This window comes from Sapajus apella, unplaced genomic scaffold (assembly GCF_009761245.1).
Source record: "Sapajus apella isolate SASKATOON/1434 unplaced genomic scaffold, GSC_monkey_1.0 scaffold6, whole genome shotgun sequence".
Taxonomy (NCBI): Eukaryota; Metazoa; Chordata; class Mammalia; order Primates; family Cebidae; genus Sapajus; species Sapajus apella.
Genome location: NW_022436946.1, coordinates 47,991,402 through 48,063,490, shown reverse-complemented (window position 1 = coordinate 48,063,490; position 72,089 = coordinate 47,991,402).

Below are 72,089 nucleotides of genomic sequence, written 5' to 3'. Positions count from 1 at the left end.
TTGTCATAATTCAAATATAAAACAGTATGTATCTTGGAAATTACCAAGAAATGTCCCATACCTCATTAGTTGATTTTCTAATCAGTTATGCTTCATTTTCTTAGAGTTATGCCTCAAGTGAGAATAGGGTTAGGTACAGAGTAAAACTGAATGACTCTCTTATAGTAGAGCAGACAAATTTTAATATTTTGAGAAATCCAGGTTATTGGAAATTCCATAAAATATCTTCAGATTGTTTTCTCTTACCAACTCCATTCCCTTTTCAGTTTCCTTGATCCAGCCTTTCTTTTACTTAATTTCTTCTTCAACCTATCTCACAAATCTTAATTATATGAAGAAAGCCATACATCCTTAATTTTACATTGTGCACATAATTTACAATCTATTCACTATATTTTACATAAGCATAGTAAATTCTGTGAAGATCTTGTCATCCCGTTAAGATGGTCATGGAAAACTCAGTCCCCAGCCTGAGAGGAGTGCCTCCCTCCTAGAGTTTGCAAGTCCTCAGACAACAACATATACAACCCTGCTTTCAATATAAAGTCTTAATCACTCATGTTTCTCATTTAAAGCTTGTAATGATAGTGATTAGGAAAAAATGACTTTATTGTGTTTCCCTATCATAGGTAATGTTATCTTAACCAAATTTTCTTATAACAGAAGAAAAACAGAGAATCCTACAATTTACTATTATGGGAATTTTTACACAAACTTAGTTTCAGGTTCAGTAAGATGCAACATTCAGATGGAAACCTTTAGGGAGTAGTTAATGACCAAAATAAGTCCCACTTATTACCCCTACTAAATTATCTACTTGCTAACATAAAACTATCTCAATAACAGTTAAATTAAAAGTATAATTGAAAGAGATTTTAGTACAGAGGAACAAACTGGTGAAACTTCCCATTTAAACTCAATCTTCAGTAGTCAGCTGAGTCTTTAAAAAAAGATCATATTCATGATTGTTTAGTTGTTAGTATCCATTTGTATCATTTTAGTCCCTTAAGAGAACTTTGTCTTAAACAGTCACATTCTGTTTTCATATCAGCCTTGTTTTCTCTCTATAATTGCCTTTTCAAAGTGGTCTCCTGTCCCACAAGAGTCATGACACCATTTGGAGTTCTGAGATATAGCCTACAGTAACAATGTCAGAGGTGAGGACTCCATGAATGTAACATTTTTCCTGAGTCATTCCTCCTCTTATTATTATGAATTTGAAATCCAAAACGTCCTAGAAAATTTTCATTAGTTTCACAAAGTTTCATTAGTTTCACAAACTGACTTTCATAAGTCGGTTAAATTAACTGACTTATTTAAAGTTCTGTGTCAATCAGAGACAGAGCTGAAACAAGAACCCAGGTCTCTACCACCATTTTTATTAAGCCACTGTAAGGTTAGTGGTTGCTAAATTTGTATTTGTAATTTCATGAATTTGTTTTTCATTGTTCTTTCTGTGTGCACTTGTTTTTCTTTAATCCATCAAGATCTATTATTTCTTATTTCATTTACATTCATGTTGCTAGGTTTTATTTTTTCTTTTTCAATCCTTTTTGGTACTTCCATTTCAAAATATCTAAGTGAACTAATGAATTGAATGAATAAATAAACTAGAGCAGAGTAACAGAAGTAGTGCAGGTTTTAGAAATATTTATGTAATACTTTATATGCTGGTATCTTTTTGCATTGTGCTCAGTTATACATTATGTGAGGGCTAAACTCAGTGTTTCTAAACATTTTTAAATTAAATTTAAAGCTTTTTTTGAGTTGAGAAAAATTACAGTTGTCTCTTATAACAAACTACCACCAAATGAATGCCTTAAAAGAACACAAATTTATTATCCCACAGTTCTATAAGTTGGAAGTCAGCTTGGTCCTCTACAGTGGGTCTCTCGAATCTGAAATCAAGATGTTGGTGGTCCTGTACTTATCTGGAGGCTGTAGGGGAGAACTTGCTTTCATGCTAATTCAGGTTATTGGCAGAATTCAGGTCTATGCAATTGTTAGACTGAGGTTCCTCTTTCCTTACTGTATGTCAGTGGGGAGCCTCCTTTACCTCCTTAAGGCTGGCTACACTCCTTGGCACCTTGGCCCTTTTATAATATTAGATTGAATTCACTCAGATAATTCAGGATAATTTATCTATATTACAGCCTGTAACCTACTTATATCTAAATCCCTTCTGCCATGCAATGTAACATATTCCTATGTTCTAAGGATTAGGGTGGGGTTATCTTTGATGAACCATTCTGCCTACCACTGCCCCCAAATTTGAGTTCTTATAAGGAATACTCCTTAATAATGTTTAATTTACATATCATTGAGAATAATTAGTAAGTCTCTGAAAGCATGAAATTTTAAAATTATTGCCAAGAACCTAAAATCTATATTTAGGAAAAATATAATTAAAAAACATTCCATATACTAAGTTTCATTCTTTCTGTGATAAAATTCTATAGATACATGCATTGTGTCATATATCTAACATCACAGTATCATGCAGAATCATTTTACATGTGTTCTTCACTTATTTATTCCTGCCCTTTTCCTACACCCATATTAATCACTGATCTTTGTACTGTGTCCATAATTTTGCATTTTCCAGAATGTTATATAATTGGAATGATACAATATGCAGCCTTTTCACATTGACTTCCTTCACTTAGCAATGTGCACTCAAAGTTTCTCCATATCATTTCATGATTTGATAGTTCATTTCTTTTTATTGCTGAATTGTACAGTGGTACCACAGTTTATTCATTCACCTATTTAAATGCGTCTTGGTTGCTTTTAGTTTTTAGTAATTATCAGTTCAGATGGCTTAAGTGTTCATGCACAAATATTTTTTGGACATAATCTTTCAACTCAGTTGTGTAAATAACTAGAAGCATGATTGTATAAGACTACTTTTAACTCTGGAAGAAATAGCTAAACTGTCTTTTAAAGTGTTTGTACCAGTTTGCATTCCCATAAGCAATAAATGAAAGTTTCTGTTACTCCATGTCTTTGCTACAGTTTGATATTGTCAGTTTTTTGGATTTTAGCTATTCTAAGAGATGTACAGTATCTCACTGTTTTAACTAGCATTTTTTTAATGACAAATAATGTTGAACAACTTTCATATACTTATTTTTCATCTACATATCTTCCTTTTGAGGTGTTTGTTCAGATATTTGGCCCATTTTTGTTTTTTGTTTGTTTTCTTATTGTTAAGTTTTAATTGTGTTTTGTATATTTTGAATAGAATATGTTTATGAGATATGTTTGCATATATTTTTGCTTAATCTATATCTTGTCTTTTCATTCTCTGAAAAGTGTCTTTTGCGGAGCAGAAGGTTTTAATTTTAGTAAATTCCAACATCAATTTTTTTCTTTCATGAATCTTACTTCTGCTTTTGTATCTAAAAACTTATTAAACCCAAGGCCACCTAGATTTCTCCCACATTTTCTGTAGAAGTTTTATACTTTTAATTTTACATGGAGTTAATTTATGTGAAAAGTATAAGATCTGTGTCTAAATTCTTTTTAGAAGGATGTCTAATTGTTTCAGCATCATTTGTTGAAAAGACAATTCTTTCTTCATTGAGTTTCCTTTGCTTCTTTTGTTAAAGATTAGTTGACTATATTTGTGTGGGTTTGTTTCTGAAATCTTTATTCTGTTCCATTGTTCTATATGTCTATTCTTTTTCCAATGCTACATTGTCTTGATCTTTGTAGCGGTATAGTTAATTTTGAAGAAGGCATTGTCAATCCTCCAACTTTATTCTTCTTCAGTATCGTGTTGGCCATTATGTATTTTTTCTGCCTTTTCATATTAACTGTATAATCACTTCAGTAATCTCCATGAATTATCTGGCTAGTACTTTGACTAGATTTAGATTTAGATTATAGATTAAGTTGGAAAGAATGAACATGTTAACAATACTGAGTATTCTAATTTATAAATACAGAACATATCTCGATTTATTTAGATTTTCTCTAATTTCATTTGTCAGAGTTTTGTAGTTTTCTGCATATAGATTCTAAACATATTTTGTTAATATGCAAGTATTTAACTTTTGATGCTAATGTAAATAATTTTTTAAAAAATTCAAACCAATTATTCATTATTATATTAAAAAAAACATTACCTTTGGATATTTACATGAAAATTTACACACTAATAAGTAATAGTGCTAAAATTACTTATTAATTCTGGGATTTTTTGTTGATTATTTGGAATTTTCTATTAATACATAAACGATCATGTAATCTATGAAAAAAGATAGTTTTATTTATTTCTTCCCAGTTGGTATATTTTATTTCTTTCTCTTATCTTAAAGCACTATCTACTATGTGCAGCATACTATCAAATAAGATAAGTTGAATGTAACCAGTAAAAATTACCTGGTAGCTCATATAATTCTTCCCAATCTTGGAAAACAAAGCATCTAGTTTTTCACAATTATGATGTTTTTATTAGGTTGTTTTATGGATATATTTTATTAAGTGGAGGAAATTTTCCTCAGTTCCTCATTTGCTGAAAATTTTTATCATGAATGGGTATTGGATTTTGTCAAATGCTTTTACTACATCAATTGAGGTAATCATGTAATTTTTCTTCTTTAACCTGTTGATGTGGTAGCAGATTACACTAATCAATTTTCAAATGTTGAACCAGCCATGCAATACTTGGCGTAAATCTGGAATTGGTCATGGTATAAAATTCCTTTATACTTTGTTGTATTAAATTTATTAATATTTTATGGAAGATTTTCATAACTTGGCCCATAATAGATATTGTCGATAATTTTCCTTTTTGTAATATCTTTGGTTTGGCATCAGTACTTTTTATTGTGGCAAAATATACACAATATTTATCATTTTAACCATTCTTAACTGTCCGGTTTAATGGCATTAAATGCATTCACAATGTAATATCACTACTATTGATACCCAAAATGTTTTCATTAACCTGAACAAAAGCTCTGTACCCATTAAAAAATAGCATTCCTCTCCCCATTTCCCCATTTGCTGGTAACCTCTATTCTACTGACTGTCTCTACAAATTTGCCTATTTGAAAAACCTCATATTTGTACTTCTGCATATTTTTACATATGCTATTTGTCCTTCTGTGTTTGGCTTATTTCACCAAGCACAATATTTTCAAGGTCCATCCATGTTGTAGCACATATCAAACATTTTTCTTCATGACTAAATATTTTATTGTGTGCATATATACCACATTTTCTTTATCCATTCATCTATTGATGGACAATTCTGTTGTTTTTACTTTTGTACTGTTATGAACTGTGCTGCTATGAACATAGGTATAAAAAATTTTTGTTGAAGTCTCTGCTTTCAGTTCTTAGGGAAATATATCTATCCAAAAAGAATGGAATTGCTATTTTATATCATAGTTCTATTTTTAATTTTTTTGGGAAAACTTCACACTATTTTCCATAATGGCTATACCAATTTACATTCCATCAGGGGTGCACAAAATATCCCTTTTCTTAACATCCTCAGCAACACATTTGTCCTTTTGATAGTTGGCAAATATTTCATGATGAAGACACCAAAAGCAATTGCAACAAAAGCAAAAATTGACAAATGGGATCTAATTAAACTAAAGAGCTTCTATACAGCAAAATAAACTATCAACAGAATAAACTGAAAACCTACAAAATAGGAGAACATTTTTCAAAACTAAGCCTCTGACAAAGGTCTAATATCCAGCATCTATAAGAAACTTAAATTTATGAGAAAAAAAATCTTTAAAAAGTAACGAGAAGACATGAACAGACACTTATTGAAAGAAGATATTCATAAGGCCACCAAACATAAAAAAAGCTCAACATCCCTGTCATTAGAGAAATACAAATGAAAACCACAATGAGATGCCATCTTGCACCAGGTAGAATGGCTATTATTAAAAAGTCAAAAAATTAAACATGCTGGCAGGGTTGTGGAAAACAAGGAAGACTTATACACTGTTGGTGGGAATATAAATTAGTTCAATCATTGTGGAAGACAGTGTGGTGATTCCTCAAAGACCTAGAGGCAGAAAAACCATTTGATCCTGCAATCTTGTTATTGGATATATACCCAAAGGAATATAAATCATTCTATTATAAAGATACATGCACACATATGTCCACTGCAGCACTATTCACAATAGCAAAAACATGGAATTAACCTAAATGCCCGTCAATGATAGGCTGGATAAGGAAAATGTGATACCTAGACACCATGGACTACGTACCAGGCAGTCATTAAAAAAAATGAGATTATGTTCTTTGCAGGGATATGGATGGAGATGGAGACCATTTTCCTTAGGAAACTAATACAGAAACAGAAAATTAAATACTCCATGTTCTCACTTATAAGTGGAAGCTAAATGATGATAACACATGGACACATAGACGGGAACAACACATATTCAGGCCTTCTGCAGGGTGGAAGGTGGGAGGAGGGAGAGGATCAGGAAAAGTAAGTAATGGCTATTAGGTTTAATAAGACTAATGAAATAATCTGTACAACAAACTCCCATGAAACACATTTACCTATGTAACAAACCTGCACATGTACCCCTGAATTTAAAATAAAAGTCAGAAAAAAGAAAATCAATTGACTGTATATACAAGAGTTTATTTCTGACCTCTCTCTTTAATTCTACTGGTATGTATATCTGTTCTTAAACGAACATTATATTCTCTTGATTATTATTATTTTTTGGGGAAAAAAGAGAGAAAAAAAGAAAAGTAAATAAATAAATAGAGAGAGAAAGAAAGAGAGAAAGAAAAGAAAGAATAAAAGAGAGAAAGAAAGAGAAAGAGAAAGCGGGAGAGAGAACGGGAGTCTTGCTTCATTGCCCAGGCTAGAATGCAGTCTAAAAATGGGTATTGAAAACCTCTTTTATGCCAATAATTGTGATTAACAATGGAGACAGGAAGGAATAAGGGAGGAAAATAACAAACAAGCAGCAAACCAATATTTCATTTAAACCTGTGAAATGCTATGCAGTTACTGAGGAGTGATTTACTTCCAATTATGTAGTCACTTTTAGAGTAGGTGTGATGTGATACTGATAAGAATGTATGTTTTGTGGATTTGGGGTGGAGAGATCTATAAATGTTTATTAAGTTTACTTGTTCCAGGTCTGAGTTCTAGTCCTGGATATCCTTGTTAATTTTCTGTCTCATTGATCTGTCTAATATTGACAATGTGATGTTGAAGTCTCCCACTATTATTGTGTGGGAGTCTAAGTCTCTTTATAAGTCAAAGAAGTTGCCTTATATATCTGGGTGCTCCTGTATTGAGTGTGTATATATTTAGGATCGTTAGCTCTTCTTGTTGCATTGATCCTTTTACCATTATGTAATGTCCTTCTTTGCCTCTTTTGATCTTTGTTGCTTTAAAGTCTATTTTATCAGATGCGTGAATTGCAGCTCCTACTTTTTATTTTATTTTATTTTTGCTCTCCATTTGGTTGGTAAATCTTCCTCCGTCCCTTTGAGTCTTTGTGTATCCCTGCATGTGACATAGGTCTGGATGCAGCATACTGATGGCTTTTGGCTTTTTATGCAGTTTGCCTGTCTGTGTCTTTTGATTGGGGCATTTAGTCTATTTAAATTTAGGATTGATAATAATACATGTGAGTTTAATACTGACATTTGATGCTAGCTGGCTGTTTTGCCCATTAGTTGATGTAGATTCTTCATTATGTTGATGCTCTTTATCTTTTGGTATATTTTTGGAATGGCTGATACTGGTTGTTCCTTTCTACATGTAGTGCTTCTTTCGAAAGCTCTTGTAAAGCAGGCCTGGTGGTGATGAAATCTCTGAGTGCTTGCTTGTTCACAAAAGATTTTATTTTCCATTCACTTATGAAGCTTAGTTTGGCTGGGTGTGCAATTCGGGGTTGAAAGTTCTTTTCTTTAAGGATGTTGAATATTGGCCCCCACTCTCTTCTGGCCTGTAGGGTTTCTGCTGAGAGATCTGCTGTGAGTCTGATAGGCTTCCCTTTGTGGGTAACCTGACCTTTCTCTCTGGCTGCCCTTGGCATTTTCTCCTTCATTTCAACGCTGGTGAATCTGACAATTATGTGCCTTGGGGTTGCTCTTCTTGAGGAATATCTTTGTTGTGTTCTCTTTATTACCTGGAGTTGAATATTGTCCTGCCTTGCTAGGTTGGAAAGTTTTCCTGAATAATATCCTGAAGAATATTTTCCAACTTGGATTCATTGTCTTTGTCACATTCAGGTACACCTATCAAACATAGATTAGGTTTTTTCACACAGTCCCATATTTCTTGGAGACTTTGCTGATTCCTTTTTACCGTTTGTTCTCTAATCTTTTTTTCTCGTTTTATTTCATTGAGTTGGTCTTTGACCTCTGATATCCTTTCTTCTGCTTGATCAATTTGACTATTAAAACTTGTGCATACTTCATGAAGTTCTCGTATTGTGTTTTTCAGCTCCATTAATTCACTTATATTCCTCTCTAGATTGTCTATTCTCATTAGCATTTCGTCAAACCTTTTTTCAAGGTTCTTAGTTTCTTTGCATTGGGTTAGAACATGTTCTTTTAGCTCACAGGGGTTTCTTATTATCCACCTTCTGAAGCCTGATTCTGACAATTCATCACACTCATTCTCCATCAGGCCTTGTTCCCTTGCTGATGAGGAGCTGTGATCCCCTGAAGGAGGAGAGGCATTCTGATTTCAGATGTTTTCAGCCTTTCTGAGCTGGTTTCTTCCCATCTTTGTGGATTTATCCACCTGTCATCTTTGTGATTGCTGACTTTCAGATTGGGTCTCTGAGTGGACGTCCAGCTGATTGGTATCTTTGTTTTCCTTTGGCAGACACCCCTCCCCCACAGAGCTGGACCTTCCTGGGCTCAGCTGTCCTTACTGTGATACTCTCAACCATCAGCATTTCCAATTGCTCTTTTTTTGTGGAGGTGGAACCTGCCAAGCCCGATCACCTGGCTCCCCACCTCGGAGCCTTCTTTTTTTTTCCTAATCGAACGGTCGATTCTCTCCCAGGTGCCCCAGTCACCCGCCAAAAAGGTGCCAGGATCCATACAATTTCCCATGTGGCGACCCCGCCGGCTGAAACAGCAGTGCTGAGGCTCATGGCACTTTTCTGCCCGGGAATCTCCCGGTCTGGCTCTCAGCTTCAGTCCCCCCTTCAAGCAGCTGAATGGGCAACTCTGCCTTCCTAGAGCTCCAAACACCAACCAAAAGGGCACCCCGTCCTGCACACTCCGCACTGAGAACCACCCGCCGGGACACCGACAAAACAGCCGCGCTGGCCAAAAGAATCTCGCTGGCTTCCCGTGGGGCTCTTCCGCTGGGAATCTCCTCATCCATAGGCAACAAAAATTAGTCTGGAAGTCTGGCGTCCACACACTCCATGCGCCTTCACTGGGAGCTGCAATCCTGAGCTGCTGCAAGTAGGCCATCTTGGATCTCTCTCTATTCTCTTGATTATTATAGCTTTTTAGTAAATTTTGAAGTTAGGAAATATGAGTTCTTTAAATTTATTCTTCTTTTTCCATATTGCTTTGGTATTTCAGGGACCCTTGCAATTTTATATCAGTTTAAAGATTGGCATTTCCGTTTTTGCAAGAAAAAGCTGTGGCAATTTTGATAGGCATTGTGTTAAATCTATAAATTGCTCTGAGTAGTATTGACATCTTAACAACGTCAAATTTTCTTACATGAGTACAAGATGTCGTTCCATTTTTAAGGTCTCTTTTAATTACTTTTGGCAGTATTTTGTAATTTTGAGTGTACAAGGGTTTTACTTCCTTGATTAAATTTATTTGTGTATTTAATTATTTTAGGCACTACTGTAAGAGGTATTTATTTCACAATTTCTTTTTGGGATTGTTTGTAGATAGCATATATTAAACACAACTGATTTTTATGTTTGCAACTTTACATAATTTTGTAATAAGGCAATTGTACAAAATACATAATTATTTAACTCTAGTAGCTTTATTGTGGATTATTTGGAGTTTTGAATATTTAGGATTAAGTCATTTATAAATATAGTTTTCTTTCTTCCTTTCCAATTTGAATGCCTTCTATTTCTTTTCTCTTTATTTCTATTTCTAATAGTTCTGTTTAGAACTTACAGTACAATGTTGAACAGCAATGTTGAAACATCCATGTCATGTTTCTGATTTCAGGGAGAATGCTTTCAATCTTTCATCACCTAATATGATGTTAATTATGGATATTTCATAAATACTGTTTATAAAATTTGAACTCACAGAAGCAAGGGATAGAAGCTGGGACTGGAGAAGGATAGGAAGATGTTCAAAACTTGCAGAGTTTCAGTTAGGATTAATAAGTTTGGAGATCTATGTACAGCATGGTGGCTATATAATTAATAATAGTGCCTTGTATACTTAAAAATGGCCAAGGTTTGATTGTTTAAATGTTCTCACCACAAACTAATACACATGTAAGTTATTGATATGTTAATTAGATTTATGTAATTATTTTACATTATATATGTGTATCAGACCATCACATTATACACTATAAATATATGACATTTTTATTAATTTTACCTAAATAAAGCTGGAGGGAAAAATAAAAACCATTTATTATTTAGATAAATTTCTCCTAAATTTCTAGTTGACTAACAGTTTTTAATCATAAAATAGTGTTGAATTTTGTCAAATGCCTTTTCTGCATTAAATGAGATGATCATGTGATTTTTTTCTTCATTCTCTTAATGTGATATAATTATATTGATTTACTATCTTATTTTGAGCCACTCTTGCATTTCTGGAATAAATCCCTCTTGGGCTTTGTGAATAATTCCTTTAATATGCTGATGGATTTCATTGACTAATACTTTGTTTAGAGGATTTACATGTATACTTATAAGAAATACTAAATTGTTATTTTCCTTCTTGTAACATCTTTATTCTATTTGTTATTAGAGTAATGCTAGCCTTATAATGAATTAAGAGGTGTTTTCTTCTTCTTCAACTTTTTGGAAGGCTTTGAGAAAGATCGATATTAATTATTCTTTAAATGTTCAGTATGATTCAGTGGTGAAGCCATATGACTGTGAACTTTTCTCTGTTGGAAAGTTTTTGTTGCTTATTCAATCTTTTACTATAAATCTTTTGAGCTTTTCTATTTCTTCTTAGTTTAGGTAATTTGTGTGTTTCAAAGAATGTGTGATTTTTTAAGGTTATCTAATTTGTTAATATACATTTTTCATAGTATTATCTTATAATTATTTTTATCTCTGTAAGGCTGGTAGTAATGTTTCCACTTTCTTTCCTAATTTTAGTTTTTGCATATTCTCTCTTCTCTTCCCTGTCAGTCTAACTTAAGGTTTGTCAATTTTGTTTCTCTTTTCAAGGAACCAACTTTTAGTTATATTAATATTTCTCTATTGTTTTTCTATTCTCTATTTTGTTTATCTTTGGTCTATTCTTTACTATTTTGTTCCTTCTGCTAACTTTGGGTTTGATTTGCTCATCTTTTGCTAGTTTTTAAAATATAAACTTAGGAATAGGCTTGAGATCTTTCTTCTTTTTTAATTGCAGCTGAAAATTCCACTCCTTTTGCTGAGTCCTATAAGCTTTAGCATGTTGTCTTTGTTTTCATTTGTCTTTATGTATTTTCTAATTTTCTTTGGGACCATTCTTTGACCCATTGGTTGTTTAACAGTGTGTTGTTTAAATCCACATTTTTGTGTGAATTTTTCTTTTTTTTCTTTCTGTTATTGATTTCTAAATTCATTCCATTGAGCTCTGAAAAGACACTGTAATTTCAATATTTTTAAGTGTACTAAGACATGTTTTGTGGCCTTATATATGGTCTATCTGGAAAATACTCTATGTGCACTTGAGTAGACTATGTATTCTGTTGTTGGGTGGGGTGTTCTGTATATGTCTGCTAGGTCTAGTTTTGTTTGGTCTTGTTGGCATTCAAGTCATTCAAGTCCTGGATTTACTTTACTTATCTTTAGTCTGTCTAATCTATCCAGTATTGAAAGTAGGGTTATATTAAAACTTATTTGAAAAGCTTTCCAGGTGACTGTTATGTGAAACCAGGTTTGAAAACAGCTACAATTTTTGAATAATTTGCAAGTGTAGTTAGGGGAAAAATCCTTCTTATGGACTAGTAAGTGTTGAGTATCACTTGATTTTGTCCATAATGGAATGTTTTCTTATTTAGATGCTGCAGCTACTGATTGCTCTGTTTATATGATAGTACACTCTTTTGGGATTAACTAGTGGGTAATATTTTACTAGTATTTATTAAATAGGCAGCTGAACTAATTGATGTATTTTTTCCTGGAAAAATAGATTCATGAATAAAAAGACAGTAAATACATTTTTAGAAACAGGCAACTGGAGCTGGCAGTCTCAGGGATATATTGTAACTGTTTCAGCATGAGGAGAGTGGTATTTTGGCCTTTGGTCTTCCAAAGAAATGGTTTTGTTTGTCAACCATGTCTCTGTGATCCCTTATATTTGGGCTTTTCCCTCTTGTTTTCTACTAGGTCTGACTCTCAGACCATTGCCTTCTTTATATGAATTAATATTAATAATATTCTACATATTTTATAAATATGACATGGTCATAAGGAAAGTACAAGTTTCAAATTTATAAGATTGCCCATTTCTGTACTGACCTTGGTAAGTCATTTAATCTCTCAGTTGATGTCTAATAAACCCAAAATTTTCTTCATGTTAACCATGAGTGACTAGGTGTTTTACCTGTCAAAGACTAAGTTCTTATTTTCAAAGATGAAACTAAAACTATATATTTTTCTTTGACCTGAGGAGATTTCTACACAGAGACTGTAGTCTTATAAATAAAATTAAAACTAATTGCTGCTTCTGCTAATTTTTGACCCAGGAAAGAAAAATGAGAGTGCCTGGCCTAGGGAAAAGTAAGGGTTAAACAATTTTTTCTTCCTTAGGCAGAGCATGAGCAGAAACTCACAGACATTGCCCCAACAGTAGGCAGGTACACAAAGAGCATTGGGTCAAATTTTGTGGAGAGAGAGACAAAAATTTTATAAGTCGATGTTGATAGGTGCCTTTTATCTAAATGTTGGGTTAGGAGTCTGTGCCTTACTACCTCAGGCTGTTTCAGAGAATATACATGAGAATTAATTACTGTATGACATCACTTGATAATTATGACTCTTACTGAGAATGACATTCCTAAGCACCAATCACTCAATAATCTCTCCAAGTAACCTCACTTAAAATAAATTTCAAGCTTTTAATCTCAACATAGCTTTTAGAATAAATTCAAACAAAAAAGGCGAAAATATGTCTTTGTTATTCTAGCTAATGTGTTTTTCTTCAGGAAAAATAATTTCAATTCACTGTTAGGTCATATCAGCCCAGCTGGACTCTCTAAATCAGTATCAACTACCTACAATAGGTTCTCTGGTCTCAGATTTATAAAAGAAATATTTGCATTCTAAGTATATGTATTTATTCCTGAGAATGAGAATGCCTATTCTTACCCTCATGACTAGTGTATCATTCAGTAGAGGATGTTTGAGTTTATAAATACTCAATGCAGCTTATTTAATCTGCAATATAAATTGAAGAAGATGAAAATGGTACATTTGCAATTTAGGAAATATCATGAATCAGGTAAAAATAAGAGTTCATGTGTAACTAAGGAAATGTAAGTTAAATGTGAATACTCATTTTCTCCATTATTAAGCTCTTAATTTTATGAATATTTAGTAAACTTTTTATTTACTTATATAATCTGCAGCTTATTTTACATTTTACTTCTAAATCTTAACTTAAGCCTGGAATACTTAGTGTAAGGAATAAACACTTATGGTCAGAAATATTTCATAATAACAGAGGGCTGGAACAGAGTGATGCCAGAGTGGGACTAGAATGTACATTTTTTTGTTATACTTTAAGTTCTGGGGTACATGTGCAGAACATGCAGGTTTGTTATATAGGTATACATGTGCCATGGTGGTTTGCTGCATCCATCATCCCCTCATCTACATTAGGTATTTCTCCTAATGCTATCCCTCCCTATCCCCAGTAATGTGCATTTTAAGGTGTACTATAAGGCTGAGGGTTCGGGACAGGGGCATGCATGGAATTTGGTGAAAGCCAGTGATTGGAGCAGATCAAATTACTCGTAATCACAGAAAATAATGCACAGTAAAGTCTGAGGGCAAGAAATAGCAGCAGAAATGAGTCTGTTCCCAGGAGAATAGGACCAGTGATAAAGGCATAGTTAGAGATACTGTCTGAATTCTGAATACATTGAGTGAAGTAGGGTTGGAAATGTTAATAGGTCTCTCAGGATTTGATAGGCATAGGAAATCTTGCTAATTCAAACGTATGAATTTATACATATACTTTTTCTGATATTTTTATACCTTGGGCTTTTATATTTAAGTCTTTATTCTGAGTTAATTTTTTATATGGTGTGAGGGGCCTCATTTATTCTTTTTCATGTAGATATTCAGTTGTCTCAGCATCATTTGCTGAAAGACTATTCTTTCCCTATTGAATGGCAGTGGTACCCTTGTTCAAAATCAGCTGATTTTATTGTGTGGTCTTATTTCTGGACTTTCAACACTATTTTTTTGTTCTGTAAGTCAATTCTCCTGCCAGTACCACACTCTTTTTATTATTGTAGTTTTGTAGTAGCTTTTTAAGTTGTGAAATGTGAATCACCTAACTTCATTCTTCTTTTTTTAATATTGTTTTCACTGTTTGGGCATCCATGCATTTTCATATTAATTTTAAGATTAATTTGTCTATTTACCAAAAAAAGGCAGAATTTTGATAAAGATTGCATTGAATCTGTAGCTCAATCTGGGGGATATTGACTTCTTAACAATATTAAATCTTTCAATTAATGAACACAAACTATTTCCTATTCATTTAGATCTTTTAAAATTTCTTATGTTATAGTTGTCAGTGTATGAAGCTTATACTTTTTGGTTGATGCTATTGTAAATATAATTATTTTATCAATTTCATTTTCAGATTGTTTATTGCTAGAGTATAGAAATTCAATTACCTATTGTATATTGATTTTGTATCCTACAAATTTGCTGGCCTTGATTAGTTCGTGTGTGTATGTGTTTATGTGTATTTTTACAGGATTTGTATTTATAAAATCGTATCATCTTCAAATAAAAATAACTTCACATTTTTCTTTCCAGTATGAATGCCTTTACTTTTTTTTTTCTTTTAAAACTTCCCTGGCTAGAACTTTCAGTACAATATTGTGTATAAGTGATGAGAGGGGGCATCCTTGACTTGTCCTTGAACTTAGGGAAAAATATTTCAGTTTTTCACTAAGTTAATTGTGGGTATTTTTTCAAAAAAACAAATGCCCTTTAGCAGGTTGAGGAAGCTCCCTTCTATTCTTATTTTGTTGTGTGTCCTTGTCATAAAAGGTTGTCAGATTATATCAAATGAATTTTCTGCATCTATTAAGATAATAATGTGATTTTTTCCCCCTTATTCCATTAACATGGTATACTACATAGAGTGATTTTCATATATTGAGCTAACTTTATATTCCAGGGATAAATCACACTAGGTCATAGTGCATCATCTTTTTATTTGTTGCTGGATTTTTGCCAGTATTTTGTTGAGAATTTTTGTATCTGTATTTCTAAAGGGTTTTAATCTGTGGTTATCTTTTCTTGTAATATGTTTGGCCTTGGAATTAGGGTCATACTGTCCTCATAATATTCCTATAGAAGTGTTCCTCTTCTATTTATCTAAGAGTTTTTGAAGGATTAGTATTAGTTTTTATTTAAACATTTGATAAAATTTATCATTGAATCTATCTGGTCCTGTGCTTTTCTTTGTGAGAGGTTTTTTCGTTGCTATTACTATTACAGAAAAAAAAAATGTACCAGGCAAGATGAGCAAACAACAGTTAATTTTATTCTGATATTAGTGCTAGCATAGGGGAGAGGACACAGAACATGTCTGGATACCCAGCTCCTCCAATACAAAGGGCTGGAAATGTTTTAATTGTTGGAGGGAGTCAGGAAAATTATAGTCCAACAGTGTGTGCTAATTGGTTTTGCCCAGAGAAAAATGAAACTTTCTCCTGTCTTTGTAACAGTAAGTAGTTTCACAACTTGGAGCAAGGCATCCTATTTCTACCTTCCCCCAGAAACTGGGAGATAGGAACACCTTTTTCTTTGATAATTACATTCCAGAGAGATGGTTCCCAGGTCCTTGAGAGAGATATTTTTGAAATGTAAAAGTGGCAAGAGGTTGGGAGAAAATTTACATCTTCAGAGAGGCAGATAAAAATTTATAATTGCAAGTTTTCTGAATAAAATTTGTAAGAAACAGAAACTTAGGGGCATATAGGGGAAAAAAGTTATTTAAAGTTTAGTGAAGCTGAGGGTAATGTTAAGACCATCTCGATCATCATTCTAACTCTTTGTTCCAAATCTATTCAGATTTTTTATCTTTCTTGAGTCAGTTTTCATATTTTGTGACTTCCTATGCATTTTCTATTTTATTTTGATTATAGAGATGTAGTCTCGCTATGTTCTTCAGGCTGTCTCAAACTTCTGGCCTCAAGCAATCCTCTGCACTCAGCTTTCCAAAGTGCTGGGGTTATAGGCATGAGCTACCACATCTGGCCCAGAATTCACCCATTTTACTTAAATTTTGAGATATAATTGTTCATTATAGTTTCTTATAATTCTTTTTATATTTCTAATATTCTTATTAATTGCCTTTTTATACCTTATTTTACTCATTTGAGTGCAAAATCTATAAAAAACACCTACAAATGATGATAAAATGAGAAACAATAAACAATAAAATACTAAGGACTTGAAAAATATGTCATAAAAGAACATATGAATGACCAAACTTTTAAAGTTTGTGACCTTAGAGAAATTTATCCATTTCATTTAAGTTGTCAGATATAATGCTATAAAGTTGTTTATAATATTCCTTTAGTATCCTTTTAATATTTGTTGCAATTATAGTGATGTGACCTGTCTCCTTCCTGATACTGATACTTTGGTTTTTTCTCTTTCATGATTCTCAATTATCCTGGCTAGAGTATATCAATTTTATTAATTATTTCAACCAACAGCTTTTGGTTTTGTTGATTATCTGTGTTGTTATTATACTTCTATTTAATGAGTTTTGGCTGTGATTATTATTATTGTTTTCTTTACTTTTCATTTAATTTGCTCTCCTTTTTCTCATTTCAAAAGGAGAAGCTAAAATCAGTACTTGAGATTCATCTTCCTTTCGAATACAGACCTAAATTTTACTCCAGCTGCATCCTACAAATTTTGATTTTAGTTTTCATTGTTATTCAGTTCAAATACGTTCTAATTTCTTTTCTGATTTCTTCTTTGGCCTGTATGTCATTTAGAAAAGTGTTATTTCATTTCTGAGTATTTGGGGATTATCCAGATATCCTTCTATTATTGATTTCTCATTTAATTTCATTGTGGTCAGAGAACCAACTTTGTAAACTTGACCCTTTTTAAATTCATTAAGACTTGTTTTATGGCCCAGAATGTCTTTCTTGGTAAATATTCTGTGTGCACTTGAAAAGATGTTTAATCTTCTATTAAGTAGAATGTCCTATAAATGTCAATTAGTTGTTGTTAGTTTATAGTACTTTTCAAGAGTTGTGTATTCTTACTGATTTTCATCTGCTTTTAAAATCAATTATTAAGATGGGGTGCTAAAATATTCATTCATAATTACAGATTTTTATATTTCTTTTTTTCTATCAGTTCTTGCTTCATATATGTTAAAGCTCTGTTGTTTGATTCATAAGTGTTTAGAATTGTAATCTTTTCATGATGAAATTAATGTTTTATTATTATAAAATAATCCTCTCTCCTTGATAACATTCTTTGTTCTTAAATCTACTTAGTTTGATACAAAACCACTGCAAATGTCTTTTGATTAGTGTTTATGTTGCATATCTTTCTCCATCCTTTTACTCTTGGCTTATTTGTTCCTTTAACATAAAGTTTGTTTTTCATGGGCAGCATGTAGCTATGTATGTCTTATTTTGTCCAGTTTGAGAAGTTCCAACCTTAAATTGATGTAGTTAGATTATTTACATTTAAAAGCATTATCGATTAGATTTAAATTTATCATCTTATATTTATTCCCTGTCTCATAGTCCTTTGCTCTTCTTTCCCTTCTTCTCTGCATTCCTTTAGATCAATAGAATGTTGTGATTTTTTAATTTTCCTTTCTTGTTTGGATCCATTGCTGGAGAGAAAAAAAAATTCCTTTATTGGTTTATTAGCTGTGTTTTAGTGATTGCTTTGCAGGTTTGTAGTACACATCTTTAACCTATCACAGTCAATTCCAAGTGTTCTTTGTCATAGTAGCCACTAGTGATCCTTTGAATATTCTGCAGTATCAGTTGTAATATCTCCTTTTGCATTTCTGATATTTTTTATTTGGACCTTCTCTCGCTTTTTTCAGTCTGACTAAAGGTTGTCAATTTTGATTAACTTTTCAAAAAAAAAAAACAACTTTTGTTCTCAATCTATTGTATTGTTTTCTTAATTTTAATTTTATTTATTTATACTCATTTCTTCATTATTTCTTTTCTTCTGCTAATCTGGGGTTGGTTTGCTCTTGCTTCATTAGTTCTTTAAGATATGTCATTAAGTTGTTTATTTGATGTTTTTCCTCTTTTTTGATATAGGCCTTTATAAGTATAAATTTTTCTATTAGTGCTGCTTTTGCCAAATCCCATAGCTTTTGGTATGTTGTGCTACCATTATCATTTGTTTCAAGAAATTTTTAAATTTTCTTCATAATTTCTTCATTGACCCACTGGTCATTCACAGTATATTGTTTAATTTTCATGTATTTGTATAGTTTCAATAATTCCTGTTGTTATTAATTTCTAGTTTTATTTAATTATGATCAGAGAATATGTTTGACATTATTTCAATTTTTGAATGTTTTAAGACTTGTTTTGACATCTAACATATAGTCTGTCTTTAAGAATGACTCATGTGCTAAGGAAAAGAATGTGTACACTGCAGTTCTTGAATGAAATGTTGTGTAAATATCTATTAGATCCATTTGGTCCATAGTGCAAATGAAGTCTGATGTATCCTTGTTAGCTTTCTGTGTGGAAGATCTGTCCAATGCTGAAAGTGGGGTGATAAAAAAACTTGTATTTACCCTCTTGAGCCTATTTTCTAGATCCTGTAGGTATGTTTCATTGTTTTTTATTCTTGTTTATTTTGTGTCTTTTGACATTGTATTTTTTTTTCTTTTTCTTTTATATTACTATAACTTAAGTTCTGGGGTACATGTGCAGATTGTACAGGATTGTTACATAGGTTTATACATGCCATGGTGGTTTGCTGCATCCATCCCCCCCTCATCTACATTAGGTATTTCTCCTATTGTTATCCGTCCCTAATCCCCCCTCTGTCTGCTATCCCTCTCCTAGCTCCCCCATCCCCTAATAGGCCCCAGTGTATGATGTTCCCTTCCTTGTGTCCATGTGTTCTCATTGTTCAACACCCACTTATGAGTGAGAACATGCAGTGTTTGGTTTTCTGTTCTTGTGTCAGTTTGCTGAGCATGATGGTTTCCAGATTAATCCATGTCCCTGCAAAGGATGAGAACTCATCCTTTTTTAAGGCTGCATAGTATTCCATGGTGTATATGTGCCACATTTTCTTTATCCAGTCTATCATTGATGGGCATTTGGGTTGGTTCCAAGTCTTTGCTATTGTAAACAGTGCCACAATAAATATGTGTGTATGTGTCATTATAATAGAACTATTTATAATTCTTTGGATATATACCCAGTAATGGGATTGCTGGGTCAAATGGAATTTCTATTTCTAGATCCTCGAGGAAGTGCCACAGTGTCTTCCTCAATGGTTGAACTAATTTACACCCCCACCAACAGTATAAAAGTGTTCCTATTTCTCCACATCCTCTGCAGCATCTGTTTTCTCCAGATATTTTAATGACCGCCATTCTAACTGGCATGAGATGGTATCTCAATGTGGTTTTGATCTACATTTCTTTAATGACCAGTGATGATGAGCATTTATTCATATGATTGTTGGCTGCATAAATGTCTTCTTTTGAAAAATGTCTGTTCATATCCTTTGCCCACTTTTTGGTGCAGTTGCTTGTTTTTTCTTGTAAATCTGCTTTAGTTCTTTGTAGATTCTAGATATTAGCCTGATGGGTAAATTGCAAAATTGTTTTCCCATTCTGTTGGTTACTGGTTTACTCTAATGATTGTTTCTTTTGCTGTGCAGAAGCTCTTAAGTTTAATTAGGTTCCATTTGTCTATTGTGGCTTTTGGTGCCATTGCTTTTGGTGTTTTAGTCGTGAAGTCCTTGCCTGTGCCTATGTCCTGAATGGTTTTGCCTAGGTTTTCTTCTAGGGTTTTTATGGTATTAGTTCTTATGTTTAAATATTTAAGCCATCTGGAGTTAATTTTTGTATAAGGTATAAGGAAGGGGTCCAGATTCAGCTTTCTGCATATGGCTAGCCAGTTTTCCCAACACCATTTATTAAGCAGGGAATCCTTTCCCCATTGCTTGTTTTTGTCTGGTTTGTCAAAGATCAGATGGTAGTAGATGTGTGGCATTGCCTCCAAGGCCTCTGTTCTGTTCCATTGGTCTATTTCTCTGTTTTGGTACCAGTAACATGCTGTTTTGATTACTGTAGCCTTGTAGTATAGTTTGAAGTTAGGTAGTATGATGCCTCTGGCTTTGTTCTTTTTGCTTAGGATTGTCTTCGCTATGTGGGCTCTCTTTTGGTTCCATGTGAAGTTTAAAGTGTTTTTTTCCAGTTCTGTCAAGAAAGTCAATGGTAGCTTGATGGGGATAGCACTGAATCTATAAATTACTTTGGGCAGTATGGCCATTTTGACGATATTGATTCTTCCTAACCATGAGCATGGAATGTTTTTTCCATCTGTTTGTGTCCCCTCTGATTTCCTTGATCAGTGGTTTATAGTTCTCCTTGAAGAGATCTTTTACTTCCTTTGTTAGATGTATTCCTACGTATTTTATTCTCTTTGCAACAATTGTAAATGGGAGTTCACTCATGATTTGGCTCTCTGTTTGTCTGTTATTGGTGTATAGGAATGTTTGTGATTTCTGCACATTGATTTTGTATCCTGAGACTTTGCCAAAGTTGTTATCAGCCTAAGGAGGTTTGGGGCTGAGATCATGAGGTCTTCTAAATATACGATCATGTCGTCTGCAAATAGGGACAATTTGACTTCTTCTTTTCCTAATTGAATGCCCTTTATGTCTTATTCTTGCCTAATTGCTCTGGCTAGAACTTACAATTCTATATTGAATAGGAGTGGTGATAGAGAGCATCCTTGTCTAGTGCCAGTTTTTAAAGGGAATGATTCTATTTTTTGCTCATTCAGTATAATATTGGCTGTAGTTTTGTCATAAATAGCTTTTATTGTTTTTGGATAGTTTCTATCAATACCTAGTTTATTGAGAGTTTTTAGCATAAAGGGCTGTTGAATTTTGTCAAAGGCCTTCTCTGCATCTATTGAGATAATCATGTGGTTTTTGTCTTTGGTTCTGTTTATTTGGTGAATTATGTTTACAGACTTGCATAAGTTGAACCAGCCTTGCACCCCTGGGATGAAGCCTACTTGATCCTGGTGGATAAGCTTTTTGATGTGCTGTTGGATTCGGTTTCCCAGTAATTTACTGAAGATTTTTGCACCAGTGTTCATCATGGATATTGGCCTGTAGATTTCTTTTTTAATTGTGTCTCTGCCAGATTTTGGTATCAGCATGATGTTGTTCTCACAGAAAGAGTTAGGGAGGATTCCCTCTTTTTGTATTGTTTGGAATAATTTCAACAGGAATGGTACCAGCTCCCCTTTGTATGTCTGGTAGAATTCAGCTGTGAACCCGTCTGGACCTGGACTTTTTTTGGTTGGTAGGCCATTAATTGCTGCCTCAACTTCAGACCTTGTTAGTGGTCTATTCGGGGTTTCAACTTCTTCTTGGCTTAGTCTTGGGAGTGTGAAAGTGTCCAGGAATTTATCCATTTCTTCCATATTTACTGGTTAATATGCCTAGAGTTGTTTGTAGTAATCTCTGATGGTAGTTTGTATTTCTGAGTATTGGTGGTGATCTCCCCTTTATCGCTTTTTATTGCATCTATTCGATTCTTCTATCTTTTCTTTTTTATTAGTCTAGCTAGCCATCTGTCTATTTTATTGATCTTTTCAAAAAACCAGCTCCTGGATTTACTGATTTTTTGAAAGGTTTTTGTGTCTCTATCTCCTTCAATTCTGCCCTGATCTTAGTTACTTCTTGTCGTCTGCTTGGTTTTGAGTTTTTCTTTTTTTTTTTTTTTAATCTTTCTTCTCTAGTTCTTTCAATTTTGATGATAGGGTGTCAATTTTAGATCTTTCCTTGCTTCTCATGTGGGCATTTATTGCTATAAATTGCCCTCTAGACACTGCTTTAAAGGTGTCCCATAGGATCTGGTACATTGTGTCTTCATTCTCATTGGTTTCAAAGAACATTTTTATTTCTGCCTTCATTTCATTGTTTATCCATTCAGCATTCAGGAGCAAGTGGTTCAGTTTCCATGTGATTGTGTGGTTTTGAGTGCTTTTCTTAATCCTGAGTTCTAATTTGATGGCACTGTGGTCTGAGAGACTGTTTGTTATGATTTCCATTATTTTGCATTTGCTTAGGAGTGATTTACTTCCAATTATGTGGTAAATTTTGGAGTAAGCGTAATGTGGTGCTGAGAAGAATGTGTGTTCTGTGGATTTAGGATGGAGTGTCCTGCAAATGTCTATTAGGTCCGCTTGGTCCAAATCTGCATTCAAGTCCTGGATATCCTTGTTGACTTTCTGTCTCATTGATCTGTCCAATATTGTCAGTGGAGTGTTAAAGTCTCCCACTATTATTGTGTGGGAGTCTAGTCTCTTTGTTAGGTCTGTAAGAATTTTCTTTATGTATCTGGGTGCTGCTACAATGGATGCATAAATATTTAGGATGGTTAGCTCTTCTTTTTGCATTGATCCTTTTACTATTATATAACGCCCTTCTTTACCTCTTTTGATCTTTGTTGGTTTAAAGTCTGTTTTATCAGAGACTAGAATTGCTACCCCCTGAATTTTTTTACTCTCCATTTGCTTGGTAAATCTTCTTCCATCCCTTTATTTCAAGTCCATGTGAGTCTTTGCATGTGAGATGGGTCTTCTGAATACAGCACACTGATGGGTCTTGACTGTTTATCCAGTTTGCCAGTCTGTGTCTTCTGATTGGGGCATTTAGGCCATTTACATTCAACATTAATATTGTTATGTTTGAATTTGATCCTGCCATTTTGTTACTGGCTGGTTGTTTTGCCCATTAATTGATGTGGCTCCTTCCTTGTGTCGTTATTCTTTACCATTTGGCACATTTTTGCAGTGGCTGGTACTGTTTACTCCTTTCCCTGTTTAGTACTTCCTTCAGTAGCTCCTGTACAGTGGGTCTTGTAGTGACAAAACCTCTGAACAATTGCTTGTCTGTAAAGGATTTTATTTCTCCTTCACTTATGAAGCTTAGTTTGACCAGGTATGAAATTCTGGGTTGAAAGTTCTTTTCTTTAAGGACGTTGAATATTGGCCCTCACTCCCTTCTAGCTTGCAGGGTTTCTGCCGAGAGATCTGCTGTGAGTCTGTTGGTCTTTCCTTTGTGGGTGACTCCACCTTTCTTTCTGGCTGCGCTTCATTTCAATCCTGGTGAATCTGACAAATATGTGCCTTGGGGGTGCTATTCTTGAGGAATGTCTCTGTTGTGTTCCCTGTATTTCCTGGATTTGAATGTTGGCCTGCCTTGTTAGGTTGCAAAAGTTCTCCTGGATAATATGTTGAAGAGTGTTTTCCAACTTGGATTCATTCTCCCCTTCACATTCAGGTACGCCAATCAAGTGCAGATTAGGCCTTTTCACATAATCCCATAGTTCTTGGAGGCTTTGTTCATTTCTTTTCACTCTTTTTTCTGTAATCTTTCATAGATTTGATCTTCTATCTCTGATATCGTTTCTTCTGCTTGATTGATTTGGTTGTTGAAACTTGTGTATGCCTCACAAAGTTCTTGTGCTGTGTTTTTCAGCTCCATCAAGTTGTTTATGTTCTCTAAGCTGGTTATTCTAGTTAGCATTTCGTCTAATCTTTTCTCAAAGCTCTTAGTTTCTTTGCATTGGGTTAGAACATGGTCTTTTAACTCAGAGAAGTTTGTTATCACCCACCTTCTGAAGCCTGCTTCTATCAATTCGTCAGATTCATTCTCTTTTTTTGTTCCCTTGATGGTGAGGAGTTGTGATCCCTGGGAGGAGAAGAGGTGTTCTGTTCTTTGTTGGTTTCATCCTTTTTGCACTGTTTTTTTTTTTTTTTTTTTCCCTATCTTTGTGGATTTATCTCTCTTTAATCTTTGAAGTTGGTGATTTCAGAAGTAGCCTCTGGGTAGACTTTTTTCTGTTGAGGTTGGAACTGTATCTTTTTTGGCCTGTAAACGGCATTGCTGGGCTCTCTCGGGTTCCGTCAGGTTGTATGGTGGGTGGGTGGTCCTTCCCTGGAGTTTGTTTGCAAGTGACGTTGGCCCTGCCTTCCCAATGGCATGTCTTCTTCCCCAGCTGGATCTTCCTGGTTGGAGTCAAGCTGGCGTATTTGCTGCCAAGCTCTCTAGCGAGGGCTTCAGTTTTAATTCTGTGGAGGTAGGGCCTGCCAACCATTGTGGTCTCTTTCCTTGCTTTCAACTCTGCCTCCCTCTGTGGAATGGTCCATCCCCCTGGCGTTAGTTCAAACTTCTGCCCTGGTCCTTGTGACAACTTGCCGTGCCCAGTTGTAGTCGCTGCTCAGATTTGCATAAACTACCCATGGCACCCCACCATCTGGCAGGGCCTCCCGTGGACCATGAGTTGCAGGAGGGAGGATGCAAGCACAGGATCCAAAATGGAGCACCGAGGGGGCCAAGTTCCCCAACTATCTGAGCACATCTCAGGTGGGGATGCACCCCCGCTCACATCTTGATCTGCCCCCCTGGGCAGCTCTCACCCTGTGACTTCTTCCCTGGGCCTAATTTCAGTGCCATATCAGTCCCACAGAAATGAACCTGGCACCTCGTTTGGAAGCATGAAGTCCTCTAGTCCTCTTCATCTCATTCGCTAGGAGCTACATTCCAGTGCTGGCTTCTCTAGCTTGGCACCCCACACCCAACACTGTGGTTCTTGCAGACTCATAGAGGCACTGCCTCATGTTCTTTGCCAAGACTTGGGAGACTTCTTTGAATAACCAGGCAGAGACTCTTGCTCTCTTCCCTTACTTTCTGCCATACATACAGAGTCTTTCTCTGTGTTCTGAGCCACCTAAATCTGGACGTAGAGTGACATGAGCACCCCTGTGGCCACTACCACTGACTGTACTGGGTGAGACTTGAAACCAGTGCAGTGTTGGGTCTTACCCAAGGCCTGCTATAAACACTTCCTGGCTACTACTTATATTCAGTCATGACCCTCAGGCTCTGCAATCAGCAGGTGGCAAAGCCACCCAGGTCTGAGTCCTTTCCTTCAGGGCAGTGAGGTTCCCCAGACTCCATGTGGGTCTAGATGTATAGTCCAGGAGTCAGGGACTAGCGTCAAAAACCTTAGAAGTTAACTTGATGTTCTGTTGTACTGAGGCTGAGCCAATGCTTAAACCACAAGATGCAGTCCTTCACACTGTTTCTTCCCCTTTAAAAAGGCAGAGGAGCCCCTGCCACCCCAGGTCATGAGGAGTACTACCAGACTACCTTCAATGTTCCCTTAAAGCCCAATGTTTCTTAAGTCAGCTTGTCGTGAGTGTGGCCTGGCCTGGGACTCATCTCTCACAGCAGTGGGCTCCCCTCTGACCCACAGCAGATCCAGGCATGCCATCCAAGAGGTAAATCCTAGAATTGAGGACACCAAGAGCCCTCTTGGTGCCCTACCTCCCTGTGGCCATGCTGCTATCTGAGGTACAAGACAGACTCCTTTACTTTTCTCTCTCCTTTTCTCAAGAGGAAGAGGTTTTGCCCAGCAGCCACCATAGCTGATAATGTGCTTAGTTTCACCTGAAACTAAAAAATCTCAGAGGCTTACCCAAGGCCCTCAACATAGTACCTGGGTATTGCTACTGGTTATTCAGAACCCGAGGTCTCCAGGTAACAAGTAATAAATGCTGCTAGGCCTGAGTCCTTCCCTGCAAGGCAGTAGGTTCCCTCTGACCCAGGGTGTGTCCAGAAATGTCATCTGGGAGCCAGGGTCTGGAAAGGAGCCTCATGACTCTGACTGGTGCCCTATCCTGCTATGGCTGAGCTGGTATCATAGAGGCAAGACAAAGTCCTTCACACTCTTCACCCTCCTCTTTTCAAGTGGAAGAAAGGGGTCTCTTCTGGAGCTGTGAGCTGTGTAGCCTGGGATTAGGGGAGTGGTGATGCCAGCACTCCTTTGGCTGCCCCAGCTGGTGTGTTAGTATGTTGTGTGCTCTCCAGTCCACCGTCTCTGGGCCTAGTTCAGCACTAGAACATAAGAATTGCAATTCTTACAGCCTGGACTGCCTTTCAAGTTTACTTGGAGACACAAAGCCACTGTAGCTATTGGTGGCAAGGCTTGCAGGCACTCAAGTTGAGAGTGCTAGGATCCATGATTCCCCTCTGGCTAGGGCTGGTTTAAATGTTCCCTTCACAGGCACGTGTTAGTTGAGTTTGGTCTGGTTTTCCTTTCTGCGCCAACAAGGCAGCACTGAGTTCAATGCCTCACAGTGCTGTGTTCTTCCCCCAGTGCACAGAGACACTGTACTATATTACCACAACCAGGGTTTGAGGAGGAGTGGCATTTACCACTCAGGACTCTTTTGCCTCTCTTCAGTTCCTCTTTTAGCAATATGAAGTTAAAACCAGATAACACAACTGCTCGTTGAAGTTTTGGTTTCTATGAAACTGGTTTTTTTCTGTGTAAATAGTTAACTTGGTGTCCTTGCAGAGGGGATGTGGGGACAATTGGTGGAGCTTTCTATTCTGCCATCTTGCTCCATCTCCTCACTCAACCATTATTTCTTAAAATACTGTTTCTTGCCTCATCCTCTTGGAGATTCCAGCTACATGTACATTGGACTGCTAGGTTGTTCAGCAACCTAAATCTTGTCAATTTGGGAGGGCGAGGATTTTGTATATTTTGCTTTGGAGAGTTTCTATTGCTATGTCTTTGTATTTGGTTTTTAAAGTTTTATTTTAAAGACAGGGCCTTGCTCTGTTGCCCAGGCTGGTCTCAAATTCCTGGCCTCAAGTGTTTCTCTTGCCTCAGCTTTCCAAAGTACTGGGAGTATAGGTGTGAGCCACTGTATTCCGACTCTATTGCTATGTCTTAGAATTAACTAATCTTCTGTCTTACAGCATGCAATCTGCCTTCAATCTGACCAAATGTATTTTTAATCTTGAACATTGTACAATTTATCTTTAGGAATTTGGCTTGGGTCTTTTTACATTATCTGTGCATATTAAACCTTTGCCCTAGCTTCTTGGACATATGAATTCAGTTACAAATAACTTTTAATGTCCTTATCCACTAGTTTTAAAATCTGTGTCATTTATCTGTCAAATTTTATTTTTCTTCTCATTATTGGCTATATTTTTCAGCTTCTTTGCATCCCTGATAATTTTTGTTTGGGTCCCAGACTTTGAGATTTGTTCTGGGAAGCAGATAAATTACTTTCGAATAGCTTAATCCTCTTAGGTTATGCTCTTAAGATACGTTAGGCAAGACCAGAGCAGCAGTAGGTAGTCTATGATTAATTTAACCCTGCTACTGGGGCGAGACCTTTCTTTAATTGATGCCCTGTGAATTATAAGATTTTCCACTCTGGTACCTAGGAACAGTCCATTTTTCTCTGCTGTGCATGAGTCTAAGGCACTATTCTTTGTAATCTGTTTAGGTGGTTTTCTACCTTGATTTAGATAGTTTGCTTACTTTCACACATGCACTGATCATAAACTAAATATTCAAGGGGGAACCTCTGCAGGTCTCTGGGTTTCTATCTGTACAGGTCTCTCCTCTATCAGACTTTTGACTTCAAACTCTGGACACCTTGGTATTTAAGGACTCCAAGCTCCATCTTCTTGACTCAGGGAGACTGCTATGCCATGATTGAGTTTCCCTCCCTGCAGTGTGACCTGGAACCTTTGTCTTGGCAGTTTAACTAGGCCAATCATTGGGCTTAGAACAATGTCTTTCGTGTTATTGTTCACTATACTCTGTCCCATTTGCTGCTGTTGTTGTTTTTGGAAATAGGGTAAATCTGATCTCTGTTTCTCTTAGAGCTTAAGTTGACAAATTTTTAATGACTGATGTAACATTATTACTGTAGCTTTATTCATGTTTTATCTTTCGTGTTGACTAACCTTTAGTAAGATATTTTTCTACAAAACTGTTGCATTTAAAATTTTATACTTGTCAGTATAAGGTCATTAATAATATTATTTTATCATATTTAAAATTTCTGGTTTATCTGTAGTTATGATTATTGTATCATTGCAAGTATTATTTTGCTTGATAATTCTTGTCATAAATGTGTCTACTTTCTTAGCCTTTTCAAAGACCCATAATTTGAATTAATCAATTCTATCTTATCTTCGTTTTCTATTTAATAATGTTAATATTATACCTAATAATATTTAGTATTATACCTAATAATATTTAGTATTATACTTATTTCATTCTTTCTACTTTCTACTTTGAATTTAATCTATTGCTAACTCTTAACTCATGATCTTTTATTCCAACTTTTTTCCCTAAGTGGGTTATAGGTAACCCACTAAGTAACACTTAACCAGTACATCATAAGTTTTGTAATATTGTAAGCTTATTAGTATTTTTTTCGAAGTCTTTTCTAAGTTTCAGTACAATTTCTTTTTTCCTTTTGGTCATCAATTATTTAGAAGTGCTGTTATTTTTAAATTTCCAATATCTTTTTCATCCAATACTTGCTATTCACTCATTTCTGTAAGTTTATTCCTCTGATGAAAGCTTTTTCTGTCTACAGAATTAGATGTTGAACTATTATACTTTTATTGGTCTCCAGGTCATCTCTGTAGTTTCTCCAATTTAAACATTTTTGCACAGTTTTAAAGACCTATGTTCATGTGCAAACACGTTCTTATTGCCTTCTGTGTCTCAGTGCTTGATTTCCCCTCCTCATGCCCCAATCTGTTATGATTGCTGGTTTCCAGCCTCTACTCAGGTAGCATTTTATGCTCTTTCTAGACATTTGTGTATGAGGAATCCATATTCTCCAATGAGCAGAGATTGTTTTCTTATATCTCAATCTCGCTCATCGTCTTCCCTATGAAGCAGTCCTAGGATTTTCTACCAATGGATAGGAGGCTGGCTTGCCTTGGTCAGCTATTATCAATTTTCCAGAAGTTTTCCAACTCACTGGGTTTGTTTTTCTTTGAGGTCTTTTCACCTTAACTCTGGCCTCACAGTATTGCTTACTCCAACCTGGTAGAATGAAAAGCAGTGGTGACTCTCCTAACTTTTCCTTTGCATTAGCCAAGTACTGAGTGGGACTGAACACCGATTTCAGTGTTGTCTTGACTCCTTTGTCTATCTCCAAAGCAGGCATCTAAGGGCAATTAAGATTTATCTTTATAGTGTACAAAAAAATACATACTGGATTCTTTGTCTCCTTTATTCACACATACATTTTTTTCATTATGTTTAACAGAATTCATCTATAGCTCTCTATTTGAGAGATTACTTTCAAATAATAAAGAGCTAGTTCTTGATTTCTTCACTCCAGCTAGTTGTAATTTTGCTCCAAACAGCTCTTCACTCCTGATTAGAGACCATATGCAGGGAAGTGGCTCACAGAATAAAGTCCTTGACTCTTCCTTTAGTTAAGTACTAATCTATTGGGTTTTACCCTGGATTCTCTTACCTTTAGAGGAGATATTGACTTGTCTCATGTCCTGTGTTTATGTTACTCAAGGCTCTTCCTTGGCAAAAGAACTGAGGCTACCTTGGTGTCATAGTTCCTTCAGGGATGTATTCTACTCGAAATTCTGTTGAACCCCTTCAGGGGAATAGTTTAATGATCTATAAATAAAGTAGCAAGAAAGGACATTTCAATCTTTGTTGCTGAGACTTACTGTGTGATAAAACAGGGAAACTTGTATGGCTACCCACTATTTCCACTTGTCATATAACATTTGATTCCAATATTCAGGTTAATGAGTAGACTATGGTCATCCATTTGTGTTTTCCTTGTCAGTGATACTATTCTTAACCCAGCGACCCAAATTTGTGATTAAGATACAGGCTTTCCCTTTCAGTCAGATAGGTTCACAAATGACCTTTATTTCTTTTTCGTTGTCTTGATATAGTTCAGTCTCTACATCCCCAAAGTCAGCACTTGGGTGAGTGAGAAATTTTGTAACATGGTCAGCAAAGGCAAAATAAGGCTCACACTGGACCATGTATCAGGCCCTGAAGTTTTGCTCACCATGCCTACACTGAGCTCTAGGAAAATATGACAGGTTGGGGGTGAATTGGGCTTGGAATCCAGTTGTCCAGTGATTTCTTTTGATTTTCTTGGTCTTCCCCAATTGTATATTTATAAAAAAGAATTTGATCATGAAGCAGTTTAGTAATTTAGGAACAGTTCTTCAAAAAGCGATCATAACCTTTGAACCTTGTCTGATGATTTTCATTGCTGTACAATTGGTGGGGCATTGCCAACTGGTATTTTCTGGTAACTTTCTAGTACTGTGCTCACTTGGTACTTGAACACTCTGTGCCCAATATGTTTGAAAAAGAATGGGAAGAAATAGGAACTGGCAATTCCACATTGGTCCTCCTCAAACTGTTCAGTAGTTTAAGAAGTGGTTATTCACATTTCTTCCAAGCCCTGAAGAAAACAATTATTTCATCTAATTAAACCGACACCCTGGCTAATTGGTGTCCCTAATTGTCTTTTTTGTTAATCAACGAAAAGTGGCAGTTGTCCCTGAAATATCTTGGACTTTGTTTCAAATTGATAGAATACCACAGAGGATAAGACAAAAGTTATTTGTGGGGGGTGAGAAGCTGGGGAGAGATAGCAAGGGGAGAAATGCCAGATGTAGGTGATGGGGAGGAAGGCAGCAAATCACACTGCCATGTGTGTTCCTATGCAACAATTTTGCATGTTCTTCACATGTACCCCAAAACCTAAAATGCAATAAAATAAATAAATGGGAAGAAAAAAATATATATAATCATCAAAAAAATTGTTACTGTGGCATATTTAATATGTTAAATATAGATATATCGATCAAGAAAAAAAAAGTTATTTGTTTTCATAAACCATGAATATTTCCTTAAATGTTTTTATAGTGGAAAGGAAGAGAGTAGAAGGTTGTTGAAGATAAAGGAAAAAGGTGGAGGGAGAGAGAGATAATGAGAATGATGGAGATAGAGAGATTGGATTCCAAGAAAGTAGGGAAGAGGAAAAAATAGGAAATTCCGAAGATTAGTAAATCTTCATTCTCCAGTGGACCACAGAGGGAATAATACCTCAGAAGCCGGCATAGTGATTCTGACTCAGGTCGGCCCTAGTCACAGGGCCTCAGAGCTTCAACAAATATTTCCATTTTCTCCTGTGACAAATGAGCAGCAGCAAGGCTGCCAGATCGGAATGGGCCATGTGTGCTGGGACAGCAGAATTTCAGTGATGCACCTGTAGCAGTGACTGTAGAGAGCTCTGGAAAGCCCTGGTGCTATATATGTCCCTGGAACTTTGCATATCCCTGGGAATTTGGAGAAAGGAGAGGGAAGAAGACAAAAGAAGAATGGAGATATCAATACAATAGTAGTCAATATAAAGAAAATAGGAAACATTTTAGCTTTCGCTTACTTGAGATTTTCATCAAGACTAATATCTGCTAAAGAGTGGTAAACTTTGTATACCTGAAAAAAATCACAGATGCTTAGCACTAATATCTATAAATTAGGCTTACTTGATTATTGGTAAACAATAAGTGAATTTCCAGTTCCAAATATTTATGTTTTTCTCAACTGCCTGGTAATTTAGTTAGCTCTGACTATCAGTGATGACAGAAATAAGTTCTTGTTTTGTCTATTATGTTCACATTTCATTAAGATGTCTCCACCCTCAGTCACAATTTCTGGGATCAACTCGGCAATGTCTATTAAAATTGAAAATGAAAATACTAATAAACAAACAATTCTGCTTCTATGCATATACTCTAGAGAAACACTTGCATATGTGCAAAGGACACAGATACAAGTGTATTCAAAGCAGCAGTATTTGCAAGAGCAAAAAGATGGGGAAAGTTTTACTATCGATCAATAGGAGAATGATTAAATGAATTGTGGTATATTTACAAAATGACATGTGTAGCCATTAAGGTGAATGAACTAGATCACTATGTACCAAAATGGACTGATCTCAAAAGCATTATATTGAGTGGAAAAAACAAGTTCATAGTGATCTAATTTAGTTAAACTTTTAAAATGCACAAAACAATAATGGCATTGTTTTTGCATTATTGAATATGTAAGAAGGGTTTAAAATGAGAAATTCAGAAGGATAAGATATAGAACAATTCTACCATGAAATATAAGAAAATACAACTATAGACTGAATACTAAGGGACCTTCAACTGTTTTAGAAATTTTTTTTTTTTTAAAACAGTAAATGGACTACCAAATTTTAACCTATCCTAAGTGTGTTTATGTTATTTGGATTTTAAAAAATTAATTAAAAATAAATTTTCCTTCTATTATATGTAATTAAATAATTTTCTTTTCTTTGTTTTATTTATTTATTTTTGAGATGGAGTTTCACTCTTTGGCCCAGGCTGGAGTAAGTGCAGCGATGCAATCTAGGCTCACTGCAACCTCTGCCTCCCAGGTTCAAGTGATTCTCCTGCCTCAGCCTCCTGAGTAGCTGGGATTATAGACATGCACCACCACCTGTGGCTAATTTTTTTTTTTTTTTTCGACAGAGTCTTGCTGTGTTACCCAGGCTGGAGTGCAGTGGCATGATCTTGGCTCACTGCAACATTTGCCTCCTGGGTTCAAGCAATTCTCCTGCCTCAGCCTCCCAAGTAGCTGGGATTACAGGCATGCACCACCATGCCCAGCTAATTTTTGTATTTTTAGTAGAGGCAGGGTTTCACTATGTTGGCCAGGATGATCTCCATCTCCTGACCTCAGATGATCTGCCCATCTCAGCCTCCCAAAGTGCTGGGAGTGAGCCACTGTGCCCAGTGAATTTTCTTTATATATAATTTTTTTTTTCATAGAACTTTACAGTATTCTTTACAAATGGGATACCATTTGTTGTACTGAATTTACTGGATGCTTGTTATCTTTGTGAGAGTTTATTGGTATCTCGTGGTATTTCTTTTTTTTTTTTCTAAAAAAAAAAAAAAAAAACAAGAAAGAAAGAAAGAAAAAAAGAATGAAGGAGAGAAAGAAAGAGAAAGAGGAAGAGGTAGAGAGAACAGGGGTGTTGCTTTATTGCCCAGGCTAGAATGCAGTCTAAAAATGGATATGCCTATAATTGTGCTTAATAATAGAGACATGAAAAAAAAAATGAGGGGAGAAAATAACTAACAAGCAGCCAACCAATATTTCATTGAAACCTGTAGATAGATGTGATGTGGTACTGATAAGAGTGTATATTTTGTGTATTTAAAGTGGAGAGTTCTATAAACGTTAATTAAGTTTACTTGTTCCAGATCTGAGTTCAAATCCTGGATATCGCTGTTAATTTTCTGTCTCATTGATCTGTCTAATACTGATGTTGAAGTCTCCCACTATTGTGTGGGGGTCTAAGTCTCTTTATAAGCCTTATATATCTGGGTATTCCTGTGTTGGGCACATATATATTTAGGATCTTTAGCTCTTCTTGTTGCATTGATCCTTTTATCATTATGTAATATCCTTCTTTGCTTCTTTTGATCTTTGTTGCTTTAAAGCAACTCCTGCTTTTTATTTATTTATTTATTTTTGCTCTCCATTTGGTTGGTAAATCTTTCTCCATCCCTTTGTTTTGAGACTTTGTGTATCCTTGCATGTGAGATGGGTCTGGATGCAGCATACCGATGGGTTTTGGCTTTTTTTTTTGCCTGTGTCTTTGGATTGGGGGATTTAGTCGATTTAAATTTAGAACTAATAATAATATATGTGAGTTTAATACTGCCATTTAATGTTAGCTGGCTGTTTTGCCTATTAGTTGATGTAAGTTCTTGATTATGTTGATGCTCTTTACTTTTTGGTATTTTTTAGAAAGGCTGATACTGGTTGTTCCTTTCTATGTGTAGTGGTTCTTTCAGAAGATCTTATAAAGCAGGCCTGGTGGTGATGAAATCTCTGAGTGCTTGCTTGTTCACAAAAGATTTTATTTTTCCTTCACTTGTGAAGCTTAGTTTGGCTGGATGTAAAATTCTGGGTTCAAAGTTCTTTTCTTTAAGGATGTTGAATATTGGCCCCCACTCTCTTCTAGCTTGTAGGATTTCTACTGAGAGATCTGCTGTGAGCCTGATAGGCTTCCCTTTATGGGTAACCTGACCTTTCTCTCTGGCTGCCCTCAGTATTTTCTCCTTCATTTCAACCCTGGTGAGTCTGGCAATTATGTGCCTTGAGGTTGGTCTTCTTGAGGAATATCTTTGTGGTGTTCTCTGTATTACTTGGAGTTGAATATTGTCCTGCCTTGCTAGGTTGGGAAAGTTTTCCTGAATAATATCCTGAAGTGTATTTTCCAACTTGGATTGATTCTCTTTGTCACATTCAGGTACATCTATCAAGCATAGATTAGGTCTTTTCACATAGTCCCATATTTCTTGGAGACTTTGCTCGTTCCTTTTTATCCTTTTTTCTCTAATCTTGTCTTCTCATTTTATTTCATTAAGTTGGTCTTCGACTTCTGATATCTTTTCTTCTGCTTGATCAATTCGGCTGTTAAAACTTGTGCATAGTTCACGAAGTTCTTGTGTTTTTCAGCTCCATTAATTCACTTATATTCCTCTGTAAATTGTGTATTCTTGTTAACATTTCGTCAAACCTTTGTTCAAAGTTCTTAGTTTCTTTGCATTGGGTTAGAACAAGTTCTTTTAATTCACAGAAGTTTCTTATCATCCACCTTTTGAAGCCTACTTCTGTTAATGGAACACACTCGTTCTCCATCAGGCCTTGTTCCATTGCTGATGAGGAACTGTGATCCCCTGTAGAGGGAGAGGAGTTCTGATTTTGGGTATTTTCAGCCTTTTTAGGCTGTTTTCTTCCTTTCTTTATAGATTTATCCATCTGTGGTCTTTATAATTACCGTCTTTATAATTGGGTTTCTGAGTGGACGTCCAACTTGTTGATTCCCAGTGCTAAAATCTGAGCAACCCACTGTGCCAGCCAAAACAGCAATGTTATGATTGTTGGTGCTTTTCTGACTCTGCACCAGGAACCGCCGCACCAAGGCAGCAGCAAAACCGCCTCAACGGCCACAAGAGTCATGCTGGCGACCTGTGGGGCTCCTCCGCTGGGAATCTCCTGGTGCATGAGCAACAAAAATTCATCTGAAAGTGTGGCGTTCTCTCGTTCTCTGCGCTTTCACTGGGAGCTACAATCCCAAGCTGCTACTGATCAGCCATCTTGGATCTCTCTGAAATGTTTTGTTAAATTAAAATTTAAAAAATTTTGTGGTGCCAGGTGCAGCGGCTCATGTATGTAATCCCAGCACTTTGAAAGGCCAAGACAGGTGGATCGCCTGAGCTCAGGAGTTCTAGACCAACCGGGCCCACATGAAGAAACACTGTCTCTACTAAAAATACAAAAATATTATCAGGACATGGTGGTGTATACCTGTAATCCCAGCTACTGGGGTGGCTAAGACAGGAGGATAGCTTGAACCCGGGAGGCAGAGGTCACAGTGAGTCGAGATCATGCCACTGCTGGGCATGCCACTGACAAAGCAAGACTCCATCTTAAAAAACAAACAAAAAAATTGTGGCAAATAAAATGTCAACATTTGTTATTTTTCATTATTTCTGGATGGTATTATAAATTGGTGTTTGTTATAATATTCCCTGCCCTTTAGTTAAAAATTTTATAAGATTTTTTTAAAAGCAATTTGTCTTCCCTATTCTCCTATACCAATTCTGCACAAGATTTCCAGTCATTCTTTAATTCTTTCATTGGATATATACTGAGCATCTTCTATGCATTATAATTCAGGAGGATTAAAATCTCCTTCGCTAAATATACATGTAGACATGAGATATAATTACCTAAATACTCCAGCAGAAGAGGCTGATTCCAGGCTGTGTGTGTGGTGAGGAGGTGTCAAAGGATAGATTTAATCTCACTGGGTATTCAGGAAGGCTTCTCAGAGGTGGAGAATCTTCTCATTTTTGTCACATTTGTGTGTGGGATTTAGTGACATCCCATTTGCCTTCAGGTAAGATATTCCAGGATACGAAACCAGAAACCAGAGATACAAAACTGCATAATGAACTCAGAATGCAATAAGACATTATGCCTAGAGTCAGCAAAGGAGACAATTTCTAGGACAGGATGTTAATGTCAAATGTTTTATGACTTTAAGATGAATGATGTCTCAGCTTATGATCTCCAAGGAAGCAGCTTCAGTCTAGTGATGAGAGGAATCCAGGCTACAAGATGCTAATAAAATGAGACCTACTTCTCATTATAGAAATATGATGGTAAAGAGAAGGAAAAAATGAAGTAGTAGCTTTAGAAGTAAGAAAACTGATTCACAAATGTATCTGAAGTTTATTTTCAGATCTATTGTGTAATATATGACTTTCAAATATGTAACATACAGATCATCAGACTTAAGAATGGTTATTTGAGAGCTTTTAATGAAGGGAAGTATGACAGAGCCCTGACTCTTAGCAAAGGCAAAAGATCTATGAACTATCTTGTTATGAATTGTGCTCTTCATTTCATTTATCACTTACACCCAATACTGGACTGAAAGAAGCTTTCATAAGCAATTCTATAAGAGTGAACTTCCATGGTTTGCAGAACAAAAAACACAGCATCTTTAGACAAGGATATCTTTTTGTTTTTCTCACTGAATGTGGTTTCCACAGCTTAAGGAAGGGGAGTCATGTTTTGGTTAACTCTTTTGGGAAGACAAAAAGGGGTGTTAATGAGAATCCTGTTTATAAAAGCTTCATAATACATCATAGGAATAAGCATAGGACTGGAAGTCCAAGGAAAGTACTGATTTAATTGCATGCTGTGGAGGAGTACTTGGGTAGTTTTGAGATGTCCAGAAATAGAACTGTTCCTCAAACTTTCTAGGCAGACCAGGTGCTACCCAATAAAGGGACTAGGTTTTCTCTGTGCACAGCTGGCTGTGGGTGGAAGAGTTGTACCCACCCAAGCTGTGAATTGAAAACTAATTTCTTTGAAATTGCCTTAATTTGAATGTATTCTCTTTCTCTTTTCACTCACCAGGTAGCCCTGAGCACTGGATATTTGTCAGTTTCTTGACCTACTGAAGGCAGCAAGGATCTACCTGATCTATCCTTACATTTATAATATTTTACATTTTATGAAACACATTCATTTAAGCTTAGCACAGGTATTCAAGTCTGTTTCACATGGGACACAAAGGCTAAAAAAGGTTGAATGATTTATCTTAACTGCTGAGATGTAGGTGGGGAGCTCATCCGTTAGGGAAGGTTTTCCCTCTTTATTCTTTCAATTTGGAGTGTCAATGAGAAGAATTATTTGGGTCCCTCAGACACACCCCCCTTTAAGTCCTTTTACCTAGGAAAAAAAAGCACATGCTATTCTTGTTAAAGCTGGCGGCACCCCTTAGTCCTTATACAAATGGTAAGGCTTCTGTGGCTCATGGGCAGAAAAAAAGTTGTCCATTTTCCTCTTTGACTTCTGGTTTCTCACAAGGTGGATTCTTTCTTTGTCTCTTGTCATAAACACATCTGGGTGAGTGGAGCAGGCTAGTCATTTATACCTTCCACTGCAAAGGCGGTATGTGTGTGACAGTTAAAGGCATGGGTTCTAGTGTTTATAGCACCTGTATAATTCAAATTTGAATTATAGTTTAAATCCCAAATCTTCACTTACTCTTCTGAAGTTCTTCTTTTCATGTCTTCTAAATTGTTATGTAGGCTAGATACAGTGGCTCACACTTGTAATCTCAGTGTTTTGGAAGGCTGAAGCAGGAGGATCACTTGAGCCCAGGAATTGAGACCAGATTGGGCAATATAACAAGACCTTATCCCTATAAAATATAAAAAGTTAGGTGGGCAAGGTAACACATCTATAGTCCTATCTACTCAGGAGGCTGAGTAGGGAGGTAGTTTGAGCCCAGGAAAATTAAATAAAAAATAAAAAAATAAAAACTTAGGTGGGCATGATGGCACATCTATAGTACCGGCTACTCAGGAGGCTGAGGAGGGAGGTGGTTTGAGCCCAGGAGTTTGAGGCTGCAGTAAGCTATGATTGCACCACTGCATTCCAGCCTCAGCAAGAGAGAGAACCTGTTTCAAATAAATAAATAAAGTTATGTGTGAAAACTGAGACAAGAACTACCACACACTCTGCAGTGGTCTTCATAGTGCTATGCTCCCTGGGGTGTGCAAGGGCATTCACCAGAGCAAACAAAAAATAATTAGAGCTTTTCTTTATATCATTTTTATATCAAATATTAAGCTTTTCTCCTAATAAATATATAGATTAACACTGGTTCCTGCACACATTGGCATCTTAGACAGCAAGCCAGGCCCTTGAGGTATCCTGAAGGAAAAATGGAAGTTTCTAAAGTGGAGATGTTGACAATGCTGATCTCACTCATTTGATTTTAGTGTCCTTGTGACAAAGGTATGCTTTACATGCCATTGATTGCCCCCAAGGTAATTATTTTTGTAAATGAAAGACCTAGAAATTTTTCTTTTTTAAATACTTTGTAATGAGAGGTGAAATAACAGAAATTCCACAGAGTTTTGCCACTTATCTTTTGATATTAGAAGCAGTTGTTAAAATTTAAAAGTTAAATATTTTTATTTTATAAAAAGATAAATATTTTCAGTTTGTCAAATTTTTGTGAAGGAAATGACTTTCAGCAGTATGCTATCTGATATATATATATACATATGTATAAATATATATGCATGTGTATATATATGTATATATATACACACATATATATATACACAAACATATATATATTAAATATGTCTCTCTCAAAGAAAGGGTGACATTTGAACAATAAGTGAGAAAGTAAAAGCTACTTTTTAAAAAATCTCTCTATACAGAGAACATTTCAGAAATGGATATTTGTAAGTCTTCATTGTTGTGTAATTTTATTGCTAAAAGTTTATTGCTTTGTAATTTATTGCTGAAAATAATTTGTCACATATAAAATCTCTTGTATTTACAAAGCTGGGAAACTGAATTTCCTCATCTGTTTAAAAGTCCTCTGAGTGATTGCATTCAGTGAGTTTTGAACCCATTTGTTTAAAAAAAATCAGAAAATTATCACATTACAATTTGTTTGTTAAGAACAACTGATCAATAGCAGAGAAGATGAAAATTTGCTATCTGAATTTCAGCAGAAATTTTTGTATAATTGGTAGATGAGATTGAAAATGAGTTTCATGATTCAGTAAACATAGCTAGTATATACTTCTGTTTGAAACTGTATGTTTTTGAGCTAGCCTTTTAATTATGACAGCAAGTAAAATCAAATATTGAAATAAATTGGACTTAAAACCAGACTTTCAAATATCTGAATCAAAAAAGTTAAGCCAAAATTTCACAAAATAAGACATCATCTACCACATTTACTATAAACAATATTGTGGAAGGAGTCAACAAAGATTGTCTTATTAATTTAAAAATAATATTTAAAATTATGATGAGTTTAGGCATTATGTCATTCTTTTAAATGTGTTCTGTAATATGCCAAATACTTAAAATCCAAAGCCTTTAGCAGTGTGTTCTGAAGAAGTAAATACACATGTATTGAAGATGGATGGCTTCAAACCCTTTTACTGTTGGGTAACTGAATCAGAAAGCTTGCTCTGTTCTCCTAGAAGACTGTATGCAGGCTCTGATTACATTGGGGATGTGTTCCTAGAAATGACAATTCAAATGAGATCATTTCTTTACAGGACTATTATTGTGTGGCCCTGTTGAGTGTTGCTTCCAGATACAAGTTAGTATTTGTAACTCCTCTTCTCTTTAAATCCATAACATTTTGAGGCACTTCCAATTATTTTTTCTTCCAGCTACTAGCCGTACATTTGTGGGTGGTTACTCCCAGTTACAATAATTAGATGAGGTCCTTTGTAATATTAGACTTCCTCCAATACGTAAATGACTGTTGATCTTCTCTACATGCTCCTTTGACCATGCTCTTGATGGTGGCTCAAACTGCTCTAAAATTTGCATCTTAAAGTATACTGTCATAATCCTCTTTTGTGTCTTAACAGCAGTTTTAGCAGTATTACTTGTCCACCTTTAAATAACTTATTAAATAAAAAAATTGTTCACCAGAAAAATAAAAGATGGGAACAGGGATAACAGCAGAGAAACAATGTAGGTTATAGAACTTACACTATGTAGCATAGGCCATAGAGAACTCACTGGCTAAGTCCATAGTTCAAGTGAGCATGACACAATCTGCCACTCTATTTTTCACTGACTATAAAAACCCTTTTTATTAACATGTATTCAAAACTAGAAAAGTCAATTGAACTGATCCAGCCTGCCACTGAATTACACTCTTCATACAAAACCTTTTTGACTAAGCTCTACTTCCTGTCCACCCAGAGCAGGGGACAATTCTTCTTACAATCAGCAGAGTAACTCTGGATATAGACACCTCAACTAATCTGTACGTTTTTTTAGGGTAGGCGACCATCTCACAAGTCACAGGTTTTTTAATGCATCCCCTACAGCCATAGCTAAAGGTTAATTGTACGATAGAGCTTTAGGAGATACTCGTTAAACTGTGTGTTAGAGTTGGTTGGTGAAATGAAACAATGAAGCTTGTAAAGTAGATCATAAATATTGATTCCCAAATAATGTTATTTTTGGTTTTGAGCATGAATGTATCTGACACTTCCGTGGTACATACATTTTAAGAACGCATATTGAATTGTTTTGTGAAAACACAATTCAAATGGACTTGAAAGAAAAAAAACTACATCCATTTCTTACCCTCAGTGCTTCTAAGAGGATTTACCCTCTCTTGTTTCCTCTCAGTGCAGAGGAAAAGAGATCTCTAAAGCTGAAGCTAGTGTAATTTGAGCAACACTATCTAAATTCTGTCTGATTTACTGATTTCTCTGGGAGGAAAGACACTGAATGTGTCCCTTCTCTTTGCTGCCTACTGCTTCTCTTTTTTTTTTTTTTTTTGTTTTTTGTTTTTTGTTTTTTGTTTTTTGTTTTTATTAGAGCTTGGATACTTTTGAGGATTTCTGGAAGATTGCTTTCCTTCCCTTCTAGCTCCTGCCGAAATGCATAAAACAAGTAAATAAATATCTGCTGAAGAACAGTGGTTATAAAATATAGATTGCAAAGCCTCTATTTATATGAAATTGGAGTACCTCAGAAAATTTAGTTAGAAGTCATGATAACTGATGCTGTGTACTAATATCTTTTTCTCGGCTCCTTCTGGTTACCTTTGGTTTTAAGCACTAGGTTGACAGGGTTGCGATCAACTCTTGTTTAACTCTTTGGAGGCTCCAAAGGCTCTGGTGCATTTTTTTTATACTCAGGTGACCCAACTTAAAAAATAAAAATCTCTCAGTGCTTTTTTTTCTGCCTATTCCCCCGTTTAAAAAAAGGTGAGAGATGTTCTTCCCTCTCAGCTGCCTCTTTCCTCCAGAGGGTACCAGGTTGAAGGGAAGGGGGTTGTATGATGAATGCGCTTGAATACTAAAGATAGCACATGGCACCTCTATTACATTCCCTTTATAGAAAATACTTGTGTCTTATCTGTTAAAGAATATTATTTTCTAAACTATTTTTTCCCAATTATTTTCAATTTCTTTAGATAATCCTGAATTTCATTTAAAGAGAGGCAAGAATTGACATATTTTTTAGTTAATAGTCTAAACATGACAATTTAAATAAGGTTCAGAGGACCAAAGTATTTTATTTCGCTTGTTGGGAGGGGAAATTATGCTGAAAAGATTTCAGGAGCTCACAGGAAGAAGGCTGCTTCAGACATGCACATACGGACTGAGAATTGTTAGTAAATGATGCCAAAATGCACTGGAAAGGTTTAATAACATTTTTATTAAAAGCAATAGAAAGAAAATATGCAAAATATGATATACTGAATAAGCCTTTTTCCCCTCATAAAAGGATATAAAATGAGAATATGCTAGTGGTACATACTACAAACTTAACTTGGAAATAAATTTTGAGAGTACATTAGCTAGGTTCATTTTAACTCTTATATGAAAATATATTTCTCATCATTTCTTTGGTTTCTCACTATCTTCCTTTAACCTATCTGTGAAACACCAGGTTTTCTTTGGTTCCCTTACAAAAATTGATTTGAAAGTCTCTCTCCAGAGAACATTCCAATACTTTAGAAGAATATGCATTGAGAATTCATAATAATAATTTTTAAAAATAGTTCTCAATTTAGGGGAGTCCAGAGACAATTTCTGAGGAAATTAAAATGTTTGGAAATTGGGAGAATTTTTGTTGGCTTAATTAAGATAGATTTTACGTGTTTATGGTTTATTCACATAATGGAGAAAGATTGACTTTAGTCTGTATTTGTTCTTTCTGTGGTGTGTGTGTGTGTGTGTGTGTGTGTGTGTGTGTGTGTGTATGCACACACTTTATAAGGCAATATTCTGCTATCTCCCATGTTTTTAGCTTATTTGGTATTTCATTATCTAATAAGAAATATACCATATGTGTGTGCTCGTTTAAATGTGTTTATCTAATTATCAATAGGAACTTCCAAATAATTTTTTTTTCAGTCCTTGAATGTTGGATATTACATTTGTTTATCTACTTCACTCAACATGCACACAATATATAGTAGCAACACCATGAAGTTTTTCCAAAACTGCAATTATATATCTCTAGTGAAGTGAGGCTCAGAAGACGTTCTTCACACAGATCTCAACAAACTGCTGCCCTTATACCAATTGCTCTCTTTCTTGAACTTGCAAAATCACAGCTGGGTCTCCTTATGAAAAGAGAACACATAATAATTGCACTAAATATGCATTAAATTACTTTGCAAAATGATAGTTGCATTCATTATAAATCCTGTGTTTGAGGAGTTTAATCAGCTATTTAAATTTTCATCAGGATGCAAGTCGACATGTGAGTTCTTGGCCAAAGGCATTCTATTTACCACATAAATATTTGTTGATTAAGAAAAGCACAGGCCCCTACGCTTTCCTAAGGTTTCAGAGGCACACAAGCATTTCTCAGGAGCAATAAATAAAAACATGAAATTTTTAAAAATCGAACTTGAATTTTGATACATTGTTTAGTTGGCAACTATGTTTCCTATGAATATAATGCCACTTCACATTGATTTAATAGTAATACTCATTAGGAAATCAAGTTTAGGAAAGTGGAATTAGAGAACATAGAAAATGATAGTAAATTGTATTATAGAAGAACAGCTAATAAATGCAAAGCATTTGCTGATTGTATCACAAGGTTTTATTTTAGTTTCTTCTATGTTAAATCTTATATACACCAGAACACTTAAACCAAAATGAAAATAAATGGAGTATTTGAGGTTATAGTATTTTATTTTCCCATTTACCTGACCTGAGTTACATATAGAGTTTGGACCTATATTGATTAGCTTCAGAAAACAAAATTGGTACATTTTCAATCTGCTGGACTTCAAGAAGTGGATTAAGGGGAAAATGACTTCTGGTCTTCACTACAGCAAGTGATTCATTTATGAAGGCCTGAGTATCATGCACGTTCTGGCAAGAAGAACAGGTGGGAGCGAAAGAGAAGAGAGAAATGAACTGAGATCACCTTGAATTGGCTGAGACTGATTGGTTTCTAGATAAGGAGATGAGATTTTAAAAACTTTTTCCTGGAATAGTTTAGCATTCTGAGGTGAAGTGTAGGAATAACGAATATCAGTAAAAAATACAAATGAGACTGCTCGAGAGGAAAAGGGAGAAAACAACGTATCTGGATATTATGGTTTTGCTCCTTCAATGAGTTTGTAACACAGTGGATGTTTGCATTTTTATTTATTATTACACTTCCAATATCCAGCTATTACTCTGACAGGTATAAAATAATAAGGCTAAAAAAGACATTCAAAAATTATTTAGATTAATCTCCCATTCCCTTTGCAAGAGATATTTTAAACTATAAATGTGCAGCCTCATGAAAGGCATATGATTATTTTGTGCACTCTGTTGTATCCACCAGAATTGAAGTTCAATAATGAGAAGGACTTTTCTATTTGTCACTGTAAGTACTCCTTTAGCCTAGAATGATATCTAGAACACAGTAGATGCACAACAACTATTTATTGAATGAGAAGGTGAAGAAATGAATCCATGTGTGCTTAGGAGACTAAATGAAATGGGGGCAAAGGCTTTTTAAGTCAGGGGTTTTCCCTGAGTAGAGTGAAGCTACAGATTCAATTGTTAGGGCTACTGTTCCTAAGAGAAGGGGTAAAGATGATAGTGCTTTCGTGTGTATGTGTGTGTGTGTGTGTGTGTGTGTGTATCTATCTTCTTCAAAGATGTCCTTTCTAGGAGAGATGGATATCTATAAAATTGAAAAGAGTTTTGAAACATAATTGGCATCCAATACTTTTTTAAAATTATTTATGTATGTAGACATTCCTTTGTTTTCTAACTGAAAGTCTTTTGAAGGCATTGGCTAGCAAATTGCCTCTAACAATGCCTGCTATTTAAAACCTTGACTCCAAAAGTCTGAAATGCTGGTCTACCTGCCATTGCTAACCAGCCATATAACCCCCCAACCCCAGGCAAATAACTTTCCTTCACTGGATGTCAATTTATCCATCTATAAATTGCAATTTCAGCAATTTATAGATTTGGAAGAGCTCCAAGGTTCTTTCCAACATAGTAGCCTATGAATTTGCATTCTAAGATCTACTTTGACTACTGCTTGCGGCTTAGAATATATTACTATACTTCTGTGCATTTTAGAAGTGTGCCTCCTGCTTCTCTTTGCTCTTAGCTGTCACACTTCAGCTGACCAAGTGATATCACCGTTTCTCTGCTTCTCTCCCAATGAGAAGTTGAGTTGGGTGGAACTTCCATGTCAATGGACAATGTTTCCAGCACACATGTTGCAATCACTAAGGCCAGCTAGTGAGACAACTTAACTATGAATTAATGTCTCTGCCTTTCTAAGTAGTGTTAATAGGACTCAGAAATCAGTCATGTCAGTTATGATAATAACAAGAAGTTACAATTAAGACATCTCTAATATCTCTAGGTTCATATATAAAAGCAATGTGAGACATAGGTCCCTCCTCACCCCACCCCGTGTGTGTGTGTGTGTGTGTGTGTGTGTGTGTGTGTGTGTACATACTTGAACGAGTGCATGCATGTGAGCCTCTACCAGCACAAAGGAAAAGAAGATACAGTCCTAAAACAGAAAATCTTCAATCCTTTCATAAACATTCTTATGAGCAAAACAAGAGCAAAATTTTTCAGCACCACAATAGTACCAACTAGTTCACAAAGCAACTTATTAGTTGTATAGGATAAGAGTAACTTCGAACTCTAGTCTGTTCTCCAGGGTGATGAGAAGTTTTGTCTATTCACAATACCTTTAATCCTATCCGCTTCTATGTACATGAGGATAATGGCTCTGCTACCAAAATCTTTCCGGATTTTGAGCCTCATTTCCTTTTTCTTTCTTCCATTCATTTGGTTATAATCACACACTTTTAAAGCCTCTCAAAATTTTCTCTTTTCAATGTATTTAATCACTTTTTCTATAAGTATATGAAAGATGATTTTTTAGAAATCTACTCATTTAAATAATTTTAAGTTAATCATACTGTTCATGTTCTCACTCTCTCCTTCTCTCTCATAATATTGAGGATTGTGAGATTCTTGGCAAGGATTAAATGTTGATGTGGTTAATCGGAACAGCTGTTTATCTGATATTTGGAAACTCACTGGAGCAATATCCGGTTTTCAAGGTAAATAAATTTACCCCTTTCCCTCAAAATTGTTGAACATTTTGAATTTTCAATTCCTGCCAGCTCTCCTGTTCTGTCTTATAAACTCACCATCATCTACAAATCTTTATCAATAGCCCTTATGCCAGGGTCCTGGGAAATAAAGGGAAAAGAGATTTACGATAATATCTCAGACTTGACTTCAGGGAAGAGAGAGATCATAAACATAAATATATTTTTAAAACTATATGCTAGTAGCATATTCTAAATGTTAAATGTAAGTAAAGAAAATAAAAATTACTATAGGAGTTCAGAAATCAAAGCTGGGGTAGATGAATAGCTCCCCAGAAAAGTAGACCAATGGTTTTCTAGGCTTTAAACATGTATCTGGAGATACAGTTATTTGTGAAAGTGATCCATTCACCTCAAAGTATTCACAGATTGACTTCTTAAACTTATAGAATTTTTTGAAATCGCATGGACATTTTTGCTTTTATGTTCTCATTTTTTCCTGAGGGAGTCAGTTTTTCAGTTCTGTTTATGCCAGAGGCTTCTGACTCTCCATGTAGTGTAACTTCTGCCCGAGACCTTTGCCCATTCTGGTTCTTAGGCTGTTTGTCTCCATTCTGACCTAAGCATTACATCCATGATCTGAGTTTCTGTTTTGTAAATCTGTGAGTAAATTCTTACCTGATGCCTCAAATTCCCATAACTAAACCTCTGTTAGGCTTATATAAATGAGTTTCTATCTGCACTACCACTTTTACCCACTAAATCTCCCAGAAAATGAATTTTCTGTCTCTGAACGAATTTCTCAGAGCTGGTTTTCTGATGTCGTCTACCACGTTTCCAAATGCTAGCCACCTGTCTTGTTCTTTTGTTAATAGCCAACTCCCCCTGGTTTGAATGGTTGCCTTGAATCTTAGAAAAGGTATAGGACTTTTGGCTAGTCATGTTTTATTCTGGCCTTTTCCCCCTGATTAACTAATCTGCAAATTTCAGATCTGTCTTAAGACACATGATCTAATACTTTAAGCTATTAAGGTCTTTAATCCTTGACATTGTTATCCAATCCTTTAGTGCCATAAATATAAACTGTATATAATCCTAGATTTTTCTTAACCCTCAGACCTTAAACAAGGTCTTCAAAGTAATTGACCTAATGCAAATTGAGGTGGGTAGTAGATTACTCATGAGAAGTATAGAAAGCACACCAGTAAGAGATAGGGGAAGCAATTTAAGCAAATTATAGATGTAGAAATCCTATACCATGTTTACAAAAGAACAAATAGTTATGTGAAATAATAAATATTTTAATAATATTGATTGGAATATGAGTTATTTTTGTTTACAATATCCTCTGAAATAGAGCTTCTTAAATTAAAAAATTGTACAAAATCTTTAGATATTTTTGGCAATATTGTTGCCTAAGAGTCACTATTTAACACTTTTAATGAGTTTCTATTTGTAGATGATTCAAAATTCAGTATGTCTATTATGCAAGTACAATCTTTATTGTACTTAGCTTCGGATGGGTTCTTGCACTGTTTTTACCATCACATTATATTTTAGAGCTGGCATATGGTGGTAAAATGCCAAGATTCCAAACTAAACCTCATTTCCTGAAATAACACACATTGGTAATACCCCATAATTGTCACATCAGTGATTTTCTACGATCCTGTAAAGTATCAGAAAGAATTCAATTTATTTGGCAGTTTTATAATTCTAAATGTGTTTTTAATATTTAAAATATAAATATTTTAATTTTGAGCTACCGTACCATGGGATGTTTTTGTTTTATAAAATTGTTAACAGCGTAAGCCCTGACTTTTACTTTAGGATAGGTTTAGCTTGTAATTTTTAATGTACTTTTATAACTAGGAGCCATTTTTCAGTGATAATTAAAATTATATTAAGTGTGTCTTGTAAAATGTAACACCATAAACTGTTACAGTGGTGCTAATCTGATAAATCTCAAAAGCAGTGAATGTCATTAGCACTTTAAACACACAGAAAACAAACATAAAGGAAGATATAGAAGCAAACGTAATGTTAGCCCTTAAAATTTGAAATGATTAGCAATGATGCTAACTTACAGGTTTAGCATATTCTGAGATTCTTGCAAGGAGGTTAGATGTCTCAAATATATGCTGGTCTATTTATTAAAAGAGGAAAAACACCAAACATATTTCACTAAAAGTTTGCCTTTGAAGAAAAATGAAGCTATGACTTGGTTAACTGAGCATTTACCTGCAAACAGAGAAGGATAGAAAAAAAAAAAGTGGGAAACACAGTAGGTCTTTGATAAATGCATATTACTTGTGTGAACCATAATATTATTATTGGAGCCATCCCGCTTATTCTCCAGACTGTCTCTACGCTTCCCTAGGAATTCCTTTATAGATCCATGTTGGATAGTATGGTCCAAAGAATGCCTAAAACAGGACAACAACACTGTATTCCTTTGAGGCCCAGAGTTCCCATTGAAGAGGGACAACTAAGGAACCCCTTAGTTAGTGGTGGTTAGTATAGCAGCATAGATCAGAGCTGCGTAAGAGTATTCTACAATAGTCTGCACCTCTGTAGGGTCGGGAATGAGGTCCAGCCCCAAAGGAGGTCACTGCTCTAACATGCTTGTCTTTACCAAATTGTGTCCGAGAAAGTTTGTGACATGCAAGCTACTAAACTTTGTATACAAAATAATATTTTTTTCTCTAAAATCAAAATAGGAAATTATTTTTATTTATCCTTGCCCTTTCAATATTTTTCACAATAGGAAAAATAATCCATCATAATTTTGAAGTCTTCTTAAAGCTAGGGAAAGACAAATGCTTCTATTTGAGTAGAACTGTTAAATGTTCTTATTAATATATTTAGTACTATATGTTCAATGCAAAATATACCCTAACAGATTTTTGATGTGCAATTTCTCAATTTAATCTGTCCTCATATACTTTTTCTTATTTTGAAAATTTGATTCAAAAAGTTCTTCCTCAACATGGAAAATTGCTGTTTTAGTTGATACGGATTTTGAGACAATCTTGTGGTGGAAAATTGGGAAAGGGTGTGAGAAGTGATACTTCAGAGAGAAAAAGAACCCTGGTGAAATGCAGAGAAGAAGTCACAGATGAAGGATGGTCCTGTTGCTTCTCCCTGAAATCCCAACGTAGTGTCCCAGGTTTCTAAAAGAAATAAAAAATGATAAATCTTAGAAATATAATTGTTCACAGTACATTATACTATGAAAGATAAGTCATTATTCTGGGAAAATGTAAATTTGTTTTCCTTCTTTTCTTATTTGTTTATTTATTTATTGGTCAAGGCAGAAGATAAAAACAGATTGAGTAGTCTATGATCTTATGGACACACCTAACATCAAGTCTTGAGAAGGACACATCTTTCCCAACTTTCTTGCGTAAAGATAGATAAAGCATCAGTGGTTGGCAACACATGGTGGTGGGTTTCACAGGTTGCCTTAAGAGTAAGATAGGATAGACTGGACAAGGAAAATGTGGCACATATACACCATGGAATACTATGCAGCCATAAAAAATGATGAGTTCATGTCCTTGTAGGAACTTGGATGAATCTTGAAACCTTCATTATCAGCAAACTGACACAAGAACAGAAAACCAAACATTGCAAGTTATCACTCATAGGCAGGTGTTGAACAATGAGAACACGTGGACTCAGGGAGAGGAGCATCACACACTGGGGGCACTTTGGGAGGGCTAGGGGAGGGGTAGCAGGGGGTGGGAAGGGTGGGGAGGGATAATATGGGGAGAAATGTTGGATATAGTATGCACCTATGCAACAACCCTGCATGACCTGCGCATGTACCCCAGAACCTAAAGTAAAATAAAATAGGAAGACAGGAAGATGATGCAAATAACCCCAAGCCTTCTCGTTAGATGGGAAGCAGTTAAAAGTGTCAGAGATTTTCACAAAGTCTGGCTCAGATCTTATTCTGTATTCCAATTTATGCTGGCATTGGTTAGGTTTATGCATGAAGTTAATTCTGAATAACTAACCGTCTCCTTGTTTTGGGACATGTTTGTTGGGTGGGATTAGGCCTTCATAAAATCTACTCCTCTGTAATACACCGAAAAAGTTACAAGATTACCCACAATGTTATTGTTGGTGTTGCATTTTTCTTCTTTATCTCAATATATAAAGTGCATATATTATTTTGGTTTTCTTGGGTGTTTGGAAGCAGAATTCAACATTTTAAGTCAGAAGAGCAGAAAGACATTGAACACTTTTATACGGGAGCAGACTCCACTTCAGTATGTCACAAATTGCAACAAAACAAAATTCATTAATAAGCCTCTCACCAAAACAAAGAGGAAAGAAGCCTCTCACCAAAACAAAGAGCTACCTGAAGCAGCTCCAGTAAGGAAGAAAAACAAAATGATTATTAATTGTAGAATCCTAGTAATTATTCATTTAAAATATATTATGTGCCCTTACTAGTCTATTTAATGTTATAGTTTCCTTTTATTTTGGTTACTATAAAAACGTTTAAAGGGTTGTCACAGGTTCCCCTATGTGATCAATTTTCTGAACCCACATCATAGTCCTAAACTTCTCAAGAGAGGATTGGCTTACAGCAGGGTGTTTCAGTAACATACTGGAACTTGGAGAAGGACTATTATTTTATTCTTGAAGTGTTGTTTCTAAGATTAAAAGAGGCTTGTACTCTGACGTTTTTACTGGAAAAGGGGGAAGTATTTCAACTGATACATCCAGCCTGTTTCATCTCATCCTCTCTTATTTCCAATAGGTAGATAGGCACATGTGGATTTGGATCACACTTGACAGATGTCAGGAACGTGGTGTTCAACCAACTGAACTTAAGTCTTATACAATAATAGTCATGAATTAACCTACATCAGATTATCCTGTTAAGAAATACATCTTGTCGGTATTACCTGTGGTACTCTTTGTTTTCTGGTGTCATCAGGGCTTATTATTATTATTTTTTTTACATATTGGAGGTGCTTAAGAACATAATACACTTCATGCCAATTTTTTATTCATAAATAGTAGTGCCATGTAGGAAAGAGCCAACAGCTCCATATCTTAGTTTCTTTCTTAGCTCTATCCACCAGTCACCCTCACTCCCATGCAGATGTGAGACAGAATTGCTACTCTGAGAGATCAAACTCCTAAACCATATGATTGGTAAGCAGGGTTAACATGGCTTAAAAATTCATTAACACTTCCTATTTTCTTCCTCTGTTGCTGAATTCAACTTTGGATAAGGTCAGTTTTGCCTTGAGAAACAATCTATTGATTAATAATAATAAATATGCATAGACCACTTTAACCCAGCCATCATTCTTTTTTTGAGGATGGTGAGCAAAAAAGCAGTAAATTTTATCAGCATGGGCCCAAATTAAAAAGATATGGTACTTTGATTTTCATATTTTAGTATTTATTTGAGTTTAGATTTATGTATTATCCTAACACTGTGAATGTGACAGTAGAGGTCTTTGCCAACTCTTGTATAATATTTACCCTGAGCAAGAAATGAACTTTTATTGGTTTTGAATCACTAACAATTGGAATTGCTAATTATCATAGCAATGCTGAAGCATAGCCCATTCCTTTCTCAGTGCATAGCTTTGATTGGTATTTGGTTTTCCTTCCATACTGCCCATTGTATCTCTCTTAGTTTTATCTTCAGTTATATATTAGCCATAGTCCCCAAATCCTTCCCTTTAACTATTAGCAGAAAATTTGGGATCTGGTTTTCAGTCATTTGGAGCTCACCCAAGAATGAAGATATTTGTGTGCATTCCTCATGATCCCACAGTGACCTACGTTAATGTCTCTAGTTTTAACATAGAAGCCTGGTCTTAGACTTTTTGTATTCAAACTGAGAGAGCAGAAAGGCATTATTTATTATCAACATTGAATACACTTTAGAATCATCTGAAAGACTTTCAAAAATAATATTTATGCCCAGCTCCCACCCAATGCTACTTCATCAGGTAGGGATGGGTGGGCAAACGTGGGTATTTGAAAACCTGATGCTTTTGCTGTGCAGGTAGAGTTGAGAACCCTCTTCCTAGAAGAAAAGAGAGGTATGCATTATTTTGCAACCTGTCAAGAAAATACCTCTACTTTGTGTGTTCTGAGAAACATTGCTGAAACTTATGAGTGACATGTATCTTTTTTGTTTGTTTTTTGTTTTTAGATGGAGTCTCGCTCTGTCACCCAGGCTGGAGTGCAGTAGCATGATCTCGGCTCACTACAACCTCCACCTCCCGGGTTCAAGCAATTCTCCTGTCTCAGCTTCCCGAGTAACTGGGACTACAGGTGCACGCCACCATGCCCAGTTTATTTTTGTATTTTTAGTAGAGACGGGGTTCATCATATTGGTCAGGCTGATCTCAAACTCCTGACCTCAAGTGATCCACCCACTTCAGCTTCCCAGAGTGCTAAGACTGCAGACATGAGCCACTGTGCCCAGCTGACATGTATCTTATATTGCAGCATTCTGGCTTGTGAAAAATGAACAATACCATTTGGATATCAATTGTATAAATTATTCATTATATTATTTACTTGCTTAGTTTCTTGATTAATATTTGTCTCTCTGACTAGACATTAAGTTATACAAGATAAAGGACTTTGTCTTTATTTAAGAACATTGGCTTGTTTTCTCAGGGCTTGGAGCAATGACCAACATACAGTTTATGTTCAATAAATACTTGCTAAATGAATAAAATATCAATAGAAATCTACAATGAGAGATGAATAGCAATTGTAAGGAAGAAAGTTTCCAAAGCATAACAAAGGTCTGTGTAACAAAACAATGCCATAATAATGTACAAATACTATAATAAAAAATGATGGCCAAAAGATGTATACAGACAATTCAACAATTAACAGAAAAAATGCAAGTCATTAACTACTAAAAAAAATCTTGCTGTAAGCAAAGACATTCAAATTAATCTGTTAGTTATATACAGTTTTATGTATGAGATTAGAAAACACTACTTAAAGGTATTTTTCAATGCCGAATAGGGTATAATTTGATAGGGACCTTCAAACCCTACAAGTAGAAGTGAAAATTAGGATAACCCTTTGGAAAAACAATTGGGAGCTATATACGAAGAACCCTAAAGATGTTAATTCCTATTGATCAATAAATCTTATTTGTGGGCTATATCCTGAGGAAATAAAAATCAACTTTTAGTCCAATATTTGCATATAAAGATATTTATCTTAGCATTTTTCAAATAGCAAAGATTGGAAACAGTATTTCTTAAAGAATAGAAGAATTTAAATATATCACAATATATCCTTATATGAGAGACTGTAATAATACCATTCAAACCAATTTTGAAAATATTAATGACAGAGAAATGCCCCCATTGTAATATTAAGGGAAGTAGGTATGATAAAATGCTACGAATCTTGCTTTTAAACATACAAATTTATAAAACATTAATTTGGGTGTTTGTTAACTTTTTCATAGTTGGTTGTGTACTTGCAAAATTTTCTCGTTTTTCCTTGTATAATCTGACCATTAACAAAAACAGATGTTTACATAGATCTTGTTTCATGTAAGAGGCACTATTCTAAGCACATTCTTTTTAAAACTTACTAAATAGGGATGATTATTTATCCTCATTTTAGAGATAAGGACATGTAGGCAAGGAGTGATTAAGTAACTTGCCCAAGGTCACCAGCTCATAAGCTCAGAATCTATGCTTTTATACTATTTTTTTTTTCAAGTCAAAGAAAGTCAGACTAGAAATACTTTTGGGTTCTGAGGAAGTATGTATTAGACTCCACATATTGGACAGGGCTTACCCAAGAAGTGGAAGAATTTAAGTTTCGTGGTAGTAGAGGGCTTTTATAGATCAAGTCCAATCTCCTGCATTTTTGATGAATAAAAATTTACATCTGCTTTGTTTAAGAAGCGTCATAGATTATTTTGTTTCAAAACCAACCAAAGCCTAGAGAGGTGACCTGATGATGTTACACTTGTAGGGCAGAAACAAAGACACAGTCCACTCCATCTGTGCATGTCTCTTGTAGACACCGACGGTTGGCTAGAAACTTCCCTGTCTACCTGTTGTGGATGAGGTGAGGCTTCTACCCCTATTCTGGGCAAGGAAACTTTGGAAATAGCCCATTCAGTCTTCATTGAACCCCAAAACCATGAGCTCTGGTGTGACTCATTGACTCTGGCTGCTTGGAACTAAAATAGTGAAAACCAACCTCAGTTAATTAAATGTTTTTGCACTGCTGAGTACCCGGTCCTCTTTCCCCATTTATTCTATTACAAGTATCAGAGAAACATTAGGTAGAAGGGAAAAGGGCTGGTGAGAATTAAATCACACCTCTCAGATGGGCAGACTGAAAAGTTAGAAATTGTATTAGGTTGGTGCAAATGCCTTTGCGGTTTTTGCCATGCAAAGTAATGACAAAAACCGCAATTATTACTTTTGCGCCAACCTGATATGAAGTGTCGTGTAGCAGTTTTACATCTGGTTTTCCTTGTCACTGAAAGATTTTATTAGCCAGAAAGGTTGACCTCCTCCACTGTTAAAATATCACCTCAGGCCAGGCCCTTGCCCTTACTCTCAGTGAAAATAAGTCACTCTGTATAAATCTAAGCTTATATTGTGATGGTGCTAAGATTTGCTGCCTTTAGATATTTCTGAACCTTCCATTTAGGGTACATTTTGTTCTCTTTTCCTTAAACAAAATTGTTTTTGATATCTTTATTTAAAAACACATCATTAGAGACCTTTCCTAAGGTCGTGAGATGTTCTTCATAGTAGCTTCAGTTAATAAGGCATTTGGGGATAATGAAGGATGAAAATCCACAGTAAAAATGTAAAAAACCTTATATTAATGAAGCATAACATATTATTGGATCCTTCATGGAATTTTCCATTGCCAAATCAAGGCTTATTATTCTGCACCTGAGCACCACAATCCCTAGAGTTCCATGGCATGTTTTAACAATAAGACAAACGTCCCATTTTGTTTTATGAAACCTTATTTTCCCTTTCTGACAGCCTTTTTCTCACTAGCTTTTACTGTGGTCTCAGAGATTTCTGCCTTCAAATATAAATTCCCTTTAGTCATATCATTTTCAATTGTGTGGGTGGAAGCAGGGTAGGGAAGTTGCCATCATATGAGAAATAGTTTAGTCAGTCTTGCTAGAAAATCTTCGTTGGAAGATTTTCCAATGTGTAATAAAATAGTTCTTACTTTGGGCTTATGATAAAAACCATGCCATCTATAGAAAAAACTTCATGGTATTTTGAGACCTGATTTATCTAACAGTTCTTGTCCTCTCTAATCTCAATTGTGAACAGACATCTTGAGCAATATGTATTGAAGACCCTGCTGGAGAAAAGGCAATGGTTTCCTATTGCCTTCATTGATCCTCCTTTCAGAATTAATTTCTCCTTACTGTGTTCTCTAACCAGACTTTTTATGTGACTCTGCTTTGGGTTTGTAGTTGTGCACAACTCTCTGGTTCACTAAATCATAATAGGTGGAAAAAAAGGAGTTATGGCTCATTTATGATTCTATCCCACATGTTTAGCACAGAACCTGAAACATTGTAGGGGCTCAGTTGGTTTGGTTGAATGGAATTGATTGAGTTGATAGGATCAATGCATTAATACCAAGTAGCAATTTTAGTTTAATTCTACGAAGGACCAAGATTCTTATCAGTTCACAGAAAGAATGAAAAAGTATTTTGAATAGATTTCAAATGCTAAATTAAGGTTTATTATTAAGTGTAAATCTATTTAAAATTTTAAAAGAAACTCATATTGACCATAAATATAAACCTGTTAGATTTTAAGAAATAAAAGCAATGTAATCAATATCAATACAATTTACAAAATGCATTAAAAGAGCAGATTAAAACCAAAAATACTGAGATGATTTCTTTAAAAAGAAAAACAAATTTCTCTTCTACATAATTTTTAAATCAAAGAAGAAATCAAAACAAACTTAGAATTTCTAGTAAAGATACAACATTGTAAATTCAAAAGCTATAGAATATGGCTGAATTCTGTATAGTCATGTGCAGTGCAGCAAAACTACCTTTCAGTAAATTATTTATTGCAGTGTTTTGTTTCTTTTGTTAGTGAGTTTCCATTTTGTAGTGGAATGATGTAACCAACCAAGGATAATTTTTTGCTCTGTACTAAAATTATATTTTACAGTTAAGAATTATAAAAACCAAGGGAGCACCTTTAATTTTTTTTAAGTGATATCTTCCATCAAAAGTAAGAATAATTCTCTTGGAAGGTCCTTGTGGTATCATGTCAATTATTGTATGTGGCAACCTCACATTGCCACACTTGGGTATTGAAAATCAGTGAAATGAAAGTTCATCATACCCACCCCCCCAAAAAGAAGAATAAAAATGAATCACTTAAATTGTAAACTCAAGACATTAGGATAGGGAAAAGAAACTAAGAATTCAGAGAAAAATGATTGTTAAAATAGAAGTGTAAATTTTAATGAATTAGAGAAAAAAAGAAACAAATTCAGAGCTGCTTTCTTAAAATAATGTTCTTGAAAAAATTGACTAGCTCACTGAATGAAAGAAAAAGGGATATGATGTATAAATAAGAACCAAATAAAAAGCAATATCTGTTGATTGAGTAGAACCATACATTTTAAATGTTAAGATATGCCTTTGCAGCTTTCCATAGTTGCAAATTTGGGAAAAGTACCAGAAATCACAAATGTTTTTAAATGTAGAAATGATTAGAATATATTTTAAAAATAAGACAATAAGCAAATCACAATGAGAAAAATTGAGATTTTCCAAAAATCATACTCATCTCTAGCTATCAGCAAACAAACAAACAAAATAAAGGATACCAGTGAAAAAGCCCTTCAGATACAGAGAGTGATTGAGGAGGCCCTATACGATGTGGGTGCTCCTGGCATTTTCCATATGCCTTACCTCCTTGTCTTTTTCCCTCTAGCTCCCTCCTCTCCAGCAGCAGTGGTTCCTTGCTGTTCCTTGAATACTCCAGGTGTACTCTCCCTAGAGCCTTTGTACTAGCTACTTTGTCTTCCTGGAACATTCCTTGCTTTAAATATCTATATATTTTATTCAAAAGTAAATTTGCCGTTTATATTACTGGAGTAAAACTGACTATTTAGTAGATGATAATAGAATAATTATTTAGCTTTTGAGGGCAGCTAATTTATGCATTTTATCTCACTCTTTATATTAAATAAATTTCATATGAATCAAAGACTTAAATATACACTTTTAAGCCATAAAAGAAATAAAAAAAGACAGATGCAGGACTGCAAAACTGATATTCAGTTTTTACAAATCAGTACAGCCATACTAGTAGTATGAAATACTTTGATTATTTATCTACATCTATATGTCTATCTATCTATCTATCTATCTGTATCTATCTATCCATCCATCTATATCTATCATTTACCTATCTCTAGCTTGCTAGCTAGCTGTCATCTATCTATCTATCTACCATTTTAGTATAGAAATCTAAACTCACGTTAGCATAGGACTGAATATTTTGAGATTACTCTTCAGTATTTGGGTAAATTTTTATCTATATTTATATATGAAGAAGATCTTACTAAGGGGTATGCACAAAACATCTCTCTGGCAAAACATACAAATATCATAACCAAACTCAAAAACAAACAACAGCCTGAAAAGAATATTTACAACAATAAAATAGGCCAAAGGCATATACCCCTAATATACAAGGAATTTTTAAATAAGGCATAAAAATAACATTTGTATTGGCAAAGGTGTAATGAAATATATTCTCACTTATATTGGTTAAAGCTTAAATGAATAGGATCATTTTCTAGAGAAATTTGGCTACTAAAATTTTTAAAATATATATTTTTGGCCCAGAAATTTTATTTTTAAATAATTCAACCTACAGAAGTATACAAGAATTACCTAAGTGCAGAAATGTTCACTTATAAAAGGGAGAAAAGGTAAATCATACATATCTGCCAATCTGGTATTAAATAAATATTTTATAGTATAGCCATAAAATACTGTGCTATTATTTTTACAAAATTAGATTTCTCTATTTGTAATAACATGAGAAAGTTTATAAGATATATTGTTAGATGAAAAGGACAAGCATCAGCACACTACATTTAATATGATTACGTTTCTGTAAAAATTTATCCACTTAGCTATCTGTCTAGATGTACAGCACACACATATATTAGTAAGTGCAAGTAAAAAATATGAAGCATATTCATTACCTGACAGGAATCATCACTTTTTGGATTTAGACATTTTTAATTTCTAAGCCATACATTTTATTAATGTTTGCATTTTCTAACAATAATTGTGTATTTTTTTAAACATAAGTAAAACATGGAGTTTTCAAAAGATTTAAAGGAAGCAAAAAGTGTAAAGACATCTCTAATACATATTTTAGGTCTGTGCCTCATCTAATAGAGATTCAGGACTACAAGTCAAGCTGAAAAATATATATGAAATCTCTAAACAGTTTCTGTGAGACAAAAATGATTGATTATTTCTGGGTAATAGATAGCAAAATGTGCAGTCTCATCTCTGCTATGAGTTTTGAACCATATTTCCTTGAAGGAGATTAACTACATACAGTGTTTTACTTATTAACTCTGTCAATGAGTATGCTCAACTAAAAGGCAACTTTTTCTAATCCTTGTGATTTTCCTTATTTTATCTTTTGAAACATCTCTACTAATGTTTGAGAAATGTTCTCAGAGTAAACTGAGTATAAAGAGTTTTCTAAAAACTGATTTAGTAATATATCTTTTAGAAATGCTAACCCTTGGACCACGTAAAAATTTCCAGCTCACATCACTTTCTTGGTTACACTGAATAAATTGGAACATTTGCACTTAGCTAGTTACCTTCCTAGAGGAGGAATCTTATCAAGGAACTCTTTTTCTTAACTATGCTCAAGCACCTCTATACATTCTAAAAGATCCTGCAATTCCATATGATTAAAAGCTGCATCATATAACAAAATTGTATTTCCGAAAGTAATAGCATGCAATTATTTGAGGAAATACTTTAAGAGACTGAGACAAGTCTGAGCCAAATGAAGAGATCAATTGCAGAGCCTCTCTCCTGCAATAAAGACTTGCCCTGCCAGAGAGAAGAATAACAGACTTTCTCCATGAGTAAAACTGGAAATACAACATATTCATTTAATGCTCAAGAAAGACTTTCAGTACTCATCAGTGTCCAACACTATTCTAGATTCCAGAGATGTGGTAGTGAACAAAACAGACAAAAATACTCTCTGGAGTTTACAATTTTGAAACTAAAACCATGTCAATACTGCTTTCTAGATTGTAAATTATTTTAGATTTAGATGACTGGGTAGGGGAGAGGTTAGTCCTTTATTGCTTAGAAATGGACTTCTATTAAAGGTACACATTAATAAACCTGGAGCTGAGTAATGTTTACTCTGAAATTAAAGTTTCCTAAATGTTTTAGAAGCACACATTAACAAGCAATTTAAGACGCTGAGTATAATATATAGGAAATTGATCCTATAATTAAAAATATAACTGACATAAATTATGGATATGAGGTTAGTTGATAATTTAGTTATTTTGTATATATTTGAAAATAATTGCAAAATTTATACCTAAACAACATTCTATATTCAGATTTGCTTTTCCTCAAGTGTTATTAATATATTGAGATTTTACATTAAGTTTGAAATCTGAAACAGGTATTTAGGATACAGGCTTATTTATTTTCTAACATGTCATGTCAATATTCTTCAAATTATTCCATGTAAATTTAACTATATTTCTCATAAGTTTCTATGAGAAACTTTCCTTTATATTTTTAAATTTCCTTTTCATAATCTTATTAAACAAGTTAATATGTAGTAATAGCTTTAGAACAAAATTTACATTTGTACATTTTATAAGCAGAACTTCAGAATAAAATTATATAATAGAGAATCATAGTCTTCTTATTACTTATTTAACATCCTCAATTAGCCACAAATCTTTCTAACATAGAATCATGTCTTTAGGAGATTGAACAGCCTATATATTTTTCTTTTTTTTCCTAGGCGATTACTAATGGTTGTTTGTTGACGGTTGTCTTTAAGTTCAAAGTACTTGACATATGTAGTCTGTGAAGCATTATTTTTTTTAGCCGCACATTTGGGACTTGAAATCCTTCTACATTTAAATCTATTTATACTAAGCACATTCTGAATTCCCTAATGTGCATTAAAAGAAAAAAAGTCTTGCTAAAAATGAATCTGTTTACCAGACTTTAAAAAATTGTTTAACCATTCATGTTTATCTTTTTTCGAGATTTGGCTTTCAGTTTTGGAGAAAATTTTCAATGTCATATCTAAATTGTTTTATTATTTAAGAAAAAGATTATTTTATTGTTTAATAGTCAAATAATTCAGGTAAAGCTTCAATTCAAACAACCATTACAGTCTGTGACTCTGTCCCTCTATTTGGTTAGGGTTTTTATTTTAATTTTTTCCCAAGATCTTTGCTTAAGACAAACCACAGCTCCTTATTAACAATAGTCAGTTTCACTGATCTGTCCTTGTCATTGTACAGTGGTCTATTTGTTTGTGGCCCTTTAAAAGAGTAGGGGCTGGACTTGATTAGACAATTTATCTGTTCTACACCAAAAGTACAGATAGTAAGCACTGCTTTTATGACAGAATGGTTTCAAGTACATCTTTTAAAACAATGATTATGTATATATGCAAAATTCTGGTACATATATTCTGCATCATCACCCATTAGATTGTAATAGGTATTGTCAGAGCATAGAGGAAGTGGTTCAGGATAAAGTGAATAGGACGAGATTTTTTTCGCCCCCCAAAAATATGTGGAATCCAATTTTATCTCTGCAGATAAGTGAACTATGTGTGAAATAGATAGGATATTTCATGTATCTGACAAGTAGTTTATCTGTGATTACATTAGTGGAATTAAAAATCACTTGTGGCCAAGCGCGGTGGCTCACGCCTGTAATCCCAACACTTTGGCAGGCTGAGGTGGGTGGATCATGAGGTCAGAAGTTCAAGACCAGCTTGGCCAAGATGGTGAAACTTCATCTCTACCAAAAATACAAAAATTAGCCGGGCGCGGTGACAGGTGCCTATAATCTCAACTACTCAGGAGGCTGAGGGAGAGAATTGCTTGAACCTGGAAGGCGAAGGTTGCAGTGAGCCAAGATTGTGCTACTGCACTCCAGCTTGCGTGACAGAGCAAGACTCTGTCTCAAAAGAAATAAATAAATAAAAATAAAAATAAATAAAAATCACTTTTAAGGTAAAGTAAGACATTATATTGAAACATGAGTAGTGTTTTTGAACATATATACATATGTTTAAAAAAGACTTTAGCATGCTGATTACTAAATAATGATAAAAATCTACTTCTGTAGTTACATAGGAGAGACATTGTATGAATGTAAGGCACATGAAAAAGCCTGTGAATGTTCACTCTATTTTAATCACATAAAAGTTGTCTGGTCATAAAAAAAAAAAAAAAAAGAAATCTACTTCTGTGATTAAATTACAAAACCTAACATTTTGAACTGTAGTACTTTTGCACATTTTCTCTTTTGATTAATTTTATATAATTTTATGATAAAATTCATAGTAATCTACTATTGAGGTATACTCTTCAGATCATAAGTTACTATCAGCACCAACAAAGATGTTGTCTACTTTAGATTGTAAGTGCCTAAAGGGCAAGGGCTCCACCTGATTTCACCCTATCAGCCAATGTAGTTAAAAAATGAAGTCAGCAAGATACACAAAATAATTGCATGAAGACAGTTTTACTTTTCCACATACTACTTTGGGCATGTAGATACAAGTTTGCTGGAAACTGCTTTGTTCAGTATCAAAATTATATATTGTATCACATACATATTTATTGATTTTGTAGTGCTAGTTCCTTGGAACTTATTTTTACCAATATGGCATAGAAAAAGGATGTTTGTAATAGCAAGTGTGCTAACTAGCTCCACTTTGTCTTTTCTGGATTCTCTTTTACTTCTGGGTAATTTTATGTGCCAGTAATTTCTCCTTGGCTGTCAATTTATCACTATTAATACTTTTTAATAGTTTGTTTAAGCTATACTATCAAGAGGAGTAGCATTCTGCCCAGATAATATGCAATTTAAAAGTCATTTTATTGCCTTTCTCCAGTGTTTTAATATGTCATGGTCTTGCATTTTAATTGTGATCATAATAATATACTCCAAATATCAGGGGAACTACATGTGTAGACCCCAACCTTGGTACTATCACCACCTACTGTGTGACCTTAATTTGTTCTGCCTCTCTGGAACCCAGGTGCTGCACAGAAATTTTGACTCTCTGACACTTTGCTATATTGAATTTTATATGATGTGTTTTGCTATTGATTTGTTTCTAATGGTGGATAGTGCCAAATTTACCAAGGAGTTGCATTCTATTTTAGGGTTGTTATATCTAGCATAATATCATGCACAGTCATTTTTATTCCTATATGTTAATTTTGAGTGGGAGAGAAAAGGGTAGACTTTTAGCTTGTGTGCCAGGAATAAACTTACGGAGTATTTCATGCTTATAAGTATCATCTTATATGTGGATTGAGAAAAAAAAGAGGCTGAGAATTTGAGGGTCAATTTCAGATGGTCACTAAGGCTTTGTGTGCCAACTTTTAACATTCTGTGATCCCATTATTCTGCTATAGATGTTCTCCATTCTCCATATCAGGAATCAAAGAGATCCACAATTTCCTTTAAGTTACTTCATCTACTACACCGAGAGTCAAATTTTCTTTCATTTTATGAGTTTAATGACAACTTGAGTACTATATATTCAAAATATTTGTTTTCTTTAGAACATCAATATCCCTTCTTATTTGTGATCATAGCTGTGATCAACCACAAATCCAAATTTTAAAATAAATATATATATATATATATATATATATATATATATATATAATCTAAGTGTGAACAGTTAAAAATATTGCTGAAATGAACCACAGGAAAAAAGATTAAAAGATAATAGAAAATGTGGTGTAATTATTTAGTTCATCAACCTGAAGAAAGGAATACTCTTGCTGGGTATTAAATAAAATAACCTAAATCTTTGTAAAAGCTAAAGATGATTGAAACAAAGTAAAATTGTAACAGCAGAAAAAAAATGATGCTAAAAATACCTTTGGGAATTAAAAATGGTGATGGGATAACTTGCTGACTCCTGAACAATGGTGGAAGTATCTGTAGACAACAATGGGGAAGAGAGAGAGAGACATCCATTAGAACACTAAGATAGTCTGACGACATTTAGTGTAAGGATAAGTTAAGTTCTGCATATCTCTATAACCCTCTAGGGATTCTGAGTGCCAATTTAAGAATAAAGCTCACCAATTAGAACGGTGCTTTATTCTGAAATTATACAGTGTTGGGAAAAGCAATATTTCATATTCTAAAATGCAAAAAATAGCAATATATTGCTGCATAGTTCAATTTGTGAATTCAAAAAACCTTTTTGATTCATCAAGAAAATTTTAAAGTATTTTGAGAAACATATTTCATAAAGCAGAGAACTGTGATATTTTCATGACATTATTGACAAAAAGAACACTTCTTGTGGAATCTAAAAACACAGGTTCTGATATTGTATCTTCCCCTCAAAAGATAAGTGACTTTGAAAAAGTCATTTAACTTCTCTGAGCTTTCTGTTTCTCTTTCCTCTGTTCAGTGGAAATACCTGTTCTACATACCTGGCAGAGTGGAGAAGAGGATTAAAGTCAGATTAAAATAACGTTATGTTCTTTGAGTAACTGAAATGCTTAAAAGATATGTGTAAGATTGTGTTACTATTATTAAAATGTCTAAGGTTTGACTATATAGTTGAAGGGCTCTATAATCCTTCTTTTTCCAAAATAGCTCATTTCTTATGCCTGGGAACTAAAGCAACACTGAAGGAAAAATCAGTATTGATTTCACGGACCAGAATCTTCTGAAGAAAAGGGAGCAAGTAAGTAAACAAATAGTAGTGTGGCTTTATTTACATTTTGGGAGTGGAATTGACTTGTGCTATAATTAGCTAAATTTTATGAGATCTCTGTTTTATGCATACTGCAAGGTACCTTCTAAATGAATGTAATTATTCATCTTCTTAAAAGCATACAGAAGTCTAATTGATATGCTGTGATATTAGCTTTAAGCATGATTTTATAAAAGATCAAATTTGCATTTAATGAAAACTTAACACTGACATATACTTGTCAAAGATATGAAGAAGTTATAATTTTATACATACAGATTCTGTTTAAAAGGAGTGCTTCTTAACAGGAGCCCAGGAGAACCTCAGGCATGTTGGCCAGTACTTGGTTCCTTAAGGCAGTTATGTCAGTTTTATCACCCTGCAATTCTACCTCTAGTTACGTAAAAACATACTCATTGCACATCTTTATATATACACCTCCCTTTTACCTAACCAAAATGATTTCAGTTTCATAAATATAGTAAATATCTTATCAGCTTTGTCATTGCTAGGCAGTGAGTTGTAGTAAGGTAATAAATCTCTTTGAATAAATTGGTTATTGTAGATAAACAGCATGATACATGAGGAAATATTGACTATTCATGTTTTCTTGCAGAATGAGATTTGTATCAAAACAAATAACTTCTATACCAAAGTCAGATTCTGTTTAAAAAAAAAAGAAAAGAAAAGGAATTATGCTTTTGTGATTAGAGACAGAATGGGGTGAATTTAGGACGTATCTTTCTTTCTTTTTTTTTTTTCCTCAAGTTTTTTTTTCCCCCCATTTATTTATTTTATTGAATTTTAGGCTTTGGGGTACATGTGAAGAACATGCAAGATTGTTGCATAAGTACACACGTGGCAGTGTGATTTGCTGTTAGGACATATCTTAGCCTTTCAAACATTGCAATTTTTTGATGGAAGGACAGACAAGATGATTTGTACATTCTTTTATAAGGGGATAGGGACAACGAAGAATTATTTATTTCCAGTTTTTTTTATGGATGCTGCAAAGCAAAAATAGGAAAAAGCAGGAGAGGAAACCTCATATTTGGATACTTTCCACAGCAGGTTTTGAAATATATGCTTTGCCACTGAAAGACTGTTTCCACTGTTTTACTGAGGGAAACAAAGCTGTCTTCAAAGGTAAAAGGACAGTAGGTGGATGGCATTGGGTTGTATGACTCCATGATTTTGACTGCCAGCTCTATCAGTTTGTCAGGTGGTGAAGGGAACAGAGTAGTAGCAGCCTGCGTGCACTGGGAGCTCTCCCACCCATCGCACCGAAGGGAGATTCACTGGAGCCAATAAGTTATTATGTTTTAAAACAAAGTTTAGTCTTTCTGTTCATTCATCAGTTCCCTTAAATTGCTTTAAGATCCGTTTTAGTGAGTGGACATTTTAATGGGAGAGAAGAGAAAAAGAGGTAAAGGAAACTGTGCCTCTAGAGACATGTGTTCAAATATATTGTCTCTGTTTTTCAACTCTTATATCTGTTATATATAATTGACTTCTACTTGATTTTGGATTATAGAAACCTAGGGTAAAACTCTCAGATTTCAAAACTGTGGTCGCTAAGATTTTCCACCTTAGGCAAAACACTGCTGATTGGTAGTGGTAGCCTGAGCCTGGTTGGGACTGTGATGAATGGTGGCTCTGCGTGGATGATATCAGCAGATATTGAGGCCTTTTGGGTGCTCAAGGGACCAGCTTCCTCTGTTCACCTAGACTGGAAGGTGAGCCCATCTTAAAATAGTAGTGAGGGCAGTAGTTACATTTCAAAGGAATAAAGAAGGCGGAAAGGGATGAGTCATGTGCCAGAGGAGGATTTTGCTGCAAGAAGGAAATACCCTGGGGGAGGAATGTACAAGCACAGGTCCTTGGCTCTCAAATGGTGTGAAAAGACTTGCAAGAGGGATATTTGGAGTCATATAGAAAGGTATTTCCAAAGGTCAGGATGGTTATGGAGCTGAAATGAACCAGAGCCAGGGAAAAATGTGGTTCCCAGGCCTGAAAGTGGACAAGGAAAATGATTTAGGAGAGAATCTTAGAATGCCTCCAAAACTAAGAACAATGACAACTCAATCCATATCAGGCTGGCATATGAGGAGTCTTGTTTAGTGCCCAATGAGACAGGAGTAAAATGAGAAGTCGGAACATATGTGAATCAAAACACAAATATTTCTAGATTTTCTCTTCTGCATCTAAGCTTTTGCATTTTTATTGGGCATGCTTTCTTCCAGTTTTCCTCAGCACTCTTATTTATAAAAATTGTAATACTGACTGTATAGAGGTTACATGAAAAGAGCACACCTCTGACTTTTCAACCCAGCATCTAATAATATATAGGAGAAGGAAACTGAAGGAGGACCTGGGCATTTCCCACAGTGGCAGAATAAGACACCCGAAAATTTGTTGAAGTTCTATGTTGATCTATATTTATATACACTTGACATTGTATTATATTAAATAGCCATACATACTCATTATAACATAAAATAGCACATCAACTTTCTTGTTAGTTATAACTGTAACATACCCCCATATTCATCTGGCTAAACAGACCATAGTTCCAGAAGCATGGCTTAAAATTTTGTCTCTCGTCCTTGCTGGTTTCATGACCTTAGTCAAGTTAGTTACCATATCTGATTCTCTGTATCCTGCATAGAAAAAAAGAGAGAAAGGACACTTTAGAAGTTTGCTCTAAGTATTTTTTTTTCTTTTTTTTCCCCATTTATTTATTTTATTGCATTTTAGGTTTTGGGGTATATGTGAAGAACATGCAAGATTGCTCTAAGTATTAAGTGAGAGAATGTGTCCAACACTTACTAAACCCTCAATACATTGTGCTATACAAGTTGTCAAAATTGGTATTTTAATCAATTGTAATAATAGTCACCTCTAGGAGAAGACCTCTTAGAAGAGCAGAGTGCCTCTGAATGCTAAATTTAATGTTCCCTGCTCACAAGCAGATGCAAAGCTGGAAAGAGTGATGGCAGGCAAACCCCCATGGGTAGCATTTTAATGATACAATGTCCACATAGTAGGCTACTTAGTCAATATGATACCTAACTTCTGCCTTTGCCGTGAATGGTCCTTCTTCTACCCTTCCTTCCTTATTTGAGGTTCTCAGATATCCTTCTTCTAATGCCCTTGAAAATGTTGAGATTCTCCTTTAACTAAAATTGAGTTCATTTTTGGTTTCTATTATTGCTGTTCTCATCTTAGGCATAATGTCAAAAAATAATTTCGGAGTTTTTTTTTTTTTTTTTTTTTTTTTTCCTGAGACTAGCAAAAGCACATGTAGTGCTTGCATTACTTTGTTGCTTTATAGAGGCAGGATCTTTACCTCAAATCCTTCTCCCCAGTCCCTGACCACAGAGTCAGGAAGGACACAAGCAACCTTTATTAGGACCTTTCAGAAAGCCTCAGTTGCCATTACCTGGGGCATGTCACCAGATTCTGATCATTGCCCTTTGAGTAAAGATCAAAATGAAAACATAACGCTAGGGCAACTTTTCAGCATAGATCAAAATGATGAGGATGTGTTACCCTGGAAATAAAAGTCAGAATAAGTGGGGAATGGCTATAATGAATGTGGAATTTCTCAGAAAAATCAAGAATAGGAAAATCAGAGGGCAACCCTTCTTTGAAGCAGCTTTAATGATAGAGTTTTAAAACAAATAAAACATCTTTTTTATCCATATTTTGTCTGTTTTCCTTTGCATTTTTACCTAACACAGAATGGCTGAGGGGACTTGTGAGTATATCTACCACCTTAGTGATCTTCATATTTGTAAATTTTTACATTTTTTATACTAAAAAATAAATATTCATCCAAAGTAACATGGTGCTCATTCACAAGGCAATTTGGATTTTAGATATTTAACTATTTTCTCTTGGCTTCAGCAATTTCTTCTGTACCTAGTGAAAGATTTCAATGTATCTGACTGCAGAGTGAAGGAAGTTTGCAAGGATTGATGGGTACAGTCAACATCTACCACATCTAATTTTAGGTTGAATATTAGAGTCCTTGGTTCAGAAGAAGCCAGACCTGGCAGCTATCACCTATGTTAGTTTAATTGGACTGCCATAACAAAATATCATAGACCGGGTGTCTTAAACAAAAGACATTTATTTTCACAGTTCTTGACACTGAAAGTCTGAGATCAGGGTTGCAAGTGGGGTAGGTTCTGGTGAGGGCTCTCCTCCTGGCTTGCAGATGGCTACCTTCTCAAGGTTTCCTCACATGGCAGAGAAAGAGATTGAGCAAGCCCTCTGGTGTCTCTTCTCATAAGGACATTAATTCCATTATGAGGGCCTCAGCCTCATGAGCTCATCTAAACCTAATTATTTCCTGAGGGCCCCATCTCCAAATACCATAGCACTGGGGGTCAGGGCTTCAACATATAAATTGGGGAGTAGGAAGACACAATTCAGCTCATAATGTCACACAACTCTAGGTTCAATCTTGTCTCATTATTTTTAAATTTGGGCCTGGCCCTGGACAACAAGGCCAGCTTTGGCTCCTTTTTGATTGATGTTCTGGGCCATTACTAAAGTAGTCTTGCTGGTAATTCCACTCTAACTTTTGTGATACCATTTTTTTAACAGACTTCATTTCAGAGCAGTTTTAGGTTAACAGCAAAATTGAGAGGAAGGTAGAGAGAGTTCCCATATACTTCCTGTACCCAACCACATACACATAGCTTCACCTCCCCTGCTATCAATTTCTTGCATCAGAATGGTACATTTGTTACAATTGTTGAGCCTACACTGAAACATTATCACTTAAAGTCCATAGGTTCCATTAGGGTCAATGCTTGATTTTGTATGTTGGATGGGTTTTGACAAATGTATGAAGACATGTATCCACTATTATAGTATCACACAGAGTAGTTTCACTGCCATAAGAATCTTCTGTGCTCCTTCTTTTCATCCCTCTCTGCCTCCTAACCCCTGACAATCACTAATCTCTTTACTGTCTCCCTAGTTTTGCTTTTTCCAGAATGTCATATAGTTGAAATCTTGCAGTCGATAGCCTTTCAGATCTAATGGCTTTTTTTCACTTAGTAATATGCATTTAAGATTTCTCCATGTCTTTTCATGATTTGGTAACTTATTTCCTTTTTCCACTAAGCATGGTATCATCTTTATCTGAATTCCTGCTTTTGACTCCAAGTCTCTTGGTGCCTAAGTTTGGCTCCACATGCTGTCTATTTAAATGTCTAAGTCTCCCATCTCTGCTGCTTAGGTTTTAATCTTCAGCTTCTGGACCTTGAGTTCTGGCTGACCTCCTTCTCAGATGCATTCCTCTCTCATCTTAGATCTGTGTTCCTTTATATTGCATAGCTTATTATCTCATTTGAAACTGCCTTTTGTGTCAGTCCCCAGCTTCTACTCAACTCTACATGTTTTGCTTGGCTTTCTCTTCAGTGATATGCAATCTTTCCCTGAGCCCTAGAATAGCTGTTGACGGGCAGGGAGCAGGAGTAGTGCTGTAGAAGTATTAATGTGTATGTTTCTTGCTAACTTAAACCTGTTCTAACAGTATACTAGAATCTTGGTCCTAACAAGAGAATTCTGCAATGGCAACATGAATACTATTTTAAAAATCACACACACACACACACACACACACACACACACACCCCTAACAAAACATTAACATAGTAATTGAGATGAATTATTAAAATATATTTTTTCTTATTTTCTTTTCAAAATGGAATTGGCATTGAAAATACTTGAAATTTATCAATTAAGACTGTTGTTTTTATAAGCGAAATGATTCTCACTTAAAATGTATTACTCTCCCTTCTGCTCCTCCTGCAGCCTGCCAACCTTGAGGTTAAATAGGTGGAAAATCCAAATAATGGAGAGGAATGTTGTTAGCTTCATGGATGTTCAGTGTAGCCAGGTAGAGAGAATCTGACAGTCAAATCTTGACTCAACATCACTAATATGATCCAGGCTTATTTGGTTCAGCTCTTTTATCACTATATATAACTGTGTTTTCTTTTCTCATAGAGAAATAAAGTGGTATGATTCAGAAAGAACTCTGTTAAAAGCATTGGAACATTAACCTTTCTTGGTTTCTCTCTCCTGATATAAATGACATAATTGTATATTGTGTTTGAATCCACGTGGGAAGTCTGAAGGGATGTTGTGAGAATTCATCTGCAAGTTTTTAAACCTCTGTGAAATTATGAAAAAGCACTATATTGGGAAACTCTGCAACAATAACAAAACACTGTTGTTTTACTTTAGCAGATGTAAATAAAATGGATGGGAGAGCCAGGCTTGACAAAACACAGTGATGGGTCAGGAAGAGGAGATGGTTGTAACCTTTGGTATCTAAAAGACTCTTTTTGCACACTCTTTAATGAGAATGGAGACAATGCTAGGAATTATTAATGTATGTCATAATTATGTTCAACCACATTCAAAATGACCTGTTCTTGACCCATATCTGAGAACAATTTGGTGGTTGTTTCCTTTCTGATGGAATGGTTGAAACCTCTTTTGTTTCTCTTTAAGTGAATGGCTAAATTCATCATTATAGAACTACAGATGATTTAATGTAACATGAAATGAATAAAAAATGAACCTAATCCCACCTTGATTGCTGTCAGCATTTTAATAGTAGAAATGTCTTTTTATGCCTGGCATTGGACAAGATCTGAGGGAGAAAAGGCTTAGAATGCAAGGCTGAAGAAGCATCATGCTGTCTGTCCCCGGGGAGAAAAGAAATCTGTCCTCATTTTGAAATAGCTCTTGGCTATGGCTCAGAAACACTCAATGGGCAGCTTTAGAAATTGTAGCACTTTCTTTGACAAAAAGAAAAACCACTGTATGTCTGTGTACTGTTAAGGAGATAGAGGAGTTTAAGAAGTAGATACAGAAAGTATTATGTATAAGCATCCATATTATGAAATATTCTTGTTTTTTATTGGAAAAAAATATGCATTCTTCCCTAAATCTTATTTTTAACATTTTTGGAAAGTTTCTGATTTTCATTATTTTGTTCTATCTTCCAATCGTGTTTGAATTCTGCAATGAGTATAAAAGATGTATTTATATAGATTAATACGCATTCAAGAAAACTTTCACTACAGTCATAATTTTTGTTTTCATTAGTATTCTGCAGTCTTTAAAGATCTCTCTAGCTAAGGTGGATAGTCCTTATTTTGCAGTGTAAGTGAGCTGAAACACATGTCTCCTGGTTTTATCAATTATGTCTTCTTTTCCCACACTCGATGGTCTAATCTTAGATTTCCCTCACCTTTATATTGCAGGCAATGGAAACTGCCAAACTTAAAATCAGTTTTGAACTTGAAGAGTTTACATAGGGTCAGTGGACTTGGAAATTAGGATTATTTTCTGTTTAAAAATATTTCAGCTAGGAAACAAAAATCAACAATTATTTGTTGTCTGTTTGAAGCAGCATAAGAAAACTGACATATAAATGAGACATTTCAACAATATTCTGAGGTAAAGCCCTGAAAATTAGCTTACTCTTAAACTGTTTCAGAGTTGTCCTTCTGGAACAAAACAATTTTTATAGAAAAGAGGGGAACACTATTTTGAATATTTCTTGATGGTATTGATTTGAACACCAAACATATAGTCAAAATATGTATATACGCAGCCAGAAGAGCACCTGTCTAAGTCAATAGATTTAATTTTTAAAATGTTATTTTTTGTTATCAGAGTCATTACCAGGGACTGTGTGGAGGAAAAAAAAATGCTTAATAACCACCAAGTAGCCTGAGGATCTGAAGACGCTTCAACTCACTCTTCATTTTTTTTTTTTTTTGAGATTGTTT